A 68520-nucleotide genomic window follows, 5' to 3' on the forward strand; every position below is an offset into this window, starting at 1 on the left:
GACGTCGGCTACCAGACGGTCTTCCCGTGAGAATCGCCGGCTCCAGAGACGGGCTTCGTCCCTGCAGCTGCGCCAGAAAGTTGAGTGGCATGGTTGTATGTGTTGGAACACCAGGTCGTTGCGTTGCTTCCAGAGCATCCAACTGACGAGCAGCAGTAGCGTGTAGAACTGACGGCTCGGTACCGTTGCCGGACGACCTACAGTCCACGGGGACTTAACTGAAGCCCCTTCGATTTGAAAGCCCATTGCTCTCCAGATATGCGACGAGAAACCGCACCGGAAGATGATGTGATCACAGTCCTCCGTGTGCCCACAGAGCTCGCAGGAGGAGTTGTCGATGATGTTTTTTCGTACAAGATTTGCTCGGCTCTGAATCCGTTCATGCACTAATAGCCACCCAAAGAACCGCACACGCGGGGGTGCGCGATTTCGCCAGACGAACTGAGCGAAGTTAGTTTGCGCTGAACCTATTGCAATCTTGAGCTTTGAATAGGCGTCGGCAGATGACAATTGACGGTGATCTCGGCTGCTTGGGTAAAGCCGCTGATCTTCCTCTGCACTTAGGGAGACCTGAGCCAGCAGTTGAGATATCTTGTCAAGTTCAGATTCAGCTTGGAGCGACAGCCGTAGTTCACGTCATCAACAGCATGCGGTCGACTAATCTTAGGCCACGCCTTGTCGACGCAACTGCCCAGTCATGCGCACACGAACACGCTCTCAGTTTTTCCAAGCACGGCGTCCAAGTTGAACGTATTTGGACAAGGCCACTTGGCCACGACGCACGCGGCAGTGCGGCCGGCACGCCCCACATATCCGTTTCGCGCCGGCCCAACATTCAACTGCCGTCAACTTTGCCCGCACGTGGCGAGACTTGGATGGTCAAGGCGGCTAGCGAGACATCTCCAAAAACTTTTTTAAAAAGGCGGCTGCCGGCTAGCGATAAGCCGCCAAGCTGTACGTATTTATACCACCTGGGCGCTCTCTCCTGATTACAACTCGCCGCTCCGTCCTCGGTTGGGTGTCAGACATCTCTCTTCAGCCGCCATCCTCTGCACTGCAGTCTCCAGCGCGCCATGGAGGACAAGAGCCCCAAGCCCATCCGCTGCAAAGGTACTGTGCCACTCTGTTGCAGCTTTTGTTCAGCTCGCCATGGACGCGATGTCCCTGTACAGCATTAGCATTACTGTTAACGTCTAACCATTGACGTCAACGGTGACCACGCAGCGGCGGTGTGCAGAGCCGCCGGCGAGCCGCTGACCATCGAGGAGATCGTCGTGGATCCTCCCAAGGCGTACGAGATCCGCATCAAGCTCATCTGCACCTCGCTCTGCCACACTGACATCACCTTCTGGCAAGCCAAGGTAAAGCATGCATTGTCTGTGCGCCCACTGGCCACTGCCCAGTGCCTGCTGTTTTATCTGCAAATACTGATCAATCCGAGTGTGTTTCCAATCCTCACTTCATCCGTAGGTGGCTCCAGTATTTCAGAGAATCTTAGGCCACGAGGCCTACGGGTACGAAAATTTTGTTCGTTGGAAATACCTGCACGGCATATCGATCGGTTGCTGACGACGGCTTCGTCTCCGCTCGGACGCAGAGTGGTGGAGAGCGTCGGGGAGCACGTGGAGGGCTTCGCCGCCGGCGACGCGGTGGTGCCGACGTTGCTGGGCCAGTGCGACCACTGCCCCAGCTGCGCGTCCGAGCACAACAACCTGTGCACCTCGGTGCCGGTGACCATGGCCCCCGGGATGCGGCGCGACGGCACCACCCGGTTCCGGGACGCGCAGGGGAGCCCCGTGCACGACCTCCTCGCCGTGTCCAGCTTCAGCGAGTACACCGTCGTGGACGTGAACCAGGTCGTCAAGCTCGACCCCACCGTCCCGCCCAAGCTCGCCTGCCTCCTCAGCTGCGGCGCGGGCACCGATGAGCCTGGCTGGTCAATCTGAGTTTTAGATGCTGTTCTCCCCTGAAGGAGAGTACGTTCACTGACGCCACCAATGCTTCAATATCTAATTCAGGAGTGGGAGCTGCGTGGAGGTTGGCCAAGGTGGAACCTGGTTCATCAGTTGCCATTTTTGGGCTGGGATCGGTCGGCTTGGCGGTAAGCCGTGTTTCTCAATCATCGTAGACATGAGTTACTTGTGGTATCCAACCTAATTGTCATTGTTCAGGTGGCACAAGGTGCAAAGATGTGCGGAGCGTCCAAGATCATCGGTGTTGATCTGAACCCTGACAAAGAGGAAGTTGGCAAGTCAATTTTCCATTATTTGTAATAGCATGTCCTCAAATTCTTCTCTTGGAACGAATCTGAAGAAAAAGATGCTACTTCTATTCTGTTTCAGGAAAAGCTTTCGGCGTGACGGATTTTGTTAACCCAACGCAGCTGGACAAGAGCTCCGTCAGCGGGGTAAGGATAAATCCAACCTTGCTCATCATGTACTTTTCATATGGGTATCGCGTGACTCACCTGTAGGTATTTAAATATTTTCCTTCCCTGTCAATTGCAGGTGATCGGCGAGATGACCGGCGGCGGCGTCGACTGCAGCTTCGAGTGCGTCGGCGTGCCCTCGGTGATGACCGATGCGTTCAGAAGCACGAAGCAGGGAAACGGCAAGACGATCATCCTAGGACTGGGGAAGGAGACGGATCAGCTGTGCGTGCCGGCCCTGGAGCTCCTGTTCGGCAAGTGCGTCATCGGGTCGGCACTAGGCGGGATCAAGCCCAAGACCGACATCCCGATCCTCGCCGAGAAATGCATGAACAAGGAGCTGGAGCTGGACGGGCTGGTCACGCACGAAGTTGGCCTGCGGGAGATCAACACGGCCTTCGACCTGCTCCTGCAGGGGAAGAGCCTGCGGTGCATCATATGGATGGGCAAGTGACCATGATGGCAGCTGAATTGTGATTCCGAGTATGAATGAATAGTGGTAGGGATGAAGCTAGAAAAAATATATAAGGAGGGCCAGACAATAATAAATGAGTCATTAGAGATGTCAAAATCTGTTTCTTTCCCTTGATTTATATGGTAAAATCTTTGTGTGTATATATGTGTGCCAGGCCTGCCCCTGATGGGCCACAAAGATGCTCCATGGGATATAATTTGGGCCAATTAAAAGGAGGCCCATTTGGGAAGCCTTAAGAGGGCGGGGGGACTTTAATTAATTGCCGGGCTGGAGTTTAATGGCTTGACCCAGTCCACCATTTTCAGCAGGCTCAACAGTTTCTGTACCATATTTTTACACCACCGACAGCAGCAGCATCACACACGACTCGACTGTGCGGTCTTATAGCTGCTGCTTGGAGTGGGTCATCACACCAGCACGGGAGCTTGGAATCCAGCCCGTGCACGAAAAAAGGCAACCGCGCACTCTCGCACGGCAGATCTGAGCTGCCAGTCATCGTCGTACACAAGCTCTTGATCAGCAGAAAAGCTAAAAAGGCTAGCCAACAGTGGCGCCAATTGTCTGGGCGGACAGATATTTACAGGGTTGTTGCAACTTGCAATGCATCTCTGCTAACTTAATTATTACTTACAAGCTATCCTCAACGTTCAGCTCAACAAACTATCAACTACAAGAGCTAGCGGCCGGCACATAGTATCAACGCTGTACAAGTTACAACAAACAATCAACGCTGCACATGCTGACGTGAACTCGTGCGAGTTGTAGTGCAACTGATGCAGATGCCAATCCTCCATTACCATTCCTAACAAGGATAGGTCTGGCAGGGACGAGTGGGCGACAAGGTGAAGGACTGGGACGGGCGAGAAAGGACTGGGACGGGCGATCAGAGGAGGGTGAATGAATGGGAGCCTGTAAAATTCTCTTCGAGAATAAGGTCTATATTTCGATTGTCACCTCAAACGCACCTCGCTTCTAACCACTAAAATGACACAAGTCAACTTGTAACAAGTTCACTCTAGAAATGATCATGAAAGTTCAAAGATTAAGCACAACCACTACTAAGCATGCTCGAAATGATTGCTTGACAAAATGATAAAGCACTTAAATAAATTGGTCTAACTTCGTACAAGCAAAATAGCTAAACAAGTGCTCATGTACTCAGTCCACTTGATACGCAGAGAAAAGCTAATTAGCAAGCAAAGGAAGAGCTAAAGCATGCAAAATTATAAAGCCAATGATTAGATCACTATTCAACGAAAGTGACAGATCAAATTTCCATTAAGCTGGTGCTCTCGAACTGCACTTAATGACCTGCAAACCAAAACAAAAACCAGAGCTTTTCTTACTGAAATGCTGCTGACGCTGCTCACCTGAGAGAAGTCAAGCTCGATCTCTGTAGTGCTGCTGTTCCTGTGCGCTGGGCCGGCAGGTGCCGACGAGCACTGGCCAGCTGCTGCCACCGACCTGCGGTGCCTGGCTGGGCCACCTGGAGCCGCGCTGGGCTGGCCTGGTGAGCGCCACCAGCCTGGGCCGCTTGGAGCCGCAAGCGCTGGCGCAAGCACGCACTGCTTGCGTGCGCTTGCTGCGGGAGCCGGAGCCCATGTTTTTATTTTTATATTTTTTTTACGATTTTGCAGAAATAAATAGTCAAATAAAAAATTTGTAAAAATGGACCTATGCCGCCGGACCAAACGACGGTAGCTACTTAATGCCGGTTGAAACGGCAGTAAGGGGTTTTAGCGCTGGGTGAAATGGCGGTAAGTTTCTTACTACCCCCATCCGGCGGGCCGCTCACGGATTCAAATGACCCCGGTTTTAGAAAGTTTCGTCGTTTCATCTAGCGATAAGGGTGTCCTGCCAGTTCAAACGGTGAGAAACATCCCTTACTGCCGGTGTTCAGGACGTCGTGGAGTGTAGTCGTGACGTCGCATGACCAGGCAGTTCAGGAAGTTCCCAGAGCTCCCTGAAGCAAGAGAGGTGCGGCGCCGTCAGCCAGCCGATGGCGCGCCAAACTCGTTTAGCCGGTGGGCAATCCAACAGGACGTGGCGTTGGGTTTCATGCAGTCCACTGAGTGCATACGCCGGGGAGTCCACAAGGTGATGGTGATGCAGGTGGGCCGCCGAGGGGAGGGGTCCCAGTGAACCAGCCAAAAAAAGTGCTTACCCCGGGGAACCAGCCAAAGGCGATCCCTGCTAGTAAATCTAATGGATTCTAAAAAAAAAACTGTAAATCTATTGGAATTCTTCTAGAGAAAGGGAAATCGAGTGGACTCCTTCAACATTTGCTTTTTTCCGGTTAACATGACAGCGGTCAGCGACGGCAAAGGCAGCAGCGGCTTCCCAGCAACGCCAAATTGCGAGCGGCAGATTTCCAAACGGGTTCTTTTCAAACAAGAAGAACAACGCGGCCCAAGGAGGAAGTAAAAAAATAATGTAGAACCAGATAGGATACATCTGCTGCTAGCGCTGCAGTGCATAGACAAAGCTCCGTCTGCTCATCTTTAATATATCGCCGTGCCGCCTGCTCCGGGCTCTCGCAGTCTCGCACTCTCGCTACCACCGCGCGCCTTTGGAACGCATCAACAGGGTCGCCACACCAGCGAGTCTTCTTCCATGGAGAACCATGGCCCCAAGCCCATCCGATGCAAAGGTACGCAGCCGAATTCCCGAGCTCTGCCGCATCGATTTCGACTCCTCTCGGCCGCCGCCGGAACTGTTGCCGCGCGTGGCCTTCTTCTTTCTTCCATCCCGCCGCTCGTAGCCGTAGCTCTGACCGGTTTTCCTTCCCGGCGGCGAGCAGCGGCCGTGTGCAGGGCCGCCGGGGAGCCGCTGGCCATCGAGGAGATCGTCGTCGACCCGCCCAAGGCGTACGAGGTCCGGATACGGGTCGTCTGCACGTCGGTCTGCCACAGTGACGTCACCTTCTGGCGCATGAAGGTTGGCCTCTTTGTCCGTTTCGTTCATTGCCGGGGCCGGCCTTCTGGCACTGGCCCTAATCATTCAGCGCCTCACAACTCACAAGTGTTCGGGGGTGCGTACGCTCCTTTTTGATGAAACTATGTGCGTACGCTCCTTGCAGGATTTTCCCGGCGTTTTCCCAAGAATATTTGGCCACGAAGCTTTCGGGTGAGTGCTCAGCTCACCACACAGTGCGCCTCCTCCTCCTCTTCTTTTCACTCAAATTTCATCGCATTAGTTGAAAAAACCTGCACACACGGAGTGGAATTATCAAACGCACACACATTACAGTTTCTTTGCGTTCCCATTGAGACTGTCGATTCTAGCAAAACTTCCAGGCGTGGAGTGATATTTTGATGCCACATGTGTGTTGTGTTCTTATCTTGTTGTCTTTATCGCTGACGCCGATAAAAGAAAAAAAAATTGGAAATGCGTTTTGATGTCCACACCACGAATTGACCTGTGGAGTGGGGATATCAGAAAGTGATCAGAAAATGACATCAGTTCAAGTTCCGTTCACGTTTCGGCAGTTTTGTTTAGAAAGTGATCAGAAAATAACATTTTGTTTAGTTCACAAATTGGGAGTGACAAAGTTTGCATTTTGCCATAAATGCGCAACTGTAATATTTCGTTTGTATTTGTGAATTATTGTCCAAACATGGACTAATTAGGCTCAAAAGATTCGTCTCGCAAAGTACAACAAAACTGTGCAATTAGTTTTTGATTTCGTCTACATTTAGTACTCCATGCATGTACCGCAAGTTTGATGTGATGGGGAATCTTATTTTTACATAGTGCCAAAGTTAGGAAAAAGGGGAACTAAACGAGTCTAAGCTTGCTTGGGTATAGTCGTGAGTTATTCTCATTGATTGAAGTTGGTACAGGGAGTAGGACATGTTTAGTTGTAGAAAAAAAAAAGAGAACAGAATAGTAGGAAGTTCATCAGTACTTGTTAGTTGTACCTTCCAGCTGACGGAAACACTTTTAGCGTTGAAGTTGACTTCGGGGGTGTTTGTCTCATTTAGCCCTGTCACATCGGATGTTTAGATGCTAATTAGGATTAGAGGTATTAAATATAGTCTAATTACAAAACTAATTATACAGATGGAGTCTAATTCGTGAGACGAATCTATTAAGCCTAACTAGTCCATGATTTGACAATGTGGTGCTACAGTAACCATTCGATAATGATGAATTAATTAGGATTAATAGATTCGTCTCGCGAATTAGCCTAGGAGTTCTGCAATTAGTTTTATAATTAGTTCATATTTAGTCCTTCTAATTAGATTCCGAACATCCGATGTGACAGGGCTAAACTTTAGCCCCTGGTTTCCAAACACCCCCTTCGTCTTGCCCTTGATTCGTGCTGAACTGTTAGTATCTCCATTTATAATGAAGATTGGACTTTCAAGTTTAAATTTGTAAAAATCAGATACGGCAGTTGTCTTAGCCTTTAGCTTATCAAGAGTCAGAAGATATTAGCTGTTGATGTATGTCAAGTTGTCAACTGGGCTGCAGGATGGGATAGGCAGCTAGGCAAAAAAGTATCGAAGGAAATCATGTTGGAACCAACGAATGCTGCATTTGTTAAGAAAACAACGCTAAGTATAGTACTAGTGGTTACCAATTCTGAGTTTCTGACGAATGCTAGTAGTCTACTTTCACATTTACCCCACAAAATAATGTCGAAACCGCTTAAATTTTTCCAAAAATTGTTTGGGGCATCAGAAATTAGTGTGGCCGCCAAATCAAGTTCCTCGTAAAACGTGGAGCAAAACCTCGTAAAATTCATGTGTTCCAAACAGAGCTAAAACGACTGGAGGCTTCGGAGATCATTAGGGACACGCAAATGCAAGATCGCAACCTGACGGTCCCTGTACCAAGATGAACTCACGGGGAACGGGCATGCGTCCCTTGCAGGGTGGTGGAGAGCGTCGGAGAGCACGCGGAGGGGTTCGCGGCGGGCGACGCGGTGGTGCCGACGTTCCTGGGGCAGTGCAGCGAGTGCGTGGACTGCCGATCGCCGCGGAGCAACATGTGCTCCAGGTTCCGGTTCGCAGTGCGCCCGGGGATGCTGCGCGACGGCGCCACCCGGTTCGCCGACGCCCAGGGCCGCCCGCTCCACCACTTCCTGGGCGTCTCCAGCTTCGCCGAGTACACCGTCGTGGACGTCAACCACGTCGTCAAGGTCAGCCCGGACATGCCGCCGGCACTCGCCTGCCTCCTCAGCTGCGGCGCCTCCACTGGTTGGTTCAGCAAATGATTACACGTCAGCTACTTCGAACTTGCAGCTTGGAAACAGAAACACTGCAGGTGATTTATTTACTTGTGTCCCGAAAATTCGTAGGGGTTGGAGCGGCATGGAAGCTGGCGAAAGTTGAGCCTGGATCTTCGGTCGCGATCTTTGGCCTCGGCGCCGTAGGATTGGCGGTTAAGTGACACATTCAGTTAACCACTTTTTTTTTTGAGAGAGATTCAGAGTTTGACACCTGCATTTACTGAAGCTCAACTTGTGTCTAAAAATTCAGTTGAGTAGAACTCATAGTAGTATATATCCTGCTACAAGATGCTTTTATTCACTAAGAAAAGCAGTTCCTACAATCCATAATTCTATCAGACACTGCATTGCTGAAAGTACATTTTTTAATATGCAGGTAGCCGAAGGAGCGAGGATTTGTGGGGCGTCAAAGATAATCGGCGTAGATATAAACCCTGACAAACAGGAACTTGGCAAGCCCTTATACTCTGAAACTATTCTGAACTTAAAACCATTCTGAAGCCCTGAGTCGTGACGCATTTCATCCGCTGTTTCTTCCTGCAGGGAAGAAGTTCGGCGTGACACATTTCATCAATCCAAAAGAACTTGGTGAGAAACCTGTCAACCAGGTGATCACCCCATGTTCTCTGAATACATCACGTACCTTTTGGTTACCGTTTATATGCAATCTGCATTGACATGTCCCCTTTTTTTTGGGCGTCGTCAACAGGCGATAATCGAGATGACTGACGGTGGTGCGGACTACTGCTTCGAGTGCATCGGGCTGGCGGTGCTGATGAAGGAAGCATTCCTGAGCACCCGAGATGTACACACACTCATTGTGCCACACTATTTTACGAGGATTGATCATGTATTCTGAATGTCCACCCGGTTTTTATGCAGGGTTGGGGCAAGACGATCATTCTTGGAGTGGAAATGCACGGAGCCCCTCTCTCCATACCTTCTCGGCAGATCCTCCACGGGAAAACTGTCATCGGTTCCATGTTTGGAGGGGTGAAGCCTAAGCAGGACATTCCCATCCTCGCCGATAAGTACCTGAACAAGGTCAGGTTCAGACATACTGATCAGAAAATCAGTTTGTTAGTACCTTTCAAGTTTAGGCCTGCGTAAATGAATTTCTGAGATTTTGATCCACCAATGTTGTGGCTTGTTAATACAGGAGCTGGAGCTGGACAAGTTCATAACCCATGAAGTTGGCCTCAACGACATCAACGAGGCTTTTGACCTGCTGCTTCAGGGGAAGAGTGTCAGGTGCACTATATGGATGAACAAGTGATGTGAATTTCATCTTAAACGAGCAAAGCTGCCTTGTGATGCTTGCTGTTGGGATTAGGAATCCCGAATACATAATACAGAGAGGGAGAAGGAAGAAAATAAGTCAAGTGAACAAATGAATCAAATGAACAAATAGCCAAAAGTCCTCTCTATTTATAGGGAGAAGGAGGTGGCTGTTTATATTAATTCCATTGGTGGGGTCAATAGGTCCTTAAACTTTACAAAGAGATCCTTGAATGTTACAACTGAGTCTCTAACCCTCGCAAACAAGTCCTTAGATCCCATTTCGGGTCTCTTTTACACAAAGGGGGTCCCTAGCTTTAGGCCTCATAAGGCGCACCCCCAACAGTAGCCCCTCAACTATTCGGTCTTGTCCGGCACAACAAGACCTAATAGTTGCTCCTGTTAAAAGAGACCGACAACTCAGACTCCGGTTGCGAGGAATGCCCTTTGCAACCAACCCGTGTGCACCTCGCTAAAAACTCTATCCTAAAAACCCAATAGGAAAATGAGGCACGGAGAAAAGAGCACGCACACTCTTGGGTTTACATGTGCCAACTCTAGACACTACGCCTCCAAGTGCCTGGAACGATGAGCTTCGATCTGCATACGACTTTACTCCTAAGCCTCGATTAGCGGGCCTCGCTTCAAGAGCTGATGTAGTCGTAGGCGAAGGTAGCTCCAACATCTTCAAGCCTTCTCTCACGAGCACTAGGCGAAGGTAGCTCCAACATCTTCAAGCCTTCTCTCACGAGCACCGGGCAACTAGGATGGACTGGTCTTCCAGTACACCCCCTAGCCCCTCTTGGCTGGTGTTCATGAGAGAAGCTCCGCATGTAGTGGAAGTAGTCGAAGTGGTAGCGGTGACCGAGGTTGAATCGTACATGAAGTCGGTAACGACATTGAAGTTGATGGCGAGCCCCTCGAGGCAAAGTAGTGATGGCGAGGTAGATGGTGATGCCGAGGGTGAGCCTCTCAAGCCAATGTAGCGGAGGCAAAGTCGAGGGTGATGCTGAGGTTGAGCCGATGGAGCGGAAGACGCGAAGTCGAGAATGATGTCGAGGTTCGAGCTTGACACATCGTGGAGGATCGTGTTTGTTGCGGGAGTTCATTGCCTAGCTTGTTGCCGGGGCCGGAGAAGCTTGCTGGCAACCTCGATGCCATGGTATAGCAGTAGATGCTCATCTTGGTAGCTTAGATGACTTGTCTGCCAGCGGATACGTGCATGTAGACTGCTTGTGGTAAGCTGCATGTTGATATTTTCCTAGCGTAGAGAGGATTTATATGGAAACATTAAAGCTAAACTGCTTGTTCTTGATCATTAACCTTTTCGGAAACTAAGTAGCTCCGCACTCTGTTCTCAAATAACTATATATCATCATTTTTGTGAGTAGAGTAATCTCAATCAGGTTTGGCCAATAAAATTTCATTCTGCCACAATAACTTGGCTGGAAAATAACCAATGAAATTGATAAAGTGCAAAAAATGGTGAAGAAAAATAATAAGTGAAATGGTTTGAAAGGATACATCCTGCAATACACGGAGGTAAGTTGACATGATGCAAAATATGGTAAGGATGAGTAGTAATTAAAGTGCTTTACAGATATGCCCTGGGGGATCTTCTAGCGTTCACTACTTGCCGGTGGCACTCGGCGAGCCTCAACTTTTTGTTGGATTAGTTGGTCTGCAACCTCGCGTCAGGTGTGTGGAGTCAGAACTGCGTGGTGCTTGGACCCTCGCGATCTGTGCACTCTAGGCTGCGGCATGGTACGTACGGAGCTCGGCGCCGGACCGTGACTGGGAGCTTCGCTCGGAGAGAATGCAGCACGACCGCTGCACAGCTTCGATCAGCGATCTGGACATTTGCTTGCTGTTGTAATAGCCTTCTTGCTAACTTGTTTATGAGCTTTGTTAGCGTGCATAGGTTCCAAGGGCATCTCGGTCTGCGCCTCTAAGGGGGTTACGAATGCAACTTGACTTGCGAGGGTTCCGCAGCTTCAATCTGGCAAACTTGTAGTGCCATGCGAAGATGACGAGCGATGACCGTTGTTGTCTGGCAGCTTCGATTGAAAAAACCAAGTAGCGAGGTTACATATGCATGCATGAACATGCACTGATGGCTACTTCGGTCCTTGGACAACTAGTATCAGCTTAGTGCTGCAAGGAGGAACCCTCGCTTACTGTTTTGGACTTGTGGCACTTGCGAGGGTTCCGCATCTTAGCTTCCGGAAGTTCCGATGATAGCTTGACTTAGAGGATACGCCCACTTAATGTTGCTGAGAAAATAACCAAAGAAAATAACTGTTTCTTTGACAATTATAAGTTGTGTAGATGCTTGAACAGAAATAGGATGTGCTAGCTTCCTGCTCCATGGGATTGAGAAACCAAGGAACAACTTCGATCCCGGACGCCTAGCTTCCTTGTGCCTGCATGCGAGGGTAATGCATGCGTGCATGCCTGCTTGCTGATGCATGTTTAGCACATGCATGCGGTGACCAACTGCCTGGTTGCATGCTGGTTTCACGCGCACACTGAAAATTATGAACGGAGTCCAGCTGCTTTGCTTGCTTGAGTTGGCGAGCCTCGGCCTTTTGTGTTGCCCATTTGCACTAGCTGTCGCCGCACGAAGGTTCACCAGCTCCGAAAACTCGGATGAGATAGCTTGCGGTGGATGTCCACGCTTGCCGCGAGGGTCGGCATTGGCCGCAATGGTTCTAGCTGCGAGGGTTCGGCGCTTGCTGCAGATGACCTGGAGCTTCCTGTGCTGCCGAGGGTGATGAGCATTCGTGTGCGGATGTAAGCTGATATTAGTTGTGTTCCTGGGCAACAGCTTCGCTCGGCGCCGGTGCCATGGACGCGGTAGCCGGCAGCTGCGAGGGTGACGAGCCTAAACATTAAACATTTTTGCGCTTGAGTAAATACTAAGAACTCAGATGTAACTGTGAGAAAAGGAAGTTGACAAAACTTGCTTCGAGTTTTGTGGACTTAGAAAATTAACGAGAAAAGTAAGGTTGGATTCACAACTCTAGGTTGCTTTGATCATAAAAATTAGAACATTGCGAGGTTAAGGAGAAATTAAACTTGCATAGAAATGTAAATTCGATGCTCCAACTTATTATTGCTTTTGGCTCGAGCTTGCATAGAAATGTAAGGCTTTACTTGCATAGAAATGCAAGGTTTTACTTCCACCGCAAGGATTTTCTTGCGTGGAAACGCAAGGTTTAACTTGCGCAGAAATAATGCAAGTTTCGAGGTGTTTGTGTCCACTATCGAGATTAGCAAACCTTTGCTCTACTGTTTGAGAGCTAAAGTCTCGATTGCACAGAAATGCAATGTAGTAGCCTCTCGGGCTTTTCTAATTCATGCACGAAAGTAATGCATCCATGCAATGCGATGCTTTGATGCATATGAATTAAATGCTTGCATATGCAAGGATATATCTTGTAGTTGGTCATATCATCAACCCTCCAGAGAAAGGAGTTTCGATTAAAACTTAAGCATGCAATAGAATAGTGCCCTGAATCGCTTTAATCAACCTCTGAAGGTTGACTTGGTGCTCTGAAAACCATTATAGTGAGAGGCTAATAACTGATGAAAGCCAATAGAGATAATTCCAATAGTTGATGAGAGCCAAAGGTCCATAAGATATATTACTTGATGAAAAGCAACGTGCTGTTAAAACCAATATATCATGCCCCATTTGTTGACTTGGTTACGAGGTGAGAACCAATATTCCTACACAAAGATGCGAAGGTCTAGTATACAAGGGTTAACTTAAGCGGGTGGAGAACTACTTAAAGTGGTGAGAACCTGCATACTAGAAAGAAGAAATTTTAATATTAAGATATAACTTGCATTATTTTCTAAGGATGTCTCGATCGGAGGTCACATGCCTCATCCAACCATAATATAGTAACAACAAAATAAATAGATAAGTCGACAAAAACTTGCTTATGATCAAGCTTTTGCGGACTTACTTTCCGAGCGTCATGCTCTAGTCGATATCGCCCAAGTGCCTTTTGAGAGGTGAAACTAGCTTACACGAAAGGAGTAAGATGATTAGAAAATGTATTTTCCTTTCTTGCGAAAATAACCGAGGTTGGTAAAATTGAAATAGTTTATTTGGAGAGGTGGAAAATGACCTTCGATTGGTGTCGGACTACGTACGAGCTGCTCAGCGTGGTTTTAATTTTTCTTGTCATGGTTTTGCTCTTGTTCGATGGGCTGTCAACCCAACGAGGGTGACATGATTACGACGACGATATTTTTAACCTCGCCTCCGAGCTATGTGGACGGGTGCATCTGTGCATGATAGATGGTGACATACGTATGCAAAGGTGTGCGGCATGCATTGGAAGCATTGGTGTCGCGAGGTCGCGGAGGTTTAGAGTGGAGGTCCTGCAGCTTGGCTTGACTTGTTTTGCGAGGGTTCCGTAGTTTAGCTTCGGGAGGTTTTGAGCATAACTCACGCCTCCATCTTTCCAACCTCAGAACTTTGTCTTTGCGTCGGGTTGATCTTCTAACCTTGGGACTTTGTCCACGATCCGAACTGGACGCCTAGCCTCGAGGCTTCCGCTTCAAGAACCCATAGCTTCACGCGGTTCCCTTCCACGTACTGTTTCTTAGTAAAGAGTAAAAAGTTAAAAACTCGATGTTCAGAACTAACTCCGAACTCTCGAGGGTTAGCTCAGTTATAGTCTAGCCATCATTCGTTGGTCGCCAACCTCGAGCCCCTTCTGTAGCAAAGGTGATGTGAGGGTACGAGTTTTACCGCCAATCCTCATGGAACTTGCGAGGTTAACCAAATTTTGTTCCTTGGTCCAGAACTTGCGAGGTTAGAGAGTTTTTATCCTTGAATGACGCTCGAAGCTGTTACGAGGTTCACCACGGAGGTTCGTTTGCTGCTAGGGTTCAGTTAGCTGCGGAAGCTTGAATTAACTGTCGAGGCTAGTTTGAATTAGCTCTGTATAGTGTATTAAGTTGTACTCCATAGGTAAGTGCTTATTCATATTGCGGTAATATGACAAAATAGAAAAACAAATCGAACCTTACCACACAAATCAGAATGGTTCATTTGGCAGAACACGTACCTTCAATGTAAGAGGTTTTAGGATTGAATCAGTATTTTTGCTAATTTAATTTGTGGACTTACTTTGTTTCTTTCCTATAACGAAGATGGGTTGCACCCTCACCTGATGCTAGAGTGTTGGTTTTTGCTAATTTAATTTGTGGACTTACTTTGTTTCTTTCCTCTAACGAAGATGGGTTGCACCCTCACCTGATGCTAGAGTGTTGGTTGCTTAGTATTTTTGCTAATTTAGTTTGTGAACTTACCTTGTTTCTTTCCTCTAACGAAGATGGGTTGTACCCTCACCTGATGCTAAAGTGTTGGTAGCTTGCTGCTTTGGGTTGTTGGGGGTTGCCGCGAGGGTTGGTTTCCGGCCGAAGTTTCCGAGCACAACTTGATTTGCGACTTTGCGAGGTTAACCGTGCTGGCCTCTAGCCTCGCGTGCGTCCGGAATGTGCATTGTGAACTTACCTTGTTTCTTTCCTCTAATGAAGATGGGTTGCACCCTCGCCTGATGCTAGAGTGTTGGTTGCTTGCTGCTTTGGGTTGTCGGGGGTTGTTGCGAGGGTTGGCTTCCGGCTGGAGTTTTCGAGCACAACTTTATTTGTGACTTTGCGAGGTTAACTGTGCTGGCCTCTAGCCTCACGTGTGTCCGGAATGTGCAGGCTGCATGGTACTCGGACCCTCGTGAGGCTGCATGCGCGGTAGCTTAGGGAACTTTGATTTGCGACTTTGCAAGGTTAACCGTGCTGGCCTCTAGCCTCGCGTGCGTCCGGAATGTGCAGGCTGAACTGCATGGCACTCGGACCCTCGCGCGTGCTCCTATCTAGCTTCTCTTTGATGAACCATCGAGGGTGATGGTATACAATTGACCATGCTTAGCAACTTGCTTGGCACCTTCCATTCGTGACCTTGTTAAGCTTAAGTTTGATGAGACCTTATGACCTATGTTCCGTGAAGGTTCTTGCCTAACTTGTTGTTGATGGGGAACTTGCTGCCATGGCGAGCGGCCGGCAGCTTTGATGTTGCATTACATGGCAGCTCACTTCAAGTACGCACAAAAACTATACCATGCATCGGTTATAACTTTTCTGCATGTGGTTCAGACCCCGGAGCTTCGGGGGACGGAAGCTTCTTTTTCTGTTTCTTGCTTTCTTCACATTGCGAGGCTATACTGCGAGGGTTCGGGTCCGATGATACTTCAAGGATTCTTGCTTGAGAGATACTGCGAGGGTTGTTGCTTGCGGAGGTGTTGTATCTGAGAGCTGAGGTGATAAATGGAGCACTGCCTGGCTGCTTGAGCATGCATTTGCATGTAATGTGTTGTGTTTTTTTAGCTTTGCTACTGTGCTGCCTAGCAGCCTTGATGCCATTTTGTGGTGTTCGGCAGCTTCGATGCTTCGCTTTTGGCCATCTGAGGGTGTTGGAATGCAGGGCTCTTGATCTCTGACAGCTTTGATCGACTTGATGATCGGAGGTTATATGCGGCGGTGTAGATGACGTGGAGATAACGTGGAGCTTTGATCGCTTGGTTGAGTCGATCGGAGGTGGCTTTGCACTGCATCCTCGTGTCATGCCTAGCTTGGGTATAATAGTTTTAAGTTGCATGCAGCGTACAGTGACGAGTGCGGCTTGGATCGATGGTCTGCACCCTCGTTCTGCCTTGTGCCTGGCAACCTCGCATGCATGCAGGACTGACTGTAACGAGGTTGCTGTTGAGTTGCTAAGTCGCTAAAACTAGAATGCGGCTTTCCTCCTCGAGACCGGCTTGCCGCGAGGATTGTTTCCACGAGGGTCGAGCTTGCCGCGGATGTCGGCGCTTGCCGCGAGGGTACGGTGGAGCTTGCTGCAGGTCGGCGCTGGTTGCTGCGAGGGTTCTTGCACCTAGGAACGAGGTGATGGACATCGTTAGAGGGTGCGTGTAGCTCCGCACCCATCTTGATTTAGATGCACCAACGTGCTCAACGTTTCCGAGACGAACCTCGTGTAGTAAAACACAAACCGTCAAAAAACAAGGTGTCAATCGATTTTTACTTCTACAAAGTCAAATGAAAGACATCGAAGGTAACAAGATTAAAGTATTTTATTCGAAGAAATGAACTATGACCCTCGTTATTTCAGTAGCCATAGCCCCTCGACAGTTGACTTTTTTTACGTCGGCAACAAGCTTAAAGTCATGTTCCTTGCCTGGGCTGCCAGCTTCGCTGTATGGTAATCGCTTTTAGTCGACGTCTATTCCTTTACTTTTCTACTCTTTTTTTTTAACCCAAGGGTGCTCAGCTAAGCATTTTGGGCTTTTGCAATTGAATAGAAACCTTCGATTGCTTGTAATCTCTTTTTCCTATCGTGAATTTTATTTCATGCGAAACTATGGTGGGCGTTACTGTTAGGATTAGGAATCCTGAATAGATAATAGGGAGAGGGAGAAGGTAGAAAACAAGTGAACAAGCGAACCAAATGAATAAATGATCAAAAATCCTCTCCTCCAAGCCCTAAGGCTCTATTTATATGGAGGAGGAGGTGGCTATTTATATTAATTCCATTGGTGGGGTCGAATATTACATGTACTAAAAGATCCCTGGATGTTACAATTGAGTCTCTAACCCTCACAAACCAGTGCTTAGACCCCATTTCAGACCTCTTTTACACAAAGAGGATCCCTAGCCTTAGACCTCCTAAGGTGCACCCCCAACACTCGCTCCTCGTTTCAGTGGAAATAATTGGTTTGCAGCAACCAAAATAAATCTTGTGTATTGTGTGTGTCGTCTTCAAATCTTTACCTGCATCACTGCATGTCCTTCTGTAAAACATGATTGCTCATCAGTGCCATATTTTCTTTCTACTGCTTTCAGAACTTATATCTTAAAAAAGTTAAAATTCTTGAGGAAACTAAGTGGAAGCTAACTAATGCTTTCCTGTTTACTACTCTCCATAGCGAAAGAACACTGACAGCACATCACTGAATTATTTTTAAGTCAAATGGTGAGAAACAAACTAAATAGTCACCAAATCATCGTGCCACAATGCTCACAAAGGCACACACGAACCTCATTTACTCCAAATATAGTAGTAGTGCCTATGTCCAAAATGTAGCAGGAACCACCAATTCAGAATTTCAGGTAAACTCGTCGTTCCCTCCAAGTTTAGACTCTCATTCGGCCATTCCAGACCACACATTTCGCAAAACCTGCAGATCCATGCATGCGACGTCCCCCCTTTTATCCTCTGCTTCCCCCGCATGCCTCAAATTTTAGCGCATTTCCAATCGCCGAGCCTCCAGGGTCCAGGATTCCGGTCCGGTCGCCGTGCAGCTAGCATTTCACGACCAAGCCGTTTGATCCGGCGGCAGCGAGATGCAGCAAATCCGGCCGGACATGGAGATGCAGCAGGTCGTCCAGCTCCGTGGCGAGCTACGCAAGGTGCGCGACGAGCGGGACCGCGCGCACCGCGTCCTGGAGGTTACCGACGAGTGGAAGTCGCTGGCCTCGGCCAACGACCGCACCACGATAGAGGCGCTCGAGGCCGAGCTCAGGGCGTCGCGGGAATCCGAGAAGCGGATGCTCGACTCGCTGGCGCTGCAGTCGAAGCAGCTCGAGCTCACCAAGATCTCGCTCGAGGAAGCCAAGCTCGAGATCGCGTCGCAACGGGAGGCCGTCAGGCGGCTGGAGTCCGCCACTCCCAGGACCCCCGTCTCGACGCCACGGAGCCGGCACGACCGCGACCTGCAGAGGGTTCACGGCGAGCTCCGGGTGGCGCTGGCGGCGGAGGAGAAGAGCAAGAAGGCGATGGAGGAGTTCGTGATGGCGCTCAAGGAGGTGAACGCGGAGCTGCACACGGCGAGGCAGCAGCTGGCGCGCGCACAGCACGAGGCGGAGATGGGCCGGCTGGAGTCCGACCGTCTGCACATGTCGGCGAAGCGCAAGGACGAGAGGCTCCGGGCGCTGTCCGACGAGGTGGCGCGGCTCCGCGCCGAGGCCGAGGAGTCGTTCGCGGCGTGGCGGGGCAAGGAGGCCGGGTTCACGGCGTGCATGAAGTCGACGGAGGCCGAGCTCGCCGAGTCCCGGCGCGAGAACGCGCGGCTCCTCGAGTCGCAGCGGTCGTGGCGGGGCGAGGTCGCCAAGCTCCGGGACATCCTGAAGCAGGCCGTCAGGGACACCAAGGTGGCCAAGGAAGCGCTGGAGGAGGCGAGGGCCGAGAACGCGCTGCTCAGGACCATGCTCGGCGACAAGGACACCGCCGTCAAGCGCACCAAGCAGGAGCTCGAGTGCCTCCGCATGAGCGAGGCCGCGGCGCGCGACAGCGTCAAGGAGCTGCAGAGCATGCTCTTGGCCACGTCGGCGAGCCCTACCGCCGCAGCCGCAGCCGCCGCGGCGGGGAAGCCGGACGCGGAGGAAAGCCCGTCGCCGCGTGCGATAAGGGTAGGGCCGCCGGGGCTGGAGAAGTACCCGTCGGACTCGAAGATAATGCCGCCGGCCGGGATCACGCGGCCGCGGCGCATGTCGGAGACCTTCGAGGGGTCGGCGTACGACATCTTCGGCTCCATGGACGACCAGAAAGGCGATCTGGGCGTGTTCTCAGGCATGCCGAGGTTGCCCGGGCGGCGGCGGGTGGTCCTGCGCAAGGTCGGCAGCTTGTTCCGGTGGAAGAGCTTCACGAACAAATAGCCAGAAGCTGGGATACAAATGTGCTCTTGGACTCTGTTTGGTGTATATTATTACGTACAGTAACTGTGTACATGTGACATCTCGAAATATACAGTGTATACTTCGATTACCGTGTAAACTGTCGAGAATGTGATCATATACAAGGCCCTTTGTGCGCAGCTTCTGCGGCCCAACGGGCCCTCAAATGGGCCCAGTCGCGTTTAGGCCCACCTGACTGTGACTCAAAGTTAGAGAAGAGGCCCGTCCCCAAAACGGCGCGCTTCCTTTTTCCTCCCCGCGCTTCCCCGACTGACTGCTCGCCTCTCGTCTCGCTCGCCCCTTTCGCTCGCTCGGTGCGCCGCCGCCGGCTGGTAATTAGAGTTCGTGCCATCGTCGGCGCACCACATCTTTCTCGCCGCTGGCGACGCCTCCCCCGCCAGCTTGGGCTGCAAAGCGCCGCTCTGCTCCCCCGCCCGACGCGCGCCCCCGGGAGGCGAGCCACCACCGACGCCCTGCTTCTCCAGACGCGACCCGCTCGGATCCGCTCTGAGCTTCTGACCGACGCGGCGGCTCGCCTCCGGCCCGTCGAGGACAAATTCGGTGGGGGCGGTGCCCCGACGAACCGAGGATTGGGCTCCCGGCTCCAGCCCTTCAACTGCGACCCCATCGAGGTGCTCGCAGATTCAGGGTAATATGACTTTCTTCTTCTCATTTTTCGTCCTTGATTTAGTGTAGGCTTTCAACAATTTGTGTTGTATATTCTGCGGGTGTAGCAATTTTAGCTATGGGAGTTTCTGCAATTTTACCCAAACCAGAATTGAGTGTGCCATTGGCTAATTTCAGAATGGAAGGGTAGTCAACCGCAAAGTTTATTTAAAAGACTTCACCCGCAAATTTTGTCTTAAAAAAATCGGACGTGTGATTCATGATATTCTTTTGGGCGGGAACAGGAGAGGAAGGCAAAAGGAGCCCCAAAGTTTCCCGCGCTTAGTCGTCCCCAACCCAGCCTCCAGCTCCAGATCCAGCCAGTGCCGCCACCGCACCCACTCGGCGCCTCCGGTGCGCCCCTTCCCCACCGCCCGAGCGCGATGGCCTCGACGAGGGACCTAGTCATAGCCTCTCTCTCAGCTGCGGCTGGCGCCGCTGCCGCCGCCGCGGCACTGCGCTTCATGTCTTCCTGCACGACATCCTCCGTCAGGCCCCAGAACCTGTCCCTCGCCACCAACGGATCTGCCGCCCAGCGACCGCCTAAGCAGTCGCCCTTCGATCCCACCAAGAGGGAAGGGTTCGTCCTCGTTGTCCTGCCCTCTTTGGTGGTCTGTAGCTGAGTTCAGCTCGTCATAAGTATCCTCTGTGAGACTCGTGGCGCTTGTTTTTGCAGGTATATCTCCTGGGACGATTACTTCATGGCGATCGCCTTCCTTTCGGCTGAGCGGTCCAAGGATCCTAATCGGCAGGTAAAGTACATTTGTGCTTGGGCTTAAAGGAAATGTGAACACTTGTGCTGGATGTGCATTAGCGTCAAAAAGCTGTTTGTGCAAATTCCTTATTGAAGCTGGAACATGCACAGGCAACAGGTAATGCGGGTAGGATTATGACAGAATGCTTGTTGATACATGATCAAATGGTCAAATTCTGTTGACCTGCGATTTTAGTCACACTGTACTGACAAAGCCTCTTTATACTTCTGAATTCTGATTGAATGATGCTCTTTTGATCCTTTAAACCTCAAGATGATTAATAAAATACCAGATTTAGCAATGACATTTTTTCTATTTTATCGTGAAACTTTAAATCTGTGTAATGAGCAATTCAATAAATCTTTCCAAGCTGAAAGCCTTTAAAGTGCTTCAAATTTTATAACAAGAAAGCACAGTGATAGACATCATGTGTACTTTATGTGACAATATCAAAATAAATTTATCGCTCTTTTTATGGCCTCAATGTTAAAATTTGTCACTTTGTGCTCAATTTGTCATACATGCAAGAGGGGAAAGATGCTTGTTTTTTCTTTTAAAAAAAGATCCTTGTTTTGACATCCTTTGTCTTGTTAGAAAAAAGGCATCCTTTGTGTATACATGAAATATATTTGTCTTAGTATAGCATGTAATGTAATTTTTTGTTTCTTTACCTATGTCATTATAAATTACGAATGGATTTATATGCCATCCATTTCACTCAGGTTGGAGCATGCTTGGTTAGCCAAGAGGGAATAATCCTAGGTGAGGATGAAGCTGCATAATGAGTTGTATACAGTTGACAAACCAATTTTTTATATAGACTGTACTGAGTATGTGTGTCTTCTCCATAATCTATGATAACCGTGTAAAAGCACATCCTCAATTTCTTGATATTATGCATTTGGTTATGCATTAATTTGACCACGAGAGTGCACGGTGTACTGGTACCATCATGTGCTTTGAGAATTGCTCAAGTGTCAATGTTTATTCCTGTGCTACCTTCATGTTGGATATTCACCAACCACACTATATATTTTCTGTCTTTAGCTGTCTAGCCATACTTTCGAAATTCATCCCAGTTTTGCTATTCCAATTGCTGGGTGCATTTTTGGACTGTGGTATGTTTACTGCAGTATTGGTAAAGCCTATCTTGTCTTATGAGTTATGACAATATGCAGCTTAGCTCTACATAGACTTGTTCTGTCTGCTGATTGCTGTAATTTCTGTGATGGACCTATTGTGGATTTGTGATGAATATAATTGTCACGACCAACTTCTTCAAAGCTGCATATAGTCTTTGATAATGTAACTCAGCTGTTTTCTAACCAGGAATTGGCTACAATGGCTTCCCAAGAGGTTGTTCTGATGACAAGCTTCCTTGGGCAAAGGTACATTTTCTCATCTGAGGTTCTATTTTGAATCTAGTAGCAGCTTGGGTCCATCGAATAGCAAGAGATAGAAGATTACTTCATAATCTAGTCAAATACCACATGCCAGTTTCAGAAGGCATTCACAGATTCACTCTCCCACTTTAAGGAAATCACATCCTTTACGTATGATGAAGAAAGCAATACTATTTTGCCAATTATTTTTCTATTTCAGAAATCTGCAAATGGAGATCCATTAGAGACAAAATATCCGTAAGTAATGAATTTCTCTCATCATTCCTAATCTCGTTGCTATTTTTATTGCTTTCATTGATGCACAGCAGTATTTTCTATACTTATAGGGATACTGTACTTAGTATGGACAAAACAATTTAAATTTACTCCCTCTAGTTCAAAATATAGGTCGTTTGGGATTCCTGATCATTTTTTTAACTTTGATCATCAATATGTTTTCTAATGATTGACAATATAAGATATATGTTACTAGATTCACCATGAAAAGTACTTTCAATATATTTAATTACCATGGAAACATTATATTTTCATAGAGATATTGTTCAAAGCTTCACCCGGTAGACTGTGTCGATGTCCTAAATGACCTATATTTTATATCGTGAGTACTTATTAACTTGTGATTTTAACCAAACTATTTTCATTGATCTTGATAGTAAGTGTATAAAAGTTACTTGCCTCAAATCTGATTTGAATATTTGATGAGGTAGCTGAAGTCTTAAGTGTAAATGTATACTTGGATAATTTTAAAGTGAGCAATGCGCAATAAATGGTTGATGAAGCGAGTCATAAAACAACAATAACACGGTGAGGATGGCTTAAGCTCCTCCGAAGCCGTGCATCTTGGATGGGATTTTGTATATGCACTTGCCAGGCAGTAGCCAGAAACAATATAGTTGCTTTGCTGTTTACAAACTAAAAATTGTCATACTTAGTTGCTAATTTTTGACTGAGTTGCTATCCACGAACATGTGCTTGCTTGTTTCCACTTTATCAGTTCCGACCTCAGTTTTGTTGCTTTAAAAGTTGTGAGATCATTCTGTATTGATTGATTCTCTATAGCTAATCTGGCTTTGTTGCACAATCCTGTGGTACAAGTCATGGATTTTATGTTGCTTAATTCTCATTATGAGGGAGACAAATTTTCATACTCAAAAGGAGTTTCCAGTAGCTTTGCTATATGCTAAATTCTAACGAATTATGTATATATTTTCTTCTAACCTGGCAGCTATGTTGTTCATGCTGAAGTTAACGCAATTCTAAATACAAATCATGCTTCAGCAGCTGGACAGGTTTGGTCCTTCAAGTCTCCAATATCAGTAACACATTTCATACAACTTCTATAGAAGCTTTACAGTTTCTTATGTGTTTCCTTTCTCTTGCAGAAATTATACGTCACCATGTTCCCATGCAATGAATGTGCCAAGATTATCATTCAGGTTTGTACCTTTGTAGGCAAATATGTTCAAGACTCATTTTGTTTGTAAGATTGTATCTGCAAGTTTCGTACTATGCATGCTGTCTTTGCATAGTAAACTGAAATATTAAGAACGTACCCTATTATAGCTTGGCTGTTCAATTTAAGAAACTTAAGGACCACTGCAAGCTCCCCCTGTTGTTTTTCCTCAATTTAAGCGAGGTTGCATAAACACTGTAGTTCAACAAAATGATTTAGTAGTTTGGCATACACATGGTATGTTCAATTCCCCATTCAGCCTCCTTCATTAGAGGTCTAAAAAGGAACAAAAATTAACTTTCTTTGTGTAATTTAATACTTATTCCTCGGGTTCTAACATCATCATGATCTTTGTTACAGTCAGGCGTATCTGAGGTCATCTACTTCGTCGAGAAAAGGATTGACAACTCAGCTCATGTTTATGTCGCCTCTCACAAGTTGTTATCGATGGCTGGTGTCAAGGTCCTCAAACCTGCCCATTTTGAGTCGTAGTACCTGATGTTGGCATGGATTAGAAAGCCTAAACACTTTCTTATGCACCTTCTGCACTGTGCAGGTTAGAAAGCATCAGCCGCAGATGGCACATATACCGATCAAGTTTCAGGAGCCATGAGGCTGGTACTAGTGAACGAATAAATGATGAATAAATGGCGCAAGATATCTGTTGATCGTGTCACTGGTGACAAGTGACCCTGACAGCCTCTCAGCTGGCATGCAGGTCGGATCACTCCCTTGCCCTTCAGGGAGCTGTTGTAACTTCTGAAAAATCATAAGGTTGAATTCGTACCGGTAATTGTATAGGCATTTCAAACTAACTTCTGATATCGGAAGCCGCTTCAAAAAAAAAAACTTCTGATATCGGATACTCCTAATTATTTGTGGTGTGGCTGTTGCGGTGTCCTATGGCTTGATCCTCTTAATCAATTCTAGTCGTTGCACGATGATATATGACATGTTCGTGAAGCCATTTCTAGTTCCTGGCTTCCTGCAGAGCGCTTGGGTCTATTCTAGCTCCTGCACAGCGCTTAGGCCAGGGACGGGAGTCGACGAACTGACCCGCCAGCCACCACCTGCCATGGTACCACTGGTCTTGGTGTCTGCCCGGCTTTCCACGTCAACTGAAGGAATCGCTTGTCAGGTCGTTCCCAAGTCGGCATCCGGTACACCGGTGATGACCCGTCCCGGTTTCAGGTGTCTGAGCCGGCCATTGCTAGCTCACTGCATTGCAGTTTCCAACTTCCAGCGTCCGTGTACGAACGATCGAGCTGGCCGCGACGGTTGCCCAGTGCTAGTTTATTGTATATCTGCATAGCTCATGCAATCAAGTGTAATCAGTCCGGCCGGTCAGATACAGAGTACGGTCAACTCAGTTTTTGTTTTCTGCACCCGTATTTTAGAGGCTTGCACGAAGGGCTAGCATTTCCCTCGCCACAGATTCTTATAGTTTCCTTGACCGAGTTTATGTAGGTGTTGTTTCGGTCATGCACGCTTGTATGAATATTCCTCCTGGTTTCGTCGTGGATGCAGGGTTGCGTATGTGATCAATTTGCTCATCAAACTCTGACTTGGTTATCTTAGGAGCTGCACGAGCACAAACCTTCTTCCTGAAACTCTGATTTGGATGAGCTCCGCTTCATTAACCTATGGCTTAATTAGTCACTTAGATGCATACAAGCTGTTAATTTTGGACAAGCAACCTACCTATTTCACTAAATAAACCCGCTATGACAATTTTCGAAGCAACACCTAATTTTTTTTCCAGAGTTTGTAACTTAACTTTTTTTAAAAATACAAACAGTTGACAAAATATATCGAGGCACCTTTGCTACCCGCTTACGCAGACAACAATGATAAAGGTTGCTTTACATGCCTGTCAGCCCTAATTATTCAATACCCCTAACCAATTATTTGTTCTGCCGTTCAAAATTATATGACTTTTATATGCCTGGCAACCCTAATAATTTAAAATAAAACTAATTAATTGTTTATTCTGCCTTTCAAAAACTATGACGTTTTGGAGAGGAATGTTGACAAGCACGGATACGTAGAGTTTATTCAAATCGTCATATGAAAATCTAGCTAGTTAGATTTTTTTACCAACACAAGTGTGGTCAAAGTCATATCATGGTCATAAGATGATGTCCACAGCGTCATTTTCCCTCTTGATCACAGCGAGTACAACTACAAACTAATCGAGGTGCAGTGGGGCTAGCAATGTGGCGGCAAAAGCTATCATCTTCGGAGCCTCGATCACCAGCTCCTTCTACACTTTACCGCGACATGATTGCCTTTGAGATTTGCCCGCGCATGTGGTGACTTCTCGTTCCAAGATTAGGCTCTCGTCTCAAAACCACGTATAACGATGGGAAGAATGTGCTCGATCCTAGAACAAGAAAATCAGTTACCTCCCCAGCGGCAACAACAGCTGATTTGGTGAGCTACACTGCCCAACCAAGCGGGATGGGCAGACAGAGTCGGGCCAGGTGCAAACAATTTGGGATCAGGACAAGCCAGCATCACATCAGAACGATATAACACCGGCAAAAGAGATCAAAAAAGCAAAAGGGACAGGCAGAGGATTCAGGACGCTAGGAGGAGCAAAACAACAAATGAAAAGGAGCACAAATCGCAGTCCTAGAAGATGCAACCTTGGAATACCTCATTTTGAAAAGGAAAAAGGAACTACAGTATGTAGCAGTCACAAAGGAAAATTGGCTTGTGGCCAACTGAGCATTACTGCAACCATCCGCTGTCCATTTCTTTCGTCGACTTTGCCTACTCCATAAATAGTTTTCATATATACATAAGTCGTCGGACATTCAGTACATGAATGAAGTATTCAAATGGAGAAAAAGATTTATACGCAACTTAATCATCTAAAAGAACATTAAGTTTTCAGATAATTCGCTAGCTGTTTCTAGAAAATGAAAATCGGTTTGATCCTTTGCCAATCCAAAAAATTTCTCAGGACACCAACTATACAAATCAAGCACTACTGGATACTGGAACATAACTCGTTGTTATTTTTCTTCTTCCAATTTTACAAATTAAGCATACACAATTTCCCCAAACAGTACAAAATGATCAATAATTTTGGCTTAATAATCTCTTGTACACAACCCAATTATGAAACCATGCAAAAACTCCAGATCAAGCACAAAAAGTACTTGAAAAAAATATGTACCGGGGAGTGATCGAAGGAGCTAGCTAGCGATGAAGAGCCGATGGATCGATGAAACCGGCCCAAGCGTGCGTGCATGGTGTCGTTGTCTGACGAGAGAATGAATTTCAGAAGAATACCCACTTGGACGCCGTCTTCTCCTTCATGGTCTTGGAGTGGAAGAGCTCGCCGCCGTCGCCGTCGCCGGGCTGCCGCCGCTTCTCCGCCCCGACGAGCCTCGACAGGAACCTGCCGATCTTCTTCTTCTTGCCGCTTTTCTTCTTCGTCTTCACCTCCCCCTTATTATTACTCCCCTTCGCCGATTCTTGCCTCCCTGCGGCCTGCTTCCTGGCAGCTGTTGGCATCAGCGGCTGCGAGAAGGCGGCGACGTTGACGAAGGAGGCGCCGTCGGAGGCCGCGCCGCCGACGACGTGGACCGAGCTGACGTCGGCCGAGAGCGCGGCGTGGTGCGGCGGCGGGGAGCAGCCGCCGCCGGAGGAGTACGGGGAAGTGGTCGCCGAGGAGGAGGAGGCGCGCGTGGTGGTGGTCGCGGACGAGGAGGCCGAGAGGTGCGCGAGGCGGTCGCGGAGGCAGTAGGGGCAGACGCCCTTGGACACCCGGTGCTCCGGGTGCCGCTTGCACCGGTCCTCCCACTCCGACCGCCGCATGGTCGAAACCTTCTTTCCGCTAGCTGCTGCTGCCTCTGTTGCCTCGGCGCTGGTTGTGTTGCGCCCTGCGCTGGGAGCCTAGGGTTTACGCCGTTCGTGGCTGGCGACGGGCGTGGCGCGGGGTGGTTGCACGGGGAGGCCGCGCGCGGGGAAGAGGAAGAGGAGATGAAGTCGTGGAGTCCGTTGAGGAAGGGGTGGGCCGGTGGGGGAAGGGGAAGGTTGTTGGAAAAAGGGCGGGGGCTGCCGCATTGAGCGAGCTGATATATCGCAGGCTCGCAGCTCCGTTCTGTTTCCGCTTTGAAGCCGCGTTTGTGTTCCTTCGGAGCCTTTCCACTTTTCCGCGAAATGAAGGGCTCAGGGGTCCCTATACGAAAGAGCGAGCAAGGCCAAACAAGTGCCTGTTATCTGGATGGCTGATGTGTAAAAACACGTGTTCACATTTGTCGCGAACAAAGGAGCATGCCACTAGTTTTTGTCCTTTTGTTATGCCACCGAGTTAACACCAGTTTCATCAATTTTTTGACCCACCCTTGAGAAGATTACATTTTTTTTTTATCATTCCAGCAATCACCAGCATGTGCCATTCTAGAAGGAATTTGTTCAATTATTAGAAAAGGGCTTCATTACAGAATAGACGGATGAAAACCTAACGACTGGCACTGCTGAAATAAACAGCTGAAGTCCGTTCGCATCGGCTGTTGGAGCGCGAAGAATCGGTCATCCGCCATGACGACTATCACCCATCAGTATCGTCTCTCCGGCCATTCCCTCACTCCGATCCGGCGATCGGTCACCACACACGTCCGCAGCAACGAAACGATTCCAGCACTCGCGCTGCTGACGCAAAAGGATGGGAGGCACGGACAAGCAGCTCGAGGGATAAGCGCGGGCCACGCACGCAGCGCAGGGGCGGTCAAAAGAAGCACCGGGCTTCCTTTAATCGCACGTCTTCCCCCAGTGGGATTTGGTATTCGCGACCTCCTCCTCCTCCTCCCACCTTTTATTCTACAAACACATCGGAAAAGGAAAAAAACAAACAAAAAAAAGAAGGCTCGAAAGGAGGAAAAGATATGGCCGGCCGGGAGCTCGTGGGAGACAGTGTGGCCGCCATGGCCCGCCGCGAGGCGCGAGCACAACCGCGTGCGGTGCGGGGATCCATTCGGACCATTCCATTTCCAATTCCACACGGCCTCCTCCCGTAGGAGGAGGAGATGAGTAGATGACAGGAATCGACGAGACGAGTAGCCGTCGCCGTCGGCGTCACTCGCCCGGGGGTGGACTTGACCGGTCAGCCGCGCGTGTGGCTCGCGCTCCGGCGGGCGGCGTCGGATGGTGGGGAGTTTGGTCGTTGCCCGTGTTCAGCGTGGGTTCAGACACCAGACAACCGGGGCCTAGCGTGTGCGAGCAGCAAGAAGCCGCGCCGTGTCTGGTGGTCTCGCGTCGGCTGGATATTTGGTAGGCAGGGACAGGGACGCGTGCGGTCGGGATGGGGCACGCGATCGGGACGTGTGCAAGGTACGAGCCGGTCTCCACCGGGGTTTTCATTCATTTGTTGCTGTGCTAGCAGCTGGACGCTGGCCGGTGTTACTGTTACCGTGCCGTCCGGGGAGGAAGGAATTGCGCCGTTGACTTGGTCGGCCAGTCAGTTGCCTCCCAACTCTGTTCGAGTTGACGTGCATTCATGTTTGTTTGAAGGAAGACAGGATCGAGGCTGCGCGTGCTGAGCGAGGCAGCGAGCATATATGCCCCGGCCGGCGCAAGTCGTGCCGGGTTGTTTCCGTTCCGTTGGTCGTCGGACTGCCGTCCGCCGGGGTGCACGTATTGTAGCGATCGCCGATTGGATGCTGTATTTGTCATCCTCTGCCTCTGCACTTGTCGCCAAGAAAAAGTGAAAAACAAACCATACTGCCTGGATTATCAACAAACAAAAAAAATGATACAGGCCTGTGTAATGGTGTGTGTCTATTATACTGGGTCTAGGCTCTACAGGGGCCGAATTATCATACCGACACAGGCTACACCGCGCAACCCAACAGGCCGGAACAACAGCAAAGTGGGTTTCCATGTAAATGCATTTGTTCAGACTTTTAGGGGGATTGGGCCATAAAATCTAGGAAGAAATCAAGGCTCGAAAAAATAAATGGGCCTTAACTAATCCTTTTGCACACATGTGTTTTTTTTTCCTGCTGGCAGTCCAGCAAATTTTGGGCCAAGTAATCCCTCAACTTGCAACCAAACATTCCAAAACGGGCTCTTCTCATGGGCCAATACATGAACGGGCCTAAACAGGTCACCCATCACGCGTCATGTTGTCAACATCCGTTCCAAACAAGATGATGACGCTGTCGCCGTCGGACGGGTCAAAGTCTCCGACGCGAGACGACGTGAACTGGTCATTGGGAGCTTAGCGGAGAGTGATCGGACTCGACCAGCTACCGGAAAGGAGACGAGCGAAGCGTTCTTTTCTCCTCCATCAAAGACGACAACAAGTCACGTCTTGCAACTCACGAGCAATTTGCCAATTGACCTTCCTGACTTGTTCCGATGCGCTCGCTGAACTGCCGAAGTTCCTGGAGTCCTGCAACCGCACCCAGCTGCCGATGTGGTCTGTGTTTGGCTGGTTGTAGTTGCAGCACTCTATTCCACCGAACCGTGGTGCCGCAGATGCGCGACGGACAGGCCTTCTATGCACGCCTAGCAGTCCGGCCTTCCCGGCGGAAGGGCAGCGAGCAGCGGAAGAGACGGCGTCCATGAAGAAACTCCCATGGATATCATCTCAATTCTCTGTCAATCCGCTAGCCTGTTCCGCTGACTTCCACCCGGACAGCTTCAACTCAGCGGTCCCGCTCCACGCAAACACACAAGAAGACCTCCGACTTCGACAGCACATCGACCGATCGTTGCGTTGGAGGAACGCGATAACTTCCAAGTACATGTTCGCCGTTCATGCCCCCGTCCAAATCCGCTTATCATCTGTGAGAACCCTGCTCGATCTTTGCATGGTTTTTCAAGGCTGAGGAAGCCACGATTTGAGACCTGAGCAAACAGCTTATGTAAAATGAATTTATATCCAAAAACTGTCAGGATACTTGAAAACCATTAAAAAAAACTGCTCCAACAGATTTGCTATGTGGATTGATATCCCTAAATTTTTTAGGTTATGATCTAAATTTCTCTCTCCTATACGCAAATATACCAATCCAAGTCATGGATGGCTCTTTTTTAGAAAAAGTCATCGATTGCTCTGCTCCCGGGAAGCTCCAATTGCGCTCGGTGGAAACTTCCACCCACTGTGCGCCGCCCCCCATCTCCATCTTCGACGCCAGATCTCGTGTAGAACTCACCTACCCCCTACCGGCCAGATCCCGTGTAGGCGAGGGCGAGCCTTGCCGTGGGAGCCGGCTCCACCACTCAGGTGGCGTCGTCGTGTGCTAGACAGTGAGCTCGAGGGGCCAGTCGTCGATTTGGCTGCCGGAGAACTCGCCGCCGTGCTGCTCGACCCGTCACGGCCCCACGCAACGCCGCCCGTCATCGAGCTGTCGGCCGCTGTGCTGATCGACCACACACCGGCACACCTCCACCCGTTGCATGGGCCCGCGTCGAGCCGTTGGCTGCGGTCTGGCTCGGCGCTGCCCAACGCCCGCCCTGGCCCCGCGTGGCGCTGCCCACCGCGGCTCGCGCCACCCGCCATAGCCCGCGCAGCGCCGCCCACAAGATATCCCAGCGCAGTGCCGTCGGCGGAGGAGGGGCCTTAGTGCAGAGGGCGCCAGATGGTTGGGAGCATAGGATGGCGGCGGGGTAGGAGAGAGAGGGCGGCGGGGCTAGGAGGAGAGGGCGGCGGTCGGGCTAGGAGAGAGAGGGCGGCGGGGAATTTGTGGATGTGGTGATGAGGAGGGAGAGGATAAGGAGAAGAGAAAGAGATTTTGCAAATTAGCCCCTGAGGAAAATATTGCACTTGCAGTGTTGCACTTGGAGAATTATAGGTATCCAGTTTTACTAAAGCTGTTGGAGAAGAGCACAAAATATATCTAAAAATCTTCTCTCTCCCGTACCTAAACAAAATTTAGGTCACCAATTTTACTAAAACTGTTGGAGATGCTTTAACACAAGAATATAGGCCAGGGCTCCTCTGCAGTACTGAGCTGCAGATGCTTTAACACAAGAATATAGGGCGGGGCTCCTCTGCAGTACTGAGCTGCAGCTTGGGGTCACTGACAGGTGAACTCATTCCCACATGTTAGTGGCCTAACTGCACTATGCAGAGAAACTGCTTCCACGATGAACTCGCAGTAGCGTACCGCGCTAGGTCCTATCGTGAGTAGGCGCCAATATATAGATGGAGGCTAATTTGCGAGACGAATCTATTAAACTTAATTAATCCATGATTTGACAATGTGGTGCTACAGTAAACATTTACTAATGATTGATTAATTAGGCTTAATAGATTCATCTCGGGAATTAGACTCCATCTGTATAATTAGTTTTATAATTAGCTCATATTTGATCCTCCTAATTAACTTCCGAATATTCGATATGCTATAAATTTTAGTCCGGACTAAAGACCCGAACACCCCTAAAGCTGCCTACATGGCCAACGGGTGTGCGACCCGTCCCTTTCTTCTTTATTTCATGACGTCTCACCGTATGAAATATCACCACTACTGCTGCTGCGACTGGCTCGCTCGGCGCGGCGGTGCCTTGTCATTTGCGATGCTTGTGCCTGTGCCCTACAGCCGACAGGGACGCGTACCAAACCTTGGGCATAACATAACTTTCTCCGGGTCCGATCGGCGACTTGGGACTTCGGGAGAAAGATGGGTCGACACGAACGAAAACCACCCAAACACTTTTCTAAGCGAAAGCCGGGCTTTTCCTCCTCGCAAATGACACCTGCGATTAGGAATTCTCTCCAGCTTACTATAAACGTTTATAAAGCACCACCATCTTTTCTTTACGTCTGTTGGTCTCAAAGGAATTAGACACCGAACCGATTTAAAGTTATAATGGGAATAATATTCACAATTGGAAAAATTGATCTCCCTTTACAACGGGTAGGACTCCCATTTTATAGCGATCCATGACCTACTTTACATTCCTAAAATGTCCTTACTCAATCACTATATTCCTAGGATATGCCGTACATGAAGGTTATTAAGGAACACGTGTATAAATTGAACTTTTCTACGTGGTCACGTTTCTCACGCCTTCCACCCTCTACCCTCGAGACTTCATCTTCATTTTAAGTTGATTATCCAGCCTCGAGGCTTCATCCGCGATCCGAGATGAACGCCCAACCTCGAGACGCCTGCTTCGTTGAGTCTTGTCGAGAGGTGTTAACCTCGCATTGTTCTTCTCTGAGCATCATTCCTGAGTAAAGAGTAAAAAGATAAAAGCTCGGTGTCCGGAACCGACTCCAAACACTCGAGGATTAACCCAGTGGGAGTTAACCATCATTGTTGTTAATCACTGCCCTCGAGTCTTTCCAAGAGTAGAGGTGATGCAAGGATACGAGATTAACTATTAGAGGTGCCTCCATAGAGTGTGCGAGGTTAGAGGGGTTCCGCTTTACTTGTTGCCGACCGCAACTTGCGAGGTTAATCTTGAGACCTACTAACGACGTTCGAGGATAACTGAGTTTTACTTCTCAGTTTGAAACTCGCGAGTCTAGAAAGGCTCAGCGTCTCTTTATATTTGATGTAGAATTTGCGAGGTCAAAGGGGTTACGTGATCGGCGCTCAAGGGTGTTTAGGTTTTGGCGATCCCCAACGAAGCCTCCTTTGCATTGCTCGTATGCTAATTCTAAAGAAAGTTTGCCTTTTGGCATCTCGCTTTCGACCCTCTTTTCAAAGCAATGTGTTTTAGTTTTCTTTTACAACGCTTCGTTTTCTTATCAAGATTTCTAAGAGGATACGGTAGTACATGTCTTCTGTGCGGTGGAGGGGGAACATGCCGCCATGTTAGCCAGCCGGTAGTCTCTCGAGCACCAAGCTGCCTCACATGCCATGAATCTTCCACTAACTTTGCCACCACTAGTCTTAGGTTGCCAACCTTGATTGTTTTCTCAGGTCATCTTCATTTCCAGGGCACCAAAGTTGTTATGCCCTTCCATAAACAAAGTGGGAGTAGTCTACTAATCTATGCATTTAACTATTAACAAAATCTCTCGTTGCGCTAGCGTATCAAAATACAATATCGGATTTTGTTTTTGCACTCGCGAAAGGGTGGCCACCAGCCAATAGATCGTTCAAAGAATCAAAGGTTCAAGCCCATGGCAATAGATCAACCCTTGATATGATAGATCCATGCCCCGCCGATGCCATGTCGTCGAGCATAGAATTGATCGCTCCATGCAATCCTCCTTTCTTGCCTCCTCCTATCGGCTGTCATGCCAGCACCTCCTGAATCTGTCACACCTAGAACGATAACCCCCATGTAGCCACTTAAAGTTGTCTTCACAAACTAAGTACCGCAGTTGATAGTTCTCACTTCTCACCAATCTGATTCACCATTTACGGCACCAAAACCAAATTTACCACCACCTTTATTCATAGTTATCCACAGGGGTGGATCCGATCCATAGGGCTGGAACCCGACGTAAATTAAGGAGGAGGAGAAGGACAATGGAGGAGGAAGGAAGAAGAAGGGGAAATAAGCCCCTTACACTTAGATATTTGGGTCCGTCACTGGTTATCCGTTCATCAAACACATATCCAAGCTATTGTATAGCTATTGTATGACTTAAACCGATAACACATATCCATGTACGACTTTAAAACGACAACACATATATCGAAGTCCTCGTAAGACTTTAGAGCAACACTTTCGCCACACAACCCACACTTGTTGTTTTGTATGGGTCCCTAATGGCTTGTTTCTTTAGAAGTCAGTTTTGTAGGTCATTTTTTTTAATCTTTTATGTTATGTAATTCCCCTTTGTTCTTAGGTACATTGGTGGTGTCCTTTTGTAAACTCTCATTTTTTTTCTCAATGAAATTCGTATTGTACATGCTAGTATGTCTATACTATAATGAAATAGCGTAGCTCTAGCTGATTGTTCAAAATAATAAAGGAGAGCACTCATTTAATTCTAGATGTGTTTTATTTCATCATATATCATAAATTTGCAGCCTGTGCTTATCATTTCCGATTGGCCCCTTGTATGCTCATCGCCGATTCGTTGCATCCAAGTCGTACACCTCAAAAGGACCAACGGTGGAGCAGTACAGCCTCTTTTTACAATTTTACATTTACATCCTCCATTAGACCATTAGCCTGACTCAAATTCACCGTTATTGTTACTGGCTACTGCTCTTGTTCCCGCCTTGCGTTGGATGTCCGCTAGCTTTGGGATCACTAGGTGCCTTGTCGGAGCCTAAGCTCCATGGATGCACAAGCACATTGCCTTTTTACACTAACCGTGGGGATCAAAACCTCGCTCACTCCCAGGCCTCGGTGCCGCTCGCGCACCAGCCGAAGTTGAGGCTGGAGGCGTGCTCCTCGGAGAAGAAGCTGACCGCGCCGTCGCTGCCGATCACGTCCGAGCTGGCGAGCCATTCCTCCGTGAAGCCATAGCCGCCGCCGGCCTTGTACGAGTCGTATGGGTACGTCGGCCCCTGCTGCCACTTGGTCTCGAACATGGGGAGAGGCGAGCAGCCCGTCGTTGCCGCCGACGTGTCCAAGAACGGCGGACCGAACCCGAGCAATCCAGGCTGCTCGAACGCCGCGCCGGAGTACGGCGACGCCTCAACGTCGTTGAACACCACGCTCGAGTCGCTGTCCGAGGAGCCGTCCTTGCAGACCGCCGCGCCGACCGTCGCCTGGCGCTCCTCTGCGGCCTCATTGGCGACGGCCTCCTCGAGCTTCACCGCCGTCTCCGGCCTGCTGGACAGCTTCTGCCTCAGCTCCCGTATCTGAGAACCGCGCCGAGAAGACACGAGTGAGTGACATGACAAGCAGACCACAACATGATGCACTTGAGTAGACGAAGGACCGGCGGCGAGAGCGAATTGTGCGCGATTACCTCGGCGGCGAGGGCGTCCTTGTCGCGGCGCAGCGCGTCGCAGTCGGCACGGAGGGCGTCGTGGCGGGCGCGCAGCGCGGCGAAGTCGCGCTCGAGCGTCTTGGTCTTCCAGCGTGCGCGGCGGTTCTGGAACCAGACGGCGACCTGGCGCGGCTGCAGGCCGAGGTCGCGCGCGATGCGGGCCTTGCGGTCCGGGTCCAGCTTGTTGTCCGTCTCGAAGCACCGCTCCAGCGCGCGCACCTGCTCCATCGCCAGGCGCCGCTTCTTCTCGCCCAGCCCGCACGCCGGCCGCGCCGCGCGGCCGCCGGCTAGCTCGTCCTCGTCGTCGTCCACGTCGTCGAGCTCGGCGTCGTCGTGCTCCATGTTGCGCGCCGTTAGGGCCTGGGCCTCGTCCTCCGCGAACGCCAGCTTCTCCCCTGCAAAACGCGCTTGCCGTTTAAGGGGCTGTTTGGATATGAGGTGCTAAACTTTAACAGTGTCACATCGGATGTTCGGATGCTAATTAGGAGGACTAAATATGAGCTAATTATAAAACTAATTGCAGAACCTTGTGCTAATTCGCGAGACGAATCTATTAAGCCTAATTAATCCATCATTAGCAAATGGTTACTGTAGCACCACATTGTCAAATCATGGACTAATTAGGCTTAATAGATTCGTCTCGCGAATTATACTCCATCTGTGCAATTAGTTTTGTAATTAGCTTATGTTTAGTACTCCTAATTAGCATCCAAACATCCGATGTGACAGGTGTTAAACTTTAACAGGGGTTTCCCAAACACCCCCTAAAGATGGCTCCTATCCTGCTCAAATTCCCAAAATTGCAAAGAACATTCTCTTGGCAGCTTTGTGTGACATCAAGTTTGTCAAATGCAACACATGGAATGCAGACAGAACAACGCTCCAATGTGGCAATGTCACAAGGCACAATCGCACATACTTTTCTACTCCACTAGTGCTAACTACGATGGTATTTTGTCACGGACATTTCGGGCGCCAGAAGTACAGAAGAACAGAGGAGGTGAGGCAGCAATTGTACTGTACCTGCTTCTGTGGATTCATTGCTGCTGGCGGGCCTCTTCGATTGCCTCTTCATTTGTGCTTGGCACTCCCAGCAGCTCGGGAAGGATTTGGAAATGGCGGCGATTCTAATTATGAGACGGGGCTAGGGCAGAGGCTTGGAAAGCAAGATGGCAGGCGCCGAGCTGCACGCACAACCGGGAGGCCTTTCCGGCCCTTTTGTTGGTCGGCGGCGACGGCCCGGACACTCTTCGTAAGCCGTGCTCTAAAGATGAACAAGTGGTGGAGTTCCTCTTCTTCCCTGGCGAGTAGGAGCGCAGGACGGATGTGAGAGGGGGGGGAGAGGCCACAGGGGCAAACGACTGATGCAAGCGGCCATGGGGCTCGTATAAATAAAAGCAAGCAGCTCGCCGGGCCGGGTACCCCGGTTGGACAGCGTCGCGATGTCATGTGCCAGAGATTTTTGTAGGATCCGTGTGTTGGCATTGCCAGCTGGGGCCAATGCCGCTTCTTCTGTCTTAAAACTAGACGCGAATTGAATTAGGTATCCGCTTCTTCTTCTTCTTCTTCTTTAAAAAATAATAAATGTTGAACTTTTATACAACTTATACAAAATTAAACAGAAAAACTATCTTTTATTCTTACAACATCCATGCTAGAAATAGCTCAGACCCAACGGTGAAGACAATGCTTTGTGTCGATAAGTTAGTTGGCCAGCCTCGTTGAAAACGGTTTTATGCTGGTGAATGTTGCTGCTTACCAAAATGCGAAAGCTTGTGTGTTGTATAGTTTGGGATATGTGACGTAATTCTGTATGAATTTGCAAAAACTAACTTATTTTAATTCGAGTGTACGACTCTTATGTGTCTATGTTTATGCAATAGTAATGGTTTTATTTAAGAAAAATTTTAGACTACAACAAAATTATGAAGAAATGTTATGCTACAATAAACATATATTAAATGTACACAACCATTTCATGCAAAAATCATAGTGAGCAAAGAGTTTTTTAATTAAGACAAAAGGAATGTAGAACCTGGGCAATTACCAGCAAAATTCAAGACAGCATCAACATTTCTCTATTGGAAAATAACATTTTAAAAAGAAGTCATAACTGCTGAGAGATTAAAGGGATGTACCTATTGTTTAGAGAACTAACCTCACACTCTCATGCAGAATACATAGCCACAAAGTATCTACAATGGCCCAATAGTCTAACCATGGTTACTTGCCGTAGTTCAGTTAACATGCAACACCGAACCAAATTAAACCAAAATATACTTAAAGTTTGTCCCCACTAAACAACTTTTTCTTCCCATTTCTTTTTTCTATCCCAAAAGAAGACTTGCTTTTCATCCAGGTATGTTGCCCTTTCAAGCAAGAAATGTCGCGCCGGAAGTCGCTGCTGTCAGCAACGCCAACTGGCACGTAGTATGCTAGTACAGTATATGAAAATACTGACCCTTGGTTGGATGTGAACCCAAGCTGCCATAGTCTACATTCTACAACTAAGCGCTGTACGTCCACGTCACGCCAGTTTCTTTTCCACGAAACTGATGAACGGTTCTTCACACACGCGTTAAGTAAGCTTCCGACAGACGGTCCGGAGCGAGCACCAATATTCCATTGAGATTTCAGCATGTGCACGACATCTAAGACACGACCTCTTGGCTCTCGCTGCAGTATTTGCCGCGATCGACGGTGCATGTTCTGTAGGAACCGGAGCCATGTTCAGCTTCAGCAGCTTCAGCCTTCAGAGACCACCAAACAAAGAAGAGTTGCCTGGTGAATCTGGTGGCGAAACGTGGCAGCCACTGTGCTGGCGGAAACGCCGCCACCGAGCCGGCACTTCCAGCTCAGAACCGCGCTTTCGGAACCGTCCCGGGCCCCACGGGCAGATTAAAAGTAGGACGACGGCGAGAGGGTGCGAGTGCGAGGTCCTAAAGTGCGGCTACCTAGCATGCTGCAGTTGGAGCTAGCCTAAAGGCTACTCCACAGCTTGAAAGCCTAGGCAAGTACTGCACATATTCGTGCCGTGCGCCGCGGCGTGTGCCAATGCCAATCCGGGCTCTCCCGGCGTTCCAGATCGATGGCATCGTGTTCGTCTTTCGCAGGGCAGGGCGAAAAATATCGCCGCGACGAACAGCGATGTCCACTCCAACAACGCAACTCCTTGCATCGGTTGGCCGTGGGCAACATTTCTCCTCGTCTGTCACGCATGGCCGTGCACGCGAGGCTTTGTGCTTATCTTATCCGATCCGTTGTAATGTTTGTCAACAACGTGATCCGGCCGGTTTGATCGACATCACGATGATGTTGCCCTGTGATGGTTTTACCCGAGTGTCAGAATGTGTCGAGCAGTAAACGGCTGATCATGACAGTTAGAAGCCTATGCTTAGCTGCATCAACTGCAGGAACGCTATTGTTTTATCGGCCGATCACGATCGTGCCCGTGTATGTCGGGCCACACGCTGACACGCACGACAGAACTCTCTGCAGATCGCAACTCCGGAAGCTAGCCGTGTGCTTTCCAGTTTCCATCCTGCCAACTTTCGTTACCCAAGAAGATCGTTTCTGCTTTTCGTCACGAGTGCTGTGTAGTCATGAGCACTTTTGACTTGCTGAATGTAGTGCGCACTTGTAAGTCGTTTAAAGAGATACCGATGCAGTGTCCATCACTTGATGCTACGCTGCGCACTAAGAACAATCTAAACGTCAAGAACATTTGGAAATCTTAGATATATGACCGTGCCAAACCCTCCAAGATAAAAATGAGACTGCCGATACTGTTGAGTCACAGTCTCTCAGAGACACAGAGCATCCCACGAACAATGAGACAAACTGTTGGGTCACTGAACCAACCACTGAACAATTTGAGAGCATCAGGCTTGTGCTTTCAACTTACGAACCTCGAAAGCAACTGATGCTTCATCCAAACTTACGAGCTCCTATCTTTACTATTACTCGACAGAGGTAACTAGGAAGCTAGAAGAACTACAAGCTGCTCAACCATACCATAAGCAAAAGGCAAACTCCATCAAAGTATCAAACAAAACCCAACCACTCCCTCCATTTTCCTTCCAGCCCCTCACAGTGTGGGGGAGCCTGGGAATCTATTCCTAGACCTCTGAAAAGCAGGGCGGAGAAGCAACCTCTTTTGGCCCAAAAAGTCGTAGGCACAGCCGATTGATTGATGGATAGATAGGTGCATATCAAACAACTAAAGTGCCAACACACTCTCACTCACTCCCTAGCGCGAGGACCACAGATGCCGTGCCGTCGTACCTAGGACAGCGACGTGTTCTCCCCGACTCCCCCCACGTCTCCGTGAACCGTGAAGTCTGAACTCGGAGGCCGCCGTTCCCAGTCCTGAGCTCTCCGTGTGCCCGGAGCACAAAACTTGGGAAAGCGCGGCGTGTGCATGGCATGGCAGGAGCGAGCGATCGATGGATCGATCCTGTCAGGGAAAAAGCTGATGAGGCGACGGGTGCGGGAGACGGAAAGTGAGATGCTCATGGCAGCCTTCGCGAGGAAAAGGACGGCCCTTGCGATCCCGTGCGCTGGCCGCAGCTTCTGTTCCCACAAATAGGACAAGACCAACTTGGGGGCTTGGGGCTCACGAGATGTCGAGAACGACGCGCGCACGGCGGCGAGCCGGGAGCAATGGCCGTCGCAGGGATAGGGAACGCGCGGCGGCGGGAAGAGGCAATTCGGAGGGTATGTACCCGGGAGGGCATCTTCTCCTGGCTGACGCGCGGAAGAGAGAGGTATGGCTGCGTCAGAAATTAAGTTAGTGGAGTAGTTAATGGATTTTACCTTTTGAGACTAAGCAGGAACCATGGTACTTCCGCTTAAACAATAGCATGTGCAGGACTGTAGGTACCAAGGTCCTTCCAACGTCTTTTGTTATATCACAAGTATTTCACGTTTTTCCCTCGTAAACAATTCACAACACAAAGTAACAATCTTTTTTATTGCTAAAAATCGTTTCATTATTTCCATCATTAACAAATTTACAGAAAAAAATCTTTAAAATTTCTAATTCATATTTTTTTGGAAAAAAATGCACGCGCATGTTTAGTCCCAATTCTAAAAATTCATCCGCAAAAATCAAAGAAATGTCTTGCATCACCAAGAATGTTCATGAACACATCAGAGAATTACAAATTACAGCGACAAAACCAAAAATCAAGAAAAGATTTATTTACCCGTGTGCATCCTGAAGCATCAACGAGCAATGTTGAGGACAGAAACACATCACAGAGGGTGACATGGACGGCCAAAGGTCGAAAGGCGGCGGCGGTGTCTCGGGCTTCATGATGTTGGAATCTTCCAGCGTGGAATAGCTCACCGTTAGGACTTTCTTGCGCCGCCGGGATCCGAGCGGAATCGTCACGCGCTGCCGCCGGGATCCATGGAAGCCGATGCTCCTCCCTCACGGATTGTGCCACGGCCACCACGGCATCGTCTAGATCCGGTCACGCGGAGGCGGGGAAGTCTGCCGGCGGCTCCCTGACGACGGGGAAGTCCGAGGAGGCCTTTTCCTCCATGAATGAGGCGTCAAGTCCCCATCGACGCCCGGTTGACGCAAGCGCCGGACCGGATCTTGCTTCCGTGGCGTCAGGGAAGACGGCGAGGACCTCCGTGACTCCATCCTTGGTTGTCGTGCCAGCGTTAGTTGCATCGCCGGAGTTGAAGGAGAGGCGAGAGAGGATTTGAGAGGAGGGAGGATTTCTGAGGAGAGAGAGACGCGGTGGGAGAGATAGAAAGTGGTGGTTGTGCGGTAATTAAGGAACAGTAATTTCCCCTCTCCGATCTCTCACCTCCCTTCTAATTCTGCTTGCATCTCCTCTCGTTGATTTGAAAATCGACGGCAGCTCAAAACAACCGCCGCGGCAGTTGCCCTCCGGAAGGGTTCGCGGCGGCGGCGAAGTACCTCTGCACGGGCTGGCAAGTAACAGTACCAAGTACCAACTGAAACTGACTGAGCCAGGACGACGACGGAAGCGGACTCGGTTGCGTTTATCAGTTCGGTCGTTCGGAGGTGGCGATAACTGACAAAGATAACATGTTCGTACGCGCTGTGCCCATCGTGATCGGTTGGGTTTTTTCAATGCTGGAGCCCAGTGCAACGTAATTGCGTTTGGTGATCCGATGGCTGGGGGCTCGGCTAGGGACGAGGCACAGTGCGAAACCCTGTACGGGTCAAATCTGGTCCTGCCTCCCGGCTTTATCAGGCTACAGCAACGGACACGCCGCGTAACAACAAGGAAGCAACTGTTGACTCCACAGGTGGTGCCACTGGATCGGCGACGGCATCGATCGCCATGGGCATGCAACCAGGTGCGATCCGCGTGCAGCTTTCGATCGGCACGGACATTTGTTCGGCAGCCGCTAGTGCTCTACCACTGCCAGCCGGTATCGCTCAGCAGCAGTCGAGTCTGCGGTCAGTCAGTCGCCTTGCAGTGAGTGCGCGCAGCAATCCGTGAGCAGAAGAGCTACATCGCCATTCGTCCACGCGGCGAGGCTCCCTTCGCCGACGAGGCCAGCGAGCAGCGACACGGCGTGGCGGCGTGGGGCCTGGCCATTGACGCCCGGTGGTTGTGTCAGTCTCGGTCCGTGGCCCCCGTGCGCAAGCAATGAAGCAAAGCAACCGTGTTCAGCCGGATGCCGTGAACGCGACGCCGGGTGGACGGGCCGAGCCACGACGAAGACGTCAACAACGGCGGCTGTCGCGTGGGGGCGGCCGGGGAGCGCTGGCGATCGAGACGGGCGCACGGCGGGGTTGTCCGCGTCCCGCCCCAAGCTGGAAAGCAGAGCAGAGGGTAGAGCAGAACACGCACACACGAGAGTAGAGCGCGTCGAGCCGAGGCGAGCGCTTGCGCACGAGTCGCTTTCGACGCGACAGCACGCGACGACGCACGGGAGGAGAGGCGCCCCTGGGCGCGAAAGTGTTTTTTGGCCGGAGCCGCGAATCGCCGAATCGGAGCCGGGTTTGGCGTCGTCAGGGCTCCGGAGGGATGCGAGTGAGAAGACACGCGAGCCCGTGCACCCTTGGTTGCTTCCGTTCCGGCCACCGGGCCACGCCTTCTTTTGTCTCCGCCTCTCCGGCTGCAGGGCGTCGTACGGCATGCCGACTTGTTCGCGTCGTCGGCGCATGCAGCCGCACGGATGCGCGCAAACAGTACGCGTGTACCCTGTAAAGTTTTTGGACGTATTTTTCACATGCGTTAAAGTCATCCAACCAACCCCTGGAGCCGCGATTCATCTCAGACGGCTCTGACAAAATCACCGCCCAGATCAGCTAAAACGACCAGTGTGCAGTCAGTCGCCTAGTGTGTAGCGTTGGCGCGTTGCTAAAAGTCTGAACTGGATGGCCGCGTATGATGGTTAGCCTGAATCGCTGCCTTCTTTGCTTCAGAAACGTGGGTGTTTTTTGCTGGAGGACGACCCAACAGTGGTTTCTAAGTGTAGAATAAAGTCTATGATTTTAAAATAGTCAAAACGACTTATAATTTTGGAACGCCCGCGTGCCAGCTTTTGAGCAAGATAATGCCCTGTGGAAATCAGGAGATGTCAAGGCGCTACTGTACCCTTGCTTTCCGGGTGAGTTCTACTGTTGTGTACTGCACTGCACTGTCGTTTTTCACCAACAGTGGACGCCCTCCGCGCCAGGGCCCAGACGCTCAGACGTGTCATGGGAATTGGATCGATCGTGGACGGAGTAAAAGGACGCGTACGACGCAGTGAAACCGAGCAAGGACGGCATGTTTTCTTTCCACTTTAGCGTCGCCGTGCTGGTCCCTCAGATTGGATCGGCTTGGAGCTAGAGGTAGCAGGCAGAGTAGCGCCAGTGTACGTCGCTGGATCTACATGAAGCCTAGGCTGATAGCCTACGTGCCTAGCTAGACAAGCGCAACCACTGCTGTGCGAATTGAGTGACTACGTGACGTCTCAATTAGCGAAATTTTTGGAGCCTAGCGAAGACTAGAGTAGCGGACTAGCGAAACGTGGTCTTCTCATCTTCTGGACACGGTGCTCCGATGGTAAAGCCAACGCCTACCACTTTAATCGGTTCTACTACCCGTTTTATACAACATTTTCTCAGTTCTAAAATCTGAACTGGTATTAAAGTAGAGTAAACAAGTATAATGTGTAATGGTTAAGTTGCTATGTCTTGGAATCTTCTTGTATTGCACCTTCACAGTTAAAACTGCGGCATCTACGACTATGTGTTTAGTTTTTTCTGAAATTTATACTCTTGTGCAGTTGTGTACAGTATAAGGAATTTATACTTATACTGTTGCAAAAAAGTCTGGATTACATTTCCCGGAAAGCGCGAACAGTAACTGGCCTTGGATATGTTCCGCAGCAGCGCAGAATTTCTGGGCTCAATAGGCCCATTTATTGTTCGCTCACAGGCCTAAAACCTAATGGGCCGATCGAGCCTCTTTACTCTGGGCTGCCAGCGCCAGGCAGGCAATCCTGCCACGGCCCATATAACTTTATGTACCCATCCATCCCAAATAGTTAGATACATATCGCTCAAAGTTTTTGGAGCCTACGAGAGCCCCTCCGGTGTTTCGGCCTCTCGTGCGGCGCCGCGCGTCCATCGTGGGAGTGGCCGGCCAGTCGGACGTCATTCTTTCCTAATGGGCCGTGTACATCATATGTGTAGCTCAACAGGTCAGTTCAAAATTATTAGCAAACGTACGGAGTACAGCGTATCCTTGCTCGAGTCCCGCGTATTTTGCGTCGTCCGTGCCCGATAAAAAAAATCAAGGAATCCACGAGATTCCTAGCAACCTGACGCGTGCCTCTTCTCCCTTGGTCTGCACCTCACCTCCGCGGCTCCGCGAAAAAAAAAATCCCACAACCAAATTTGTCGCGCTCGCCTCTTGCTCCTCGCGGTCAAGCCCGGCTCCCGGTGCACCTCCAAACGCGGCTCATAGGCTTATGCAACCTTCTCACGCCTCCGCTTGGCTCTCCATCACCGTTTCTCTACCATGCTATCCCCTGCTTGATCCTCTGTCATTGCGTCGTCCCCACGAGGTTGCCGGAGGACAAAGCGGTGGGATGGCATTTACGCGAACATATCTTTTGGAAACCATCTACCCCGTGCAAGCTTGGAAACTATGAATCAATGTCACAAGGTGCTAATCCAATGGATAGGTCAGAGGTGGGATTATTTTGCAGTTAAACTCCCCACCCGTCGGCCACTTTTCCGAATCCCCTAAAGCCAGGTGTCCGCTTCCCCTGCCCTTCTGCCCTTCCATCGCGAGTCCGTGTCCCGCTGCTGCCATGCCCGTGTGCCCCTGGCGATTCGCCCAGCGCCAGTGTCCCGCCACCACCCGTGCTCCGCCACTACCACCGCAGTCCGCACTCCGCAGCCATATTGTAGTTGTAGCAGCAGCACGCACGCCACGCATGGACCATACGTCCAACAATGACCACAGTGGCGATGACCACCGCGACGGCGTGGACTAGGGAGGAGGACAAGGCTTTCAAGAACACGGTCATGACACACCACGTCCTAGCACAAGGATAATTTTTTGGCACAACCAAGGTGACAACAGAGCATCCTAGGATGAATTTTATGGCTTAACCACGTATAACAATGCCTCGGCACAAGGCATCGGACGTCGCCAGAGCATCGCCTTGGAGCTAGGAAGCTGCAATGGTACACTTGATGTGTGGAGGTGGGCAACTCCCTTCGCTCTGGGCGCAATACTTTCGCTGCACATCTGCCATCGCCGAACAAGAATTGCCAAGTGTGAACCATCACTACTTCCACGCGCGTGAAGGGGGAGCGGCGCTCGAGGGCGGTGGCATCGCCGACGATTTCACCACCCCCAACCCAAGCTCAAAGCCTGCAAGCACGAGCACCACACCGCAAGAACACTGCACCAGGCAGGATACGGAGACGAAAGCGGCCATAGCCACCCACGTACCGTCGATTGCAGTATCACCTCCTGGCCTAGATCAGTGACCTTGACGGATCCGGCCACCGCCGGCCCGTAGAAGGGAGGAGACGTTGCCACACCAATGCTGCTTACTTGGCAGGCGGCGCCGCCATCGTCATTGGGGCTAGCGGCTACGGCGCTACGCGTGGTGTCGCACCGAGCTGGGCCTGCAGCGCAAGCACCCTCGCGGCGGTCGTCGAGGCCGTGGCGCCGGTCCAGGGACACCGACGGTGCGCGTGCTCCCAAACTGATGACGTTGCCATCGGTGGAGGCGCTCGGCGAGCGGGAGTCTATGGCAGTTGCGGCGGCGGCGGCGTAGCGGCATCGGCCTCGGAGCTCATGGACATTAGCGGCCAGAAGACCACACGGACGGAGCTGGAGCTTCATCTTGCTGAACGCGCGGCGCCAGGACACGGCTGCAACTGTGCCCATTGGCCTCAACACCCACGGATCTGAGCTTTTTTTGCGTGGATTTTGCCTCCCTACTCCAGGATCTGGCCAGAGAAAAGAGATTGAGATTTTTTTGGCTGTGAGGAGAGGAAGAGGATGGGAGGGGAAAATGACACGCGGGGTAGCCGCTTGGCACCACCGCCGGCCGCCGCCGCCACGGCCACCAGCGGCAGCGGCCGCGCTGGCATGGATTGAGGCGGAGAGGTTCGACGGGCAGGGGTCACCCCTGGGTCGCCCCGCGAGGGAGACGATACCTTTCATCCTCGATTTTTTTTTTGTAAAATTCAGTTATTCAAAAACAAATACGCACCTGTTACAAAATTTTGTGAGACCGACAACTTCGGCTTAATTCGATCAGCTTGTGGTCAGCACTCCCAAAAGAAAAGTGCGCTCACACTTTTTCCGAGCCTTGCCATGTTTGGACTTTGGAACTTCATTTTGTGTACGAAGTTTCCTGCGGCCGGACCTTTGAAACCCGGAGGCCGTGGCCTGCGGCTGTGCACAGGACAACAGGGCCGGACACGACACGCATACAGACGATACGCGGTTGCTTGGAGTTTGGAGGCAGCCACCTCTAGTGTACGGGCACCGCCTCGCCGAATCTGCGCGTGTTCGCACCTCACAGCTCATGTCGAGCTTAACCTCCTCCAGACAACAAAAGCATCGCCAGCAATGCCAAATTTTGCTTCCACTCCCACTGCTCGGCTAGCTGCTACAATTGCCTTCCCAGCTAAGCAACCCGTCAAACCGAGCCCCACCGGGGACGCCGCCATTTTCGGTACGTAGCTTTTACCGTCTGTAACTCCGGCGCAGATCGGCGCACGTTACCTTGCCGTGTTCGGTAAATGCAGGTAGTGCGGCCGAGGGAACACACGCAGACGGGCTGCCTCATCTCCGTGGTTGCCGTTGCTTCACCATCAGATGCCGCGTCTCACGTCCGTGCGAGCGCGTTGTAGCCTTGAACTAGTACGAGTACCAGTACCTGGCCTACAGGCCGACACGTTTCGATGTTTTTTCTACGCGCTGTTGAAAGGAACGGTCAAATGGCAGTTAACCTGCCAGAATCCCGCGCCCGATGCCGTGACGCAACAGTAACGCCGTGCCATCTGTCAGGACGCCCTCTTCGTCTTGCCCGTTAAACAATTCAAACCGACCACAACGGCTAGCTGTCGTCCGGCTGTGGCCGGCGGACCGAGCCAGCCACAGCCAGCGACCCCGATAATCCAGCCGCGAAAGGCGCCGGTCCCCTACCCATCCACGCGTCCGCCCCCGATCCAACGGCGCGGGCCGCACCACCTGCACGCGGAAACTAGTCGTTTAGACTCCGTCCCGCGGTCCTGCCTCCCACCCCGCGACGCGGAAGGTGTCAGCATGGACGGCGCCGACCCGCGACTCCCTCTCCTCGGTCGATGACAGCTTGGTCCCACCGCATGTCACCCCACACGTTAGACGCGGTTCCCTGCACGCGGCTGGCGTCTACACCGAAACACTCGAACGTTAGTATACAGCTGTTCCTGAACGGTGAGGCGGTTGCCGCTATAAATACCTGCCCCGCACCTCGCTTCCAATTCACAACTCGCATCTCGAGCCCACGGAGTTCATCACAGATCTCAAGCACTCTCCGCTCACACACACCATTTTCTTCTCCTCCTCCTCCGAAGCTTAGGCCAGCTTCCTCCTCCACCGCCAGAGAATACCAATGGCTCGCTTCGCTGTGGTCGCCGCCATCGTCGCGCTTCTCGCCGTCACCGCGGCCGCGCAGGCCCCGGCCGCGACGCCAACCCCGGCGCCCAGGATGGCCCCGCTGCCGCCTCCCCCGGCGCGGTCCCCGGCCACCGCCCCGTCTCCGGCCGCGAAGCCGCCCACCGCCTCGGCGCCGTCCCCGATGGCCTCTCCCCCGGCCCCGCCCACGGAGGCCCCGACCGCGACCGCGCCCTCCGCAGTGACCCCGACCACCTCAGTCTCCGCCCCGGCCGGCGCCCCCACCGAGACTCCCGCCGGCAACGGCGCCGCCTCCTCCGCCGTCAGCTTCGTCGCCGTCGTCGGCGCGGTCGCCGCCGCCGTCGTGTTCTAGATGATGAGATGCGCCGTCGGAGTGGGTCGTGTCATGGGATCTCGTGTTGTTTATACTGTCATTCTTTTTGCGATTCTTTTTTAGATACTGATGATGATGGAGAGAGAGCAGAGAGGTCATTTGAGGAGGGGGGGATTTACTGCGGTGTAGTAGCGTGCTGTTACACATCATGATTCATGATGACATGATTATATTATTAATGGAATTCTTTTATTTGTTACTACTAACTCATTTTGTCCTGGGTACGCTCAGCTTCGTCTCTGCGCTCACAAACTCTGTTCAGTAATTCAGTGCGTGTTTCTTCGACACGCCGCTAGTTGCTAACGACATCTGCAACATCCAACATTTGGTAGTTTTGAGCTCACCTGTGAAATAGCGTCAGGAATGGTGCGGCGATCTCGTGCAAACGATGGATCGATCTACTGCCTTTCTTCTCCGGTGGTGGGTAACTCTTAACAGCTCAGGAATCACATGGTCGCACAAGATGCTGCTGCCTCGGCTTTGGCATCTTGTTTTCTAGTGTAGCTTTGTTTCTTTCCCTTTTTCCTTTGCCCTCCCGGATCCTGCTGCCATGTGATCCGAGTGTAGTGTCCAAAAAAAGAAAAAGAAAAAAAATCATTGACAACGCAAGCCATCCAAGTAATCATCATTAGTCGACGGTTCGGCGTATAATCTGGCTGGGCACCGACGAGGTGCAGGCGTGCAGCACTTAACGCGTCTAATTGAGTTGGGTATGGAAGTAGAAATTTCAGCCCAGTTCAAGTCGGGCCCAAGGAAGGATACTGGAGTGATTCTAATTTTGGCCCAAGAAACAAGCCCTCATCCAAACAGTGTCTCCTTTCGTTCTCAGCACCAGTATTAGATTCCAGCAACACCTGTCGGATGTGGGTACCAAACGATCGACAGCTTTCTCTGCACGCTTGTTCCAATGTCAACAGAGCATGTAACATTAACTATTCGATTCCACCATACATATACGTATCGGCTCAAATGATGCGCCGGGATTGAAACAGGGAATGAAGTTTCAACCACTCTGGAATTTTCGTTTTTTTCACTGTCAAATAATGGAGGCATTTTTCTTCAGTGAGTTTAGGCATTACATTTCATAATTCAGGCTGTATTCATGAGTAAGAACACCTACGTTTCTGAAATCACGTGTTAGGACGACATGAGGGTCGGGCATTAGACAAACGAATACCGATTTACAATCGATGCCGGCGATACCGTCTCACGGTCAATGAAATCTCTGGCCGCTAGCACAGAATCACTCATGCTATCCTTGTACGCTAGCACCTCGACTGCGCATTTTGTCTGCAAAACATATTCACTGACTTACATCCTAACAGTGAACTGAACATCGATCGAACCATTCATTTAGCACGAATTTAGAATTTCCACTGATCACATACATCATCGGGCCATCATTCTGTCTGCCTTGCCTCAGAGACCTGTCCACACAAAGGTAATCCTGAAACAGGCATGCGTCATGTGTGAATCTACAAAGTTATTAACAGGCACGCATTGTTCAGTGGCGTGGGTAAGTAATGCTGCACCGGTACAGTGGGGCAGGTACCCTTGCTTCTGTGATCTGTGGATTTTCATGTGGTCAACATCAAGTGCTACCCGGGGCGTGAATCTGAAGTTCTGAACGTTCATCTTTCAGTCCTTCGCCGCAATTAGATTTTTCTCAGTGAAACTCACAGTTAGATGGGCCGAACAAAGTTCTTTGGATATTCGTGGAGCCCAGTAGTGACAGACAGAAGAAGAATGGAAATACCCTGGGCTTTATCTGGTCTCAGTGTATGGCTGGGCCTCGTATCAGTGCAGGCCCATAAGCACCCAAAATTATGTCGTATTCCTTTCTTTATTTATTTGGATCACTTACAAAATTTCCCTCGTCCAATAAGACTTACTAAATTTTCATCTTGGCCAATAACTTCGCCTTGAAATATTCTCCAAAGCTGAAAAAACATATGATGGAACCATTTACACGTATGCATACAACCAATCGATCGTCTAGTGGACGTATTCACCTGATGACATGAAGCACAGTGTGAACATTTGGAGTTTTGCCAGGGCCTTCGACCGCATCCTGGCAATTTGCTCAAGCGTGTCGGTAACCTGCTCAAGCAAGCCAGCCTCCACCTGGAAGCAATAAAACCTGTGGTACCCGATTTTAAAGGTAAAATCAGAAGAATAAATTACATGTGCGTTAGGATCAAGTTTTACACATGCAACAACTTCAGTAAATACCATAGACAGTGCCAAAACGTAAAGAGAGTATTATATTTATTACATGACCAAAAGTCTTTAATTCGAATAGCAAAATGAGTCTTTATTCTAGCAGTGGAACTCCAACGATGACGACGACTCCACAGGCAGTTGACTGGTGGCACACGTACGCCTAAAACTCCTCAAAGTCTTCAAAAACCTCCTCAAAGTCTTCAAAAACCTCCTCAAAGTTGACTCGGTTTGAGCAGCAGTTTTAGCAAGGGTGAGTACACTTATGGTTGTACTCAGTAAACGTGGGGAATGTGTAGTGTAAGGCTATGCAAGAATAGGCTATGGTTTAATAGCATTTCAACATTTTAAATTGGTTAGTCAAGTTTTATTAGCAATTACTAAGTATAAGTTTATACCACCCACAACATAAATAAAGATAATAGCAATAGATAACAACAATTTAATTCAACTTCCGATAGATTAATCATGTGAGGGTTCAGGCCGCTCTTGACTGTGAGCACGGCTGTTATAACAGTTTTACACTCTGCAGAGGTTGTACATCTTTATCCACAAGTCGCGTAAAAGTTCAAAACAACTTTAGACCCAACCATGTTGTGCGGGCCAGGCACAATACTACACTTCTGAGGTGTGATTGCATAGGGACTCTACGAGGCCTTTACAAAGATTCCATAATAAGAAGTAGCCCGCTAAGGCTTCCGGATCAGTAGCAGAGTATAAACCTCTCTCAAGACTGCGAAGCTACAATAGAGCAGATCAGTCTGAGGGCCGGGTTATACCCTATCTGTCGCCGGCCCTCTTACCCTTTCGGTAAGACCGCTTTAAACTAGAGTCTCTAATTAATTAGCCAAGACCAGAGCCATGTAGTTCTTATGGTTGTACTGTTTTCCTGGGTGGTCACTCCATGTTCCAATTAAGCATGGTAATCTTGTATTAATGGAAGGTATATCATAAATAAAACAAGTTTAAACATTAGTTCATTAATACCACCATACCCAATTAGAGCAACTAAGCAAGAACTACCCAACATTAAAGTAAACCCAGGTTGATCAAGGTGTAGGGATAAAAATAGGCACACCTTAAATAGGACCCATCATGTTTATATACTTAAAGTGCATAGCATATGTGTATTGAACATGAAAGTAAAGGTTGCATTGGATCAAATCGTGATCAACAGCACGACTTACCTTCCTAAACCTACTCTTGCTACTCAAAGTCTTCAAAGCTTGCTCTTCGAATCACTCGAAGTGGGATCCTTCTATGCGCACCAAACAAGTACATACAAGAAAAAAAGACTAAAATAAGAAAACATTACATCAAAGTAGTATCAACAGAGCAAAACAAGTCCATAAAACTAATCTATGCATCAACACGAACTTATAGGTGCAAGAATCGCTTAAAACGGATTTAAAAATGCTAAAGATGTGAGCTAAACAAAGTTCAAGGGCTTAACTACGAGAAAACTAAACTTCCAGAGGCTAAACTTAAAGAAACCAAGGGCTAAAACCTAATTAAACATATAAACAGACGGTCTAACGTGTAAAAGAACCAAACAGGACGGTGAGCAGAATTTTACAAAAGAGCAGGAGCCTAAACAGAAGAAAAAGGATCTAAATCTAATTAGTTTTGAACTGAGCAGGACCTCGGGTGTAAAAAAACAACGGGGCCTTTTTGCAGAAGCGGTGCGAGCGGCTCAGGTTGACCAGTATTGACCTGGGTTAGATTAGATCTGAGCCATCGTCACTCGATCGAACGGCTGCGGTCGACTGAGAGAAAGCGGGCGGCACGTGGGTGGCGGAGACGGCGTCGCGCGGCGGCGGCGGGTGGCGATCTCGCTGGAATTCGCTCGAAAGAGAGCGTCCGGCCACCGTTCACAACAGGGTTATGCTCTAGAGCGAGCTAAGGAGCTTGCGAACGTATCTAGGGTGTCGTCGCGGTGGTTTAGGTGGCGACGGCGGCACGCGGCTCTAAGAGGCGGCTCGACGCGGTAGCGGCAACTCCGGCGAGCCCATGCGCGCGAAAGAAAGCACGGGAGTGTATAGGATCTTCATGGGCGGCTTCCTCACCTCCTCGCGGTGCTTCGGGCGGTGATCTCGTCATCAAGAAGGTGGTGACGACAGAAAACGGGTGCGGCGGCCTGGCGGCTAGGGTTCGAGCTTGGGTGGCAGCGCAGAAGCTCAAGGCGGGGGTGCTAGGGTTTGGTGGGGGCTTCGGGGTGCGACAGCATCGTGGTTTATAAAGCCCCGGGGGCTGCCTTGGCGTGCGGGCCCAAGGTCGGAGGTGGACGCGGGGTGCGACTGGGACTCGAGCTCGGACTCAAGTTCGAGTCAGGCGCAGGTGGCTGGAGGTGGCGGATGACAAGCGGGCCTTGCCTATCATCGGGTGAGGTGGAAGGCAGCGCTAGGTGCAGGTCGGTGTAGAGGAGGTGCGGGAGATGGGCCAGCGAGGAGGCGACAGCTGGGCCGAGGTAGGCTGGCCTGGCTTGCGAGGTGCTGCTGCTGATGTCGGGCCGAAAGAAGAAACGGGCCAAAAGAGATGAAGAAAAGAGAAAGAAAAAAAAATATTTTCCTATTGTTTGAAAAGGGATTCAAATACAAATTTGAATTCAAACAACCAAAATCAATGCAACAACATGAATGCAACAATGAACTCCTATAATTCATTAACTTATTTTAGAAAAATCTGAATACGTAAGAAATTAAATGCAACCTTAGAAAATCCTTAGATCCTTGAACATAAGCAATTAATTTCTAGCAAATTCTAACAAATTTTATTAATTTATAAAAGTTGAAAATTAGGGTGTTACCTTAGCTTTCAAGCCATCGGCGATTCATCAGAGGACGAAATATCCAGTTTTATCGCTGTGAACTGTGATACAGTGTAGTAGAAACATCTGGACCAATTTTTTTAATTCGATCAGCTGATTTAACCTTGCAAGAAAAGGAAAGTCCTCGTCATTGCTAAAAAAAAAACTATTGCTCAAAAAAGTCCTCGTCCTCTAGAGAGGTCCAGGCTAGCTTTCAGTTGGCACTGTACACACAACAGAGCAACTGCTCCGCCCACGTGTCCAACGGATCAGATCCTGTGCGAAAACTGCATGATATTTGGTACAGTACGTACTCGACGTGAGTTGATACTTGGTAGTATTCTTTATTCTTAAGACACACGGGATGCTAATTAGAAAATTAAATATGAGCTAATTATAAAACTAATTGCAGAACTCTGTGCTAATTCGCGAGATAAATCTATTAAGCCTAATTAATCCATCATTAGCAAATAGTTACTGTAGCACCATATTGAGTAGGTTTAATAGATTCGTCTCGCGAATTACACTCCATCTGAGCAATTAGTTTTGCAATTAGTTTTATAATTAGTCTATGTTTAATACTTCTAATTAGCATCCAAACATCAAACATTCGATATGACGGGTGTTAAACTGTAACAGCCTGCAGCAAACAGACCCTTATCAACAAAACTAAACGTCCAAACAATCCCATTTCTTTCACATCATCAGTTCATCACCTTTAGATTCCAGCAACACCTGGCCGAATTTGACATCAAAGAATCGAGTGCTTTCTCTGCAGGGTTGTTCGCTTGTTCCCATGTCAGAAAGAAACATGCATGACGTGGCCGAAGCAGTCATGTAACGTGTACACGATTCCAAGTATCGGCTGATTGTGGCTCCACACGATACGTCTAGAAATTGCAGAATTAAATTAGGAAATAAATTTTGGTGCAACACCTGAGCCATCCTACTAGAGGAATCGAACTCGGACGGTACCGTTGCGCTACAAGCACGCTAGCGTCGGCTCAAAAGGTTTTGCCTGAAATGTGCTTGGATGCGCGTATTTGTAATGCTCTGTAAAATCTTGGAGACTTTTTCTTAATAGTTTAGTCAGTAAATCTTGCTATTACATTTCATAATTCAGGCTGCTGTATACATGAAAATGAAAAAAAAATGAACACCAACATTTCTGAGATCCACGTGCTAACAGGGGGCACGAGACTAGTGCATGCCGTCGTGGAGTCCTTCGGGCTTCGGACATCTAGGCAGGCAGGCAGACGCCGATACACATACACTGGCAGGCTGTACTGTTTCACGGTCAATGGAATCTCTAGCCCCCTAGCTAGCACGAAACCACTCATGCTGTCCGTGTACACTAGCAACCTCGACTGCGCATTTTGTCCGCAGAACATATTCACCGACGTACTGCACCCAACAGTAGACTGAACAATAATGAACCATTCGTCCACCACGAGTTCAGAATTCCTACCCGAGGTAAAAAGAAGGAAATGACCGATCACATACATCATAGGGCCATCATTCTGTCTGCCCAGACCTGTTCACAGAAACGTATCAGTCGACAGATGCCACGGTAAAAGTGAAAACAGAAATGCGTGAACAAATCCATTCGTGGTAGCTTCAGGCAAATTTGTATAAATATGTGAATCTACAGGTACTCTCACTCCAAATTAAAGGAGCTGAAGGTGAATAATTAAGAGATTAGATTACAGCCTAAATCTTTGACATATCTCCTTGTGACCATATCGGCGAGAATGTGCTGCATGACTCAGGTGCCTAGGGTGCAATCCAGGTCACATGTACAGGGCCATGGATTCCACTGGCAGGCGGGCGCTGCCACTGCAGGGCATGCAGATAGACGCAGGGCTTCACATGACGGCGGTCTCCTCCTCCTGCTGCTGTATGCTGCCGAGAATCTCATGCACAGCGGTGGCGATGTCTTCAACCGAGCCCATCTTGGAGCCATCCTCCACCTGCCATCCAAACGGGAAAGCGATGCCATCATCGGCTTCGTTCGTTGTTATATAGAAACGGAGGCGAATGGTTGCGCGCCACGGCGTTCTACTTGCTTCTTCTCTAAACGCCCGGCTTTGTCTCTACTCTTCTCTAGTGGCTTATATACTAACTAGGAGCTGTACGGACAATGTAAATAAGTTTATTGATTGATTGTTTACCTTGAGGCTGAACGTGTAGAGGACCATGGCGTCGGCGGTGGTGGTCATGTTGAGGTGCAGCGGCGGGATGCGCAGCTGGTGCAGGCCGGTGACGAGCTTCAGGAGCTGCTTCGGCCGCCGCCGCGCGAGCACCTTGAGGCTCGCGTGGCCTTCCACCATCGTCACCTCGATGTCCGCGACGGACGCGTCGCTGTTGGTGGTGGCATTGCTGCTGCTCGTGTTGCTTGAGCTGCCGAGGCTCGTGGAGCTGCAGCCACCGCCGTGAGCCGGCGAGGTGGAGTACTGTGGGAAGCTGAAGAAGCCGGCGAACGGGGAGGAGTTGCCGGCCGCGTCCGTGCTGGAGCGGCCCCGGTTGTTCTTGATGCTCTTTTGAACCTCGAGCGATTGGAGCAGTTGCTCCAGCTCCCTCACGTAGTTGATTGCGCCACCAACGATCGATGCCTGGTCACCCTAAAAAGAAGAATCAAGAGCATAACAAAGCTGTTGTCGTATTGCCAAACATAGTATCGGCTGATGCATCTAGAAAACGTGAGATTACTTATTTGGGTACTACTAAATAAAACTGATCAAAGTTCACTGCACGTACCCTGTGCGCGTAGGACGGCGGCATGAGCGAGCGGAGCACGGCGAGGTACTCGTTCATCTGGCGGCGTCGGTTGCGCTCGACGGCAATGTGGGTCATCCGCTGGGTCTCGATCTCCTCCTTGTTCTTGACGACCTTGGCGCGCCTCCGCTTCCTCCTCACCGCGGCCACGGCCGCCGCCGGCTCGGACGCCGCCTTCTTGCCCTGCAGCAGCTGGTCCGTGGAGGCGTCCGAGGACTGGTCCGCCCTGGACGCCGCCTCCCAGTCGTCCCCCACGGCCGGCGCCGCCGCCCACGCGTCCAGCTCCTGGTCCCAGCTGTAATCCCCCGGGCATAGATCGCCGAGGCCGCCCAGGTCGCACCAGTACGGCGAGTCCCCGCGGCCGCCGTAGCCGAAATGGCCCGCCGCCGCCTGGGAGAACACCACAGCCTCCAGCGCCATGGCAACCGGCGACTGGTGTGGACGCGCGCGCGCGTGCGCACGAAGGAACGGACGGCCTGGCTCGCTCGTCGTGTGAGGTGTGACGGATGCGAAGTGGGCGCGCACGGGAGTGAGATCGACCGGGCTCGATCGCCGGCGTGTGGTGTGAGGACTGAGGTGGGACGGTGGCGTGTGCCGAGGCGCGCTTTATAAGGCGGGGTCGGGTGAAGTGAGGTGAGCGAGGCGGACACGTACGCGGCACCGGGGGTGGCGAGGGGACCCGCCGCGGGCGCGGAATTTTGTGCTCGGGGGGATGGACGACGGGGCAATGATTTCCGAGCGATAAACCGAGACGGATCAGCGAGAGGGTGGAGCCTGCGGGCGATTTGGCTCGCGGTCGGGTGGTTTTATTCGTTGCCGGAGCAGGTGCCCCAGGTGGTGGTCGAGCTCGAGCGCAGGCGCGCCAAGCAAGCAGCCAAAGCAAGCTGCGCTGGTACCATGGGGCGGTGTTGGAAACACGATCGTTTCGAGGGCATTATCTGCAATGGTCGTACGGACGATGGTTTTTAAAGTTGCCGGGGGTGTAGTCAAAGCGGGCGAGGGGATCGAGAGATTCTGCCAGCACGGTGGCCGGAGCGGCGTGACAATACCATGCTGAGGCGCGCAGGCGATCGTCTGTCTGCCTGTCTGTGCCCTCTCTGCCCGGTGCCCAGCTCGTTGTGTGGAGTTTTTACTGGAGATCATGTGATCGTTCACGGCAGGGTTTAACGTCTCTTTCCGGTCCTCGTTTCTGCAAAGACTCGACCGTGATCGCGTCGATCTTCCAACGGGATCATCGTTAACTACTCGTTCCAGTTGGTTACGTGATTTCGGGCGGGCGGCGGTGACTTGTACGTTACTTCCGGCGTGAAATCGAGCCCCCTTTCGCTCGATTCTTCTGAAAGGGTGTCGATGTATGTTATGCATCGTGGTCTGATTGGTTTCTGACAGGGGGAGGTACTGGCTACTGTTACTCGTATCTACAGCAAGGACGTTTTCACGCACACCTCAACTTGCTCCCCGTCAGTCATGTATAGGGAACAGAAATAGCCGTGTCAGCGACAGGGAAAAAGAGCATGCACAAAGTTTCTCTGACTGATCGAATCTCTGGCTGTCACTTTTGATCCCTAGCTTCTTCTCTCTCTAAGGTTGTATACACCATGTCACATCGAATATTCGGAGGTTAATTAGGATGACTATATATGAGTTAATTATAAAATTAATTGCACCGATGGAGGTTAATTAGTCTAATTAATTCATCATTAGTAAATTGTTACTGTAGCAGCACATTGTCAAATTATAGACTAATTAGGCTTAATAGATTCATCTCGCGAATTAGCCTCCATCTGTGCAATGAGTTTTATAAATAATCTATATTTAATACTCCTAATTAGTATCTAAACATTCGACGTGACAGGGACTAAATTTTAGGGGTGGGAATCAAACGGGGCCAAATGCAGATGGGTAAGGAAAGAATTGGACTTCCTTTTCCCTCTCGTTTCAGACTTTCAGGGAAGAATCTAAGTTTATGGTTCCTGAACCTAGCTAATTTCCTAGGATACACTCGCAATTAGGGGAACTCCCGCGCGGACACACATAAGACTTTTAGATGTCTGGAGTGCACTTTTTGAAGAAAGTGTCGCATGCATTGATATACATAAAACAAGGTTAAGGCTGAGCAGCTCGTTTTTCTGCACATAGAATACTGCAACGACGTGTGCTTGTTTCTGAAAGATTGTAGAAAGACTGAACGCTAGTGCCATTGGAATCCTCCCAAGAAATTGCTGATAAGGTATACTATCAATCATTACTTTATTCTGTGTAGCTAGTAGTCTATTAAAAGACAATTTGAGACTGTTGGGGAATAAGAACAAATGTTCTTTTGCAATTTGTTAATTGTTGATCTGCACACGTTAGATCTGGTCCAAGGGAGAACTGATGAAACCGCTAGCTCTACCGAAATCTATTTCCTACAAGCCAGTGAAACCATGGGCGCCAGAACACCAGATCGTCCCACCAACGCATGCATTATTTGTTTTCTTCTTCTTCAGGCCCGGCCGGGACGAGAAAATATTTTTACACATATTTTCTTCTTTCTTAATTAATCTCTTTCCGGTTGCCCTTATACTCGTGGATTCCAGCGAGACCTGTTAGTTCATTTCCTATTCAATTCTTCGGTTCACATCCATATATTTGTTGATGTAGATGTGGCAAGGCAAATACTAAAAAAGGAAAAAGAAAAAGAAAAAGAAAAAGAAAAAGAGAAACTATGACAGTTCAGAGTGTGATGTCTGATGTGGTACTCCTACTATTCTATTTCGTGTATACAAAGTGTTCTCTGGAGGTGCTAATGGTCATGTTTGGATGCTCTTCCATGGAGAATCTCTACAGACGGAGACTGAAATGCTTATTACTAAAAACTGTACGGACATCAATAACTAATCACTTCTTAATTCTAGCTTTCTTTTACTTTTCACTTTGATACCATTGCTTTGCTCTGGACAGACTGTCAGTTTGGCAATGCATGTCAGCAGTGTCTTGCTGTCGCATTTCATGCTCCGAACGAGGTCAAACTGATTTCTTTCCTTGGAGCACTAGATTATACAAATAAAATTAGTCGTATGTATTTTTGTTTCCATTTCATTTCTGGATAGAATCATCAACCATCTCTTGGAAAAAAATATGGCTCATCTCTGTTGTAAAATTGGACTTAGAGGTCATATGCTTGTAGTTATTTCAGAGTCGGATTCAACTGAAACTCAGATATATATAACTGAACGCATATCCAAGAACAAAATTGCAAATGAATATTTAATAACTTGATAACAATTATGATGTAATGCAACAAGTGTGCTCTCTTACAAATAATTCATTGCCACATAAAAACAATAATCTAGAACGATGTTAACAGTACTAATTTGATTCAGTCTATCACTAACTAACATATGACATGTTGAGTAAAATATGCTATGCTAGATAAAAAAAGTCCTACTACTTCAATTGGCACATTATGTTAGTCATGTGGTTCTGATGTGCTCTTGTTATAAAAGATACAACTACAATTCATGCCCTCGGTCGTCGTCAAACTAATTTCCTTTTTTTTTGGAGCACTAGATTATAGAACTAAAATTATACTTCGATTTTACAATTCTATTCTGAAAATAGTGGCTCATCTTTGTAAGAATGTTTTTATTTTGTGAAACTGGAACGTTAGAGATCATAAGCTTGTAGACATATCTCAGAGTGAGAGTTAACTTAAACTCAGTTAAGGCCAGGCAAAGCCACAAATGTTCAGTAAGTTTGATAATTATGCAAGCAGCCAAGCAGTGAATGAACTAGCCTGTATGGAACTGAAGTAGCCGTCCGTGAATGTAACATCAATAATCCACGATCTCGTTGCACGCCTGATTTGTCAGAAAGGATACGAATCAGGAAGTAAGCAACCATGATATGCAAGTGTGTTGTCTTAGAAATGCATTTTCCCGTAGCAATAATAATCTAGGAGGAGGTTGGTACTACTTATTTGGTTTAGGCTAGTCCTAACTAACATGCCATGTTGAGTAAATGATGCTACAAGATTAAAAAAGATCCTACCTCCCCAATTGGCAGATTACGTGTGGTTCCGATATGCTCTTTGTTACGGATCAGTGAAAGTACAGCTAAAATTCGTGCCTCCAATGGTGATTAAACTAATTTACTCTTTATTAGAGCACTGTTTTTATACAGGATACAGCTAACATTAGATGTATATTTTTTCCATTTTACTTTACACTACTGGAAACTGCCTTTTCCCTGTGGGTGAAAAACCGACAGGGAAATGGGAAAACACGACCGGAAAATAGAAAATAATTTTCCTATCGGTTTCCGACAGGCAAATACCGACAGGGCTAGCTTGACAGGGAAACTAAAATTGGCTGACGGGCAACCGACAGCAAAGATTTTCCTGTCGGTTCCACCCCGACATGAAAATAATTCTGCCACCGGGCCTGTAATCATATTCCTGTCGCCAAAAAACTGACGGGAAATAAAACATAACCGACAAGGATTTGGTATTATTCTGTGGGTCCTCCCTAACAAAACAATAGCATCAATTTTCCTGTCGGGTCACACATGAGATAGGGACATTATTCGCTTGTTAGGTTACACAATTCAAACCACATCACAGAGAATTGAATCTGCTACAAATACCAGACCACATCTATCGTTCAGAATCAATTTGCAATGCTCAGACACATCCATTTAATATAAATGATGGCATTGGTAGATGTTAGCAAAATACACAGCCCACAAATCATAAACCTGTAGCACAGCACTAGCTAGAGATGACCAAATTGGGTCATACTACCAGTCCCCTACCAAAATAATTAGCAGCCCACAAAATTAGCTATGAACTACCAGCCACAGATGGGCAAATGGAGTCATACTATCATCCTCCTACCAACTAATTAGTGCATGCACATGCACTACGGGAAAGCTAAAAATTGCCGAGTATTTTTTCTTTGCCGAGTGCCAAGCTAAAAACACTCGGCAAAGAAAAAACACTCGGCAAATCGGAGCTTTGCCGAGTGTCAAATTAAAAACACTCGGCAAAGAGGGGACTTTGCCGAGTGTAAAAAAAAACACTCGGCAAAGATGGGGGTTTGCCGAGTATTTTTTTTGACCCTCGGCAAAAAAAATAAGTTTTTTCCTCTTTTCACCTTGAAATTTTTTCTACTCCCCACATACAACATGTGGTACTCCATGTTAAAATTTGGTATATTTTTGGATTTATTTGCCATATTTATTTAATTAATTATATTTCAAGGAAAATTTTGGTATAAGTCAAATTTGAACTGCAAGTGATTCAAATTATAGAATAAAATGAGTAGAAAAATGATATTCATGTTATTTAGCCAAATTTGAGACATGACCCACAAAATGAAAAGAAATTTTGAACATTTTGTTTAGGAAACACGACCACGAACGTGTGGGTGAATGATTTTTAAATTGTAAAAAAAGCAAGCAAAGTCTGAAAATTATCAGATTTGTCATGATGTGATGATATCATACGTGGAGGCTGTGGAAAAAAATTAAGAAGATTTCGCACATTTCGTCACGTACAATGTTTACAAAACGAAGCATCTCAGAAGAATAATAGTAGCATTGAGAAGGATTCGATAAGAATTGGAGTTAGAATGACTGTCGAGTTTTGTTTTGACTACAAAACTTTTTGTATAGGCAGTAGAGGACATATATTGTTTCATGTGAAATTTTTTTAATTTTTTGGAACCGTTAGATAATTTTAATGTATTAAGTGCAATTATAGAATTTTAATTGATATAAATTGAATTTGAAGTATAACCACATAAAATAATAAAATAATATGAGTAGAACAATCAAATATATATTGTTGAGGTAATTTGATGGAGTATTTTAAAATATCGAAATATATGGAGAAAAAAGTGTTATAAAACGGAAAAAAATGAGAAAAAAAAGTTTGCCGAGTGTTTCATTTATTGCACTCGGCAAATCAAAATTTTGCCGAGTCTCCACGTTTGAACCTTCGGCAAACAAAATATTACTTAACCCACCCCGCGCCAGAGACCGCCCTCCGCGCGCCCGTAGCTTCTTCTCCTCCGCAGCCCCCCCCCCGCCCCCTTTCCCCTCCCTCTCCTCCGACGGACCCAGCGCGCCCCCCCGCCCCCCTCCCCTCCCTATCTCCGGCGGACCCAGGGTGGCCCCGGCCCCCTCCCCTCCCTCTCGTCCGCCGCGCCGCCCTCGAGGCCGGATCCGGCGGAGGCCATGGTGGGCGGGGGGCGTGGCGGCCCCTCGGGGCCGGATCCGGCGATGGCCGGCCGCCACACTCCTTCCCCCGACGGAGGCCATGGTGGGCGGGGGCCGTGGTGGCCTCCCGGGGTCGGATCCGGCGGTGGCCGGCCGCCACTCCTTCCCCCAGCGGCCGCCCCCTCCCCGCGCCCCTCCTCGGCGAGATCCGGGCGGCGGCCCCCTCCTTCTCCCTCCCCCTCCCTCTCCGGCTGCCCCCTCCCTACCGGCGACATCCGGCGGCCGGGGCCGCCCCTGCCTCCCTCCCTCCCCCAACGGCGAGATCCAGGGAGGGGGAGGGAGACAGCGGGCACGCGTGGGCAGGGGCAGAGGGGACGGTGGCGGCACGGGCCGGGGGAGGGAGACGGCGGTGGCGCGGCGAGATCCATAGAGGGGGAGGGAGATGGCGGCGCGGGCTAGGTGGATGGAGATGGCGGCGAGATCCAGGGAGGGCTTGGGCCAGTGGCGGTGGTGGCGGCGGCCAGCGACTGGTTTTTTTTCTAAAATTGTTGCCGAGTGTTTTTTTTGGCACTCGGCAAAGCTTTTGCCGGGTGCCCGGCAAAAAACACTCAGCAAAGTTTGTTTGCCGGCAGGTTTTTTGCCGTGTGCCTACTGCCGAGTGTTACACTCGGCAAAGGGTTCGCCGAGTGTTTTTGGGGCTTTGCCGAGTGCCCCAGGCACTCGGCAATGTTCCTGTGTCCCGTAGTGATGTATATTGGCACAACACTACAAAAGATGAAGCTGTCAGCTACCAATTCAAAGTACTTAAGCTGCACCATCATACAGATGAACCGGTCCGATTGTTGCTTGCACCAATATTGTTATCAATGTGTGTTCCGGCGATGTCTTCACCCTCATGGCCATCACAACTATTGTTGGTGTACTCCGAGCCAACATGAGATGAACCAGTTGCTGGCATGTGGATGGAAACTAACACACTGTTATCATGGCTGGAGGTAATTTCAGAACTAACATATTATTTTGATGGCAGGAGATAATTTCAGAACTAAAATATTGTTATCATGACAAGAGTACAAGCTAGCTAATCATTTAGTGGCTGTTTAAAAGAGTTCTCAAAAGTCATGAATTTCACAATAGATTGTTATCGACAACACCTGTCTTAGACTGGTCCCAATTGAAGTCATAAGATCTATCTACCACACCATGAGATCTGAACTAATACAACTTATGTCCAGAAGCTATGCAAGAATCAACATGAGGCCACTTCCTCACTGCTGCATTGTGTGTTGCCATTCTGAATACCACAAAGTTGCAGTCAAAGCATTGTTGAAGCAGAGAGCAAGAAGAAGAAGGTCATCCAAAAAACTACAAGTTAAATATGTTATATACATTCTAAATTGCTTGGCCTTATGCACTCACAATTGCTTGGGCCGCAGATAGATGTTGCAGCGCGCTCTCGAGGATTTCCTTTCCTAAGTCCCGATAGAGTCCCTGCAGGTATAACACAAGCATATATAATTCACAATTAAAACCTCACAATAATAGGTTGTAGAAAACTAAATAGGGATTCATATATATGTACCAATGTCAACTTTGTAGTAACTTTGTAGTGATGCAGTGTGTTGTCCTTGTCATGGTTCGATTATTCTAACCTTGCATTTGCACGGCGTAGGCATTCCATTTCTCAAGCCATGTTTTGCAAAGTTAGTGGATTTGAAGGTTGTACACTCCTTTCCTTTGTAGCTGCCCTGACATCTACCTTCCTAACAGCACCATTTGCAATGGCAAGACGCCCATGGGTTCTGGGGCCACTAGACACATCATACAACACCGGCCCATTCAATTCTTAATCTTGCTCTTGCCCCTGCCCTGTTCCTGCTCTTCCTCTTCTCCCCTTTCCATGCCCTCATGCTCCTCACCCTCTTCTTCTGGACGTGCAACCCTCCTTGTACCCGCAATATACTCATCCTGCAAGGAATTTTTGAATCAGGAAGTGAAGGCTTGCAACCCATTTTGAATCTGTGGAAAAGTAGAACATAAATACCAGACGTTTTTGTGCTTTGCGACTCCTGATTGCACCACTGCTAGCAGTGCTATCCACACTTTTCATGCTAGATATCATCACTGCATAGACATTAAGAAGGGTTGCCTTCTCTGGTCCAAACTTCGCTGCCTACAACAACAAAAAATAGTTGAATGAGATATGAACACAAAATATGCCTGATGAGTCGTAGATGAAATTATAGTAAAAAATATACACATGCATATCAGTTTGTTGTGTCTCTATGAATGGTCTAGATCCTCCATGATTTTGAGCTGTATCATCAGAATTCAAGCGAGCATCTTGCCCTCTCTTCCGTTTCAACTTAAAATCTTTTTAGCACCAATAAGCACATAGTTTAGGCCACACATGATCATCACACCAGTTGAGCTTGCCATCCATGTACTGTTGATACTCAAGCTCTATTGGCGAGCTAGTGTATCATCAACATCCTGACCTTAACCCCTGTAGTAAACCTTTACAGCATCCACATGTGCTTGGTACATCATGTCTCTCACCCTTTTCTGCAAATATGTTTCAACGACGCGGTCTGCCTGTTCCTGAAGGTGATCTGGAACCTCAAACAAGCGCTGCATTTGGAGAGACAAAATGATCAGCCCAAAATTCAAAAATCCATGCTACATTCATTTAAAGACCATGTAAAGTATATGTTGCTTACCCAAAATTCACAAAGCACTCATTCTGCACTTGTCTCTATCAACTCAGTATCTAGAAAATAATCAGCCCATTCGCACTTGTCTCTATCAACTCAGATCCAGAAAATAATCAGCCCATTCTAGAGCAGGACGCTTCCTAATGACTAAATCATTTGCATCCTTGTCCTCAACCAAACCTAGGTATTCTCTCTTGAGAATGGCCCCAAGTTGAGTATTGTATTTGTAAGGGGCTTATAGTTGACACAACTAAATTGCCTATACACAAATATCGGTAGGTGTTAACTAAACTAAACTGTTCAGTAATGGAAGCTTACTGCAAGCATCAAATGTCAATGTACTCACATGTCACCGGCTGGTATAACACCTTAGCACCTTGCTGAGGTAGTATTAATTTTGTTTGGGAGCCCGCCTTCCTTCCTCTTTTTTTAGGTGGTTGTACTTGGGGAGGAGAAGCAGATTTGTTCCTTTGGGAGGCACTGCCAGTATTAGGTGTACCATAAGAAGCACTTCTTTGCTGGGCACGTATGTTGGCAGTACGATTGTTGCGTGCATGACAAAGGGCACGAGCCATGTACGGTGTGACATGTTAACTATTTCTGTGATTAAAAGATTAATATATTAGTTACCACATAATTTGTGCCGCATTGTATTAGGTCTTGTATTAGGTCCCAGAACAAACATGGAAATGTACTGACATTCAATGACCTCTGTGTGGTGGATCCACTTCGGATTTGCTTGATTAGTCATGATTAAGCCGCCTGATATGCGACTCTCGTGCCTTAACCAAGTAAACACGAAGTGCCGTCGGATTTCATCCGATTTAACCACTTGAACAGGACCGAATAGCAAACCCACACGAAGGTGAGCGGTTCCAGAGAATACAACAAGTCCCCTGAGTTACCAGATTAACCATTTAGTTTGGCCATAAAACAACATCAGAGTTTACAAGGTTCAGAAGAAAAATAACAGAAGGTAAAACAACGAGCGGAAGCTACTTCGTCGGGGTCAGACATCCCTGGTGAGGCCAACCGGGACATCAGTGATCCCTCTCATCGCCGTTCGAGGAGGGATCCCACTCAACCGTCCAACCCGGAGGGAGTTGGGGCGGCCAAGTGCCAGCAGAGGAAGGCTCAGAGGCAGCAACTTCACCTGAAAAAGAAGAGCCACAACAAGGCTGAGCTACTAAGCTCAACAAGACTTAACCGACAGGGAGTACGCTACTCCACCACTTGTAGACATGCAAGGCCTTTTGGCTGAGGGGTTTATTTGCCAAAAGCACTAGGTGTATCCCTACCTTCAAGTTTTAGCTCCGGTTCTGAGTTCATTATCCGGTCTAAGTTTGCAACCTATTCTAAGCAACCATAGAACCAACCAAAAGGTATATATAACATCATCAAGACCATGTCATCATCAGATTCCTTTATTACTTAGGGTGATATAGCGATCAAGCAATCTCAAACTGTGAGAGGCAGACGAATCGATTCGAGTTTCTTAATCATGCATGGCGAATCTAATCTCACGACATCCGCGCACCACAAGGGTCGCTTCCTGTGTCGGCCGTCCCCATCAATTCCCAGGCGCGTGTCAGGTCCAAACTTCCCTTGGCATGCAATGCTCCACAGTCCCGGTCTCTACCGTACTGTGACCGCACTTGCACCCACATGATGCACCATGCGAACCTCGTTCCAGGGACAGCAGGGGTATAAGCCACGCCCTAGTTCAATCAGGTACTAGGCTTTCCTATCCCATACTAGGTATGAGATTAGTACTTTCAAACACTTGATCACGAACACCACCACTGTCGGGCCTTAGCAAGTTTCATAGACAGACGGGGCGATCAACTGACCACCAAAGAGTTACCCAAAAACCCTGCCCCGTCCATCGTCCTTATAGTTGCAACAGAAGAGGAAACAACCAACTCCTACAACTTGCGAGTGACAGGAAATCACTCGGCTTTTACCGTTTCCTAGTTAAGCAAGGCATCTACTCGGTCCAACAGCTAGTGTTCAGATCAAGGGAGCTAAGTTATGCATCTATGGTTCCAAACAACTCCTATACGTAAATGCACAAGCATGTTAAAGAAGGCATGCGCAAGTTTGGTAAAACACAGGGGATTCATGCATCCGGGGCTTGCCTTCGAACAAGGAGGAGGGAAGCTGCTCTTCTGCTTGGGCGGTTTCGGCTTCTGGAGGCAGGAGCTCGGCTACACCTTCGTCTTCTGGCGCCGGGTGCAGCTCGTAGAAGCCGTCGGTGAGACGCAGCTCTACACGAGTGCAATGCATTGGTTAGCATTTAGACGGTTATTTCAACAGCAACACTTGCAAGTTTGAGCCTATAAACATGCGGCATGTTACAGGAGGGTGGGAAGGTTCGCTGGAGTTGGTGGAGATCAAGATATAAGGGTCGGATGGGAAGGAACTTATGATCTGACCCTTAATCTAGAGGAATAGATGTGCTAGGGGTCCTCAGACTTAACGCTGAAAAGTCCCCAAGTTTTACACATACACCCTCGGTTCAAGGAAAAAGATACAGCCGAGCCCTCGGGCGAGGCGGAGAAAGGTCGGTGGAACAGACAGGGTTGGGCGAGACGGAACCGGGGTCGGGCGGATAGGAGGGGTCGGACGAGGCGAACAAAGGGTCGGTAGCTTACCTTCGTCTTACAGATGAGGCTTGGGGTCGGGAAAGAACAGGCTTGGGCGGAAAGACTAAGGCTTAGGACAGCGGCGCGGATGTCCGGTGGTACTCTGGCGGCGGCGGTGCTTCTTGTGGACCACAAGCAAGCTCTTGTGCAGCACAGGGAGCAATGGCTGGTGGATTGGGAAAAGTGGTGTTTGAGCGGAGAGGAGAGTTCCTCAGACTTAGGCGGTGGCGCTGTGAGCACGAACAGAGAGCAAGTGGGAGGGCAGCGATGGCGAAGGGGAACTTCGGCGGGGCTCCGGCATTCCCTTTTATAGCTGCGCGGAAGAGAGAAGGGGGAGCTGCGCGAAGGCCGGGGAAAAAGTGATGGAGTGCGCTGTCGGGGCGGCGATTGAGCGACGAGGGCGGTGGAGCAGGACTTCGGGGATGACACCGGCGGTCATTGGGCACCTATGACAGGGCAGCGCAAGCGCGGGTTTGCCGGTGGTTGAGATTTGGCGGAGGCGGGCGTCGTTGTGCGGTGGATCTGATGGAAGTGACCGGGGAAACGACGCTAAAAACGAGGGCGCACAGGTGAGAAGACAGGCGGCTGCGGTCGCGCGGGCAAGCGCGGAGCAATAGATTGTCGGGGCGGAGCTCTGACAGGGCGGGAAAAGGAGCTGTCGCTGCTGTGGTCTGGGTTGGCGGAGGAGGAATCGTCGCGTAGCGAGGACCGGGGCGGCGCGACTGTGGAGGGGCGACGGAAAAGATGGGCAGCATCGGGCTCTGCAGCCGGGATCTGGCGATGTGATGATGGGCGCGGGCGGCGAGGTGCTGCAGAAAGGGTAGCAGAGGAGCTTCCGCTGCGATTGGGGAAGGGGGCGCGAGAATCCATCCGGTCGTGGCCGGCGACGAGGCGGAACGGCGGGCGGCGGAGGAGTTGAGCCACGCGGCTAGGGAACTCTGAAGCGGGCATGCAACTCGAGTGCGCCTGTCGCGGGAGATCTGGGAGAAAGATCTCGTGGGTCCACCGGTCAGTCTCGATGGTCCACGGCTCAGATTGATGGGAGACGTTGTGGGAGGACTTAGAAAGATCCGGCGGTGGGTTGGGGTCGGTGGGGTCGGAACTGGGGGAAAAACGGCGAGGGGTCGGATCACAGGGGGTCGGGACCGAGCTGGAGGTTGAGCACTTAGACTTGGTAAACTGAGATAGGGGATCAGGGACTCGGATTAAGATTAACGTGAAGGATTTTTTTTTAAACCGAGGTCGTTACACTCTGACAACAAGCAAAGAATCACACCACTGCATGATGACAATAAACATGGAAATATACTGACATTCAAAAGAAAAATACAAACAAGGTGTT

General features: G+C 49.3%; 7 protein-coding genes and 1 pseudogene across 8 annotated transcripts; 5 read left to right on the forward strand and 3 right to left on the reverse strand.

Annotated features, from left to right (window-relative positions):
• Positions 1-1011: 1011 nt before the first annotated feature.
• Positions 1012-2999, forward strand: LOC101783918 (alcohol dehydrogenase-like 5). Its single transcript, XM_004985347.3, has 8 exons — positions 1012-1110; positions 1225-1361; positions 1471-1514; positions 1598-1932; positions 2019-2101; positions 2172-2247; positions 2343-2407; positions 2508-2999. Exons 1-8 carry the CDS (start codon positions 1074-1076, stop codon positions 2880-2882), a joined length of 1152 nt encoding a protein of 383 aa, XP_004985404.1. The 5' UTR covers positions 1012-1073; the 3' UTR covers positions 2883-2999.
• A 2283-nt stretch (positions 3000-5282) lies between these two features.
• Positions 5283-9639, forward strand: LOC101784324 (alcohol dehydrogenase-like 7). The gene is made up of 10 exons (XM_004985348.3): positions 5283-5553; positions 5704-5840; positions 5983-6029; positions 7782-8107; positions 8209-8291; positions 8516-8591; positions 8683-8747; positions 8849-8944; positions 9022-9183; positions 9299-9639. Exons 1-10 carry the CDS (start codon positions 5517-5519, stop codon positions 9413-9415), a joined length of 1146 nt encoding a protein of 381 aa, XP_004985405.1. The 5' UTR covers positions 5283-5516; the 3' UTR covers positions 9416-9639.
• An 8081-nt stretch (positions 9640-17720) lies between these two features.
• On the forward strand, positions 17721-19241 carry LOC101767610 (annotated as a pseudogene).
• A 436-nt stretch (positions 19242-19677) lies between these two features.
• Positions 19678-24342, forward strand: LOC101784719 (deoxycytidylate deaminase). Of its 2 annotated transcripts, none has more exons than XM_022823502.1 (10): positions 19678-19813; positions 20076-20410; positions 20507-20582; positions 21308-21347; positions 21915-21973; positions 22083-22225; positions 23214-23277; positions 23371-23424; positions 23802-23903; positions 23998-24342. In XM_022823502.1, exons 2-10 carry the CDS (start codon positions 20214-20216, stop codon positions 24052-24054), a joined length of 792 nt encoding a protein of 263 aa, XP_022679237.1. In that variant the 5' UTR covers positions 19678-19813; positions 20076-20213; the 3' UTR covers positions 24055-24342. The 2 variants fall into 2 exon arrangements, with proteins under 2 accessions (XP_022679237.1, XP_004985406.1); XM_004985349.4 differs by having other exon boundaries at positions 22188-22225.
• Positions 24343-26381: 2039 nt separating this feature from the next.
• On the reverse strand, positions 26382-27592 carry LOC101785110. The gene has a single exon (XM_004985350.3). The coding sequence runs from the start codon at positions 27267-27269 to the stop codon at positions 26730-26732; it is 540 nt and encodes a 179-aa protein (XP_004985407.1). The 5' UTR covers positions 27270-27592; the 3' UTR covers positions 26382-26729.
• Positions 27593-34346: 6754 nt separating this feature from the next.
• Positions 34347-36684, reverse strand: LOC101785512 (homeobox-leucine zipper protein HOX13). The gene is made up of 3 exons (XM_004985351.2): positions 36334-36684; positions 35290-35705; positions 34347-35179 (listed from the first exon to the last, which is right to left on the reverse strand). Exons 1-3 carry the CDS (start codon positions 36383-36385, stop codon positions 34706-34708), a joined length of 942 nt encoding a protein of 313 aa, XP_004985408.1. The 5' UTR covers positions 36386-36684; the 3' UTR covers positions 34347-34705.
• A 10737-nt stretch (positions 36685-47421) lies between these two features.
• Positions 47422-47946, forward strand: LOC101768007 (arabinogalactan protein 1). The gene is made up of 2 exons (XM_004987080.1): positions 47422-47745; positions 47881-47946. Exons 1-2 carry the CDS (start codon positions 47422-47424, stop codon positions 47944-47946), a joined length of 390 nt encoding a protein of 129 aa, XP_004987137.1.
• Positions 47947-54432: 6486 nt separating this feature from the next.
• Positions 54433-56182, reverse strand: LOC101785922 (transcription factor bHLH94). The gene is made up of 3 exons (XM_004985352.2): positions 55601-56182; positions 55015-55464; positions 54433-54813 (listed from the first exon to the last, which is right to left on the reverse strand). The coding sequence occupies exons 1-3, from the start codon at positions 56036-56038 to the stop codon at positions 54709-54711; spliced, it is 993 nt and encodes a 330-aa protein (XP_004985409.1). The 5' UTR covers positions 56039-56182; the 3' UTR covers positions 54433-54708.
• Positions 56183-68520: the final 12338 nt, after the last annotated feature.

The sequence above is a fragment of the Setaria italica genome, chromosome IX, assembly GCF_000263155.2.
Source record: "Setaria italica strain Yugu1 chromosome IX, Setaria_italica_v2.0, whole genome shotgun sequence".
In the NCBI taxonomy this organism is placed as follows: domain Eukaryota; kingdom Viridiplantae; phylum Streptophyta; class Magnoliopsida; order Poales; family Poaceae; genus Setaria; species Setaria italica.

What these genes read in the sequence shown, in the direction of transcription:
- LOC101783918 (XM_004985347.3), top strand. Translation starts at nt 1,074, where the DNA reads ATGGAGGACAAGAGCCCCAAGCCCATCCGCTGCAAAG. An exon ending in CAAGCCCATCCGCTGCAAAG is followed by an intron (nt 1,111 to 1,224) that starts GTACTGTGCCAC and finishes GTGACCACGCAG; the next exon opens with CGGCGGTGTGCAGAGCCGCC. An exon ending in ACAAGAGCTCCGTCAGCGGG is followed by an intron (nt 2,408 to 2,507) that starts GTAAGGATAAAT and finishes TGTCAATTGCAG; the next exon opens with GTGATCGGCGAGATGACCGG.
- LOC101784324 (XM_004985348.3), top strand. Translation starts at nt 5,517, where the DNA reads ATGGAGAACCATGGCCCCAAGCCCATCCGATGCAAAG. An exon ending in CAGCTGCGGCGCCTCCACTG is followed by an intron (nt 8,108 to 8,208) that starts GTTGGTTCAGCA and finishes GAAAATTCGTAG; the next exon opens with GGGTTGGAGCGGCATGGAAG. An exon ending in GTGAGAAACCTGTCAACCAG is followed by an intron (nt 8,748 to 8,848) that starts GTGATCACCCCA and finishes CGTCGTCAACAG; the next exon opens with GCGATAATCGAGATGACTGA.
- LOC101784719 (XM_022823502.1), top strand. Translation starts at nt 20,214, where the DNA reads ATGGCCTCGACGAGGGACCTAGTCATAGCCTCTCTCTCAGCTGCGGCT. An exon ending in ATGCTTCAGCAGCTGGACAG is followed by an intron (nt 23,278 to 23,370) that starts GTTTGGTCCTTC and finishes TTTCTCTTGCAG; the next exon opens with AAATTATACGTCACCATGTT. An exon ending in TATCGATGGCTGGTGTCAAG is followed by an intron (nt 23,904 to 23,997) that starts GTCCTCAAACCT and finishes TGCACTGTGCAG; the next exon opens with GTTAGAAAGCATCAGCCGCA.
- LOC101785110 (XM_004985350.3), bottom strand. Translation starts at nt 27,269, where the DNA reads ATGCGGCGGTCGGAGTGGGAGGACCGGTGCAAGCGGCACCCGGAGCAC.
- LOC101785512 (XM_004985351.2), bottom strand. Translation starts at nt 36,385, where the DNA reads ATGAAGAGGCAATCGAAGAGGCCCGCCAGCAGCAATGAATCCACAGAA. An exon ending in CAATGAATCCACAGAAGCAG is followed by an intron (nt 35,706 to 36,333) that starts GTACAGTACAAT and finishes CGCGTTTTGCAG; the next exon opens with GGGAGAAGCTGGCGTTCGCG. An exon ending in AGGACGCCCTCGCCGCCGAG is followed by an intron (nt 35,180 to 35,289) that starts GTAATCGCGCAC and finishes CGCGGTTCTCAG; the next exon opens with ATACGGGAGCTGAGGCAGAA.
- LOC101768007 (XM_004987080.1), top strand. Translation starts at nt 47,422, where the DNA reads ATGGCTCGCTTCGCTGTGGTCGCCGCCATCGTCGCGCTTCTCGCCGTC. An exon ending in ACGGCGCCGCCTCCTCCGCC is followed by an intron (nt 47,746 to 47,880) that starts GTCAGCTTCGTC and finishes ATTCTTTTTTAG; the next exon opens with ATACTGATGATGATGGAGAG.
- LOC101785922 (XM_004985352.2), bottom strand. Translation starts at nt 56,038, where the DNA reads ATGGCGCTGGAGGCTGTGGTGTTCTCCCAGGCGGCGGCGGGCCATTTC. An exon ending in CGCCGTCCTACGCGCACAGG is followed by an intron (nt 55,465 to 55,600) that starts GTACGTGCAGTG and finishes TCTTCTTTTTAG; the next exon opens with GGTGACCAGGCATCGATCGT. An exon ending in TCTACACGTTCAGCCTCAAG is followed by an intron (nt 54,814 to 55,014) that starts GTAAACAATCAA and finishes TTTGGATGGCAG; the next exon opens with GTGGAGGATGGCTCCAAGAT.